Source organism: Arachis hypogaea, chromosome 20, assembly GCF_003086295.3.
Source record: "Arachis hypogaea cultivar Tifrunner chromosome 20, arahy.Tifrunner.gnm2.J5K5, whole genome shotgun sequence".
NCBI classification, from domain to species: Eukaryota; Viridiplantae; Streptophyta; class Magnoliopsida; order Fabales; family Fabaceae; genus Arachis; species Arachis hypogaea.
Window position 1 is genome coordinate 97,839,042 of NC_092055.1, and position 72,089 is coordinate 97,911,130.

At 38.5% G+C, this 72,089-nt stretch overlaps 3 non-coding genes across 3 annotated transcripts; all 3 read right to left on the bottom strand.

Annotated features, from left to right (window-relative positions):
- Positions 1–14,723: 14,723 nt before the first annotated feature.
- Positions 14,724–14,831, bottom strand: LOC112788726 (small nucleolar RNA R71). Its single transcript, XR_003196077.1, has one exon. It is a non-coding gene; the product is annotated as a small nucleolar RNA R71 (small nucleolar RNA).
- Positions 14,832–23,694: 8,863 nt separating this feature from the next.
- On the bottom strand, positions 23,695–23,802 carry LOC112787548 (small nucleolar RNA R71). The gene has a single exon (XR_003194955.1). It is a non-coding gene; the product is annotated as a small nucleolar RNA R71 (small nucleolar RNA).
- Positions 23,803–69,089: 45,287 nt separating this feature from the next.
- On the bottom strand, positions 69,090–69,197 carry LOC112787418 (small nucleolar RNA R71). Its single transcript, XR_003194833.1, has one exon. It is a non-coding gene; the product is annotated as a small nucleolar RNA R71 (small nucleolar RNA).
- Positions 69,198–72,089: the final 2,892 nt, after the last annotated feature.

A 72,089-nucleotide genomic window follows, 5' to 3' on the forward strand; every position in this document is an offset into this window, starting at 1 on the left:
ATATAGTTTGAAAGAAAGAAAAAATGAGAAAAACAAAAGAAAATTAAAAGAAAATAAAAAGAAAAAAATAATATGGAGAAGAAAAGAAAAAAATAGAAAAAAAAAAGAAAAAAACAAATAAAAAGGGGACAAAATACCCCAAAGCAAAGCTCAATAAGGGTCAATGTATAAGTGTTGTGAAATGAAAAAGGAAATGCATGAGTATGTGAAAAAGTGAGAAAATGGGTAGTTAGGTTAGCTTTGAAACTGTATAGGATGTCATAAGTTAGGTGGGAAGTTTAAGCTTATCAAAGATTCAAATTTTAAGCTCACTTGACCAAATATGCATCCTTATCTTGACCCTAACCCCATTACAACCTAAGAAAAGACCTCATGATACTTGTATGCATGCATTGAATAAATGTTGATTGTTAGAAGAAAAACAAATCTTAGAAAGCATGAAATAGAGGAGAATTGAGAGAATCAACCCTAAACATTTGAGTGAAAAGAGCGGATACACATCCCGGTGAGGGTTCGATTGCTCATTTACATGTATTCATCATTATCACCTATATTCATGCAAGTTTGTAAACTCTTTTGATAATTCAATACAATTGTGGGTTGGGTTTGATTCCCATAGTTTGAGCCTTTGTACTTCCATGTATTCTCCTGGAATTTGATTTGTTTTGACGAAGCATTAGCATCCACATAGTTAGTTGCATCCATTTAAATAGTTGCATTTAGATGATTTAGTTGCATTGAATAAATGTCATACCTCTTGCTTCATTATTGGTTAAGCATGAGGACATGCTTGGTTTAAGTGTGGGGAGGTTGATAAACCCCCTTTTGTAGGGTTTATCTTGTGTTGCATTTAGAGCATTTTGATAACCTTTCCTCACATTTATTCAAGGAAATAGCATGATTTTGTGATTGTCTCCGTACTTGTGCTTAGATGTGAAAATATGTTTTTTAGACCTTTAAATTGATAATTTTGATTTGCCTTTGACTTCCGCTAGATGCCTTGATGTGTTTGCTAGTGATTTCAGGTTAAAAAGGGCTAGGAAGGGATCAAAGGAGTGAAAGGAAAGCATACAAAGTGGAGAAATCATGAAAAGCTAAAAATCTGGAAAAGCCCATGGGCGCGCACGTGTACTATGCACTTACGCGCAGATCACGAAATTCTCCAGGGGCGCACACGTGCACTATGCACTTACGTGCCTGGCGATTTTGGAGGGTTTCCAGCCCCATTTGGAGCTGAGTTTTTGGCAGGAAAAGGTAAAAAAAGACCAAGGAATGAAGGGGAAGGGAAAAATCATCATAGATACATACACACTCATTAGGATAGTTTAGTTTTAGTTTTAGAGAGAGAAGCTCTCACTTCTCTCTAGAATTAGGATTAGGATTAGGTTTAGTTCTTAGATCTAGGTTTTAATTCATGCTCTCTTCTATTTCTTCTTCTTAATTCCTTGTTGTTACATTCATCATTCTCTATTATTTGTTATAAATTTTTCTACCTTGCTTGTAGATCTACTTTTGTTCCTTCTATTTCCTTTTAATGCAATTTGAGGCAATTCATGTAGATCTTGTTTTCTTTGATTGTTGTTGTTGATTTCTTACATTCAATTGTTGTTAGATTCTATTCTTGTTATCAATTTACTATGCTTTTCTTTTGTGCCTCCCAAGTGTTTGATGAAATGTTTGGTTGAATTTTAGTATAGATTTTACTCCTTTTGGCCTAGTAGAGTAATTAGTGACGCTTGAGTTATCTAATTCCTTTGTTGATTGATAATTAGCAGTTGCTAATTGGTTTGGATACCACTAAAGCTAGTCTTTCCCTTAGGAGTTGGCTAGGACTTGTGGAATCAAGTTAATTCATCCACTTGACTTTCCTCCATGGTTAGAGGTTAACTAAGTGGTAGCAATGGATAATTTGTGGTCACAATTGAAGAGGATAACTAGGATAGGACTTCTAGTTCTCATATCTTGCCAAGAGCTTTGTTAGTTGTTAGTTTATTTTCTTTGCAATTTATATTTCTTGTCTAAAATCTCAAAAACCCCAAACATACTTCATAGCCAATAACAAGAACACTTTGTTGCGATTCCTAGGGAGAACGACCCGAGGTTCAATTCTTCGGTTTATAAATTTAGAGGGTTTGTACTAGTGACAAACAAATTTTTGTATGAAAGGATTAGTGTTGGTTTAGAAACTATATTGCAACGAGACTTCATTTGTGAAATTTTAAATCGTCAAAAGTCTAATCATCACCCCCGCGAGGCTAAGGACATGAAAGCAATAATTTCGGCAAAGGGCGCTATCGTCCCGAGTGGGATATATCTTCAGCCTCCTACGGACACCACAAGCCTAGACAAAGCCCCTTCCTCCGCCATTCCTACCACTTCATCCGCACCACCAAAGTCAACCCATCAACTGCTTGTGGAGCTCCATGAGAAGATAGATCGATATGAGCGGCAAAACAAACGCCGATTTGCTTACATGAAGAAGCTTTGGGGTTGTGTCAACCCACCTATGGAAGAGCCGGATATTTCTACATCCACTTCGGACCGCAGTGGAGCAAGCACTCAAGGCACAGATGGTGGAAGTGGCAACCCGAATCCCCCTTTGTGTATCACCATTGGCACGGAGGACTGTGCAAACTTCTAAGTGTGGGGAGGTCGGTTACCGACTTCCGTAGGTACCCTTTTCTTTTCAACACCCATGATTTTAATTTTTCTTTCGTTAGTTAGAATAGATTGCATGATTAATTTTGTATTTGAACACTTTTTGCATGTTAGGACTACTTGATTAGGGTGATGACTTATCTTCCAAGAAATTGTCTTTAGGGCACCCTACCAATTTGAAAAATTTTTGTGGCAATCTTGCTTGAAGAATTTATACTAGAACATGGTTTTTGAGCTAAGAACATAAGCATGTGAGATTTGAGCCTAATTGTGCGGTTACATCTTATAACCACTATTTTCCATCTTGTGTGATTATTCTCTTTCTATGATTGTGATCTTTGATTTATTTGATTCTTTATGTCCATTATTCCATGTAGGCATGCATTTATATGATTGAGGCCATCATTTTATTTAGCTCACTTACCCAAATAGCCTACCTTTCATCAACCTTTGTTAGCCAACTTTGAGCCTATTTTAACCCATTTGTTCTTAATTTAAGCACATTAGAAGCCTTTAAGCAAAAAACAATAAATGTCCTTTATTTGGATCTTTGATTAGTTTAGGCTAGTGAGTGTATCATTCAAGTGTGGGAAAACTTGGGACATTGATTGAGTTAAAAGGGTGTTTAGAATTTTCATTGAAGATCTTGGAAATTGAGTACGCATTCATGCATTAAATGTGAAGCCATATGCATTGATGCTCTTGTATATATTTGTAGTTCGAAAAGAAAAAAATATACAAAAAAAGAGAAAAAAGAAGAAAAAGAAAGGAATAAAAAGGGGACAAAATGCCCCAAAGTAAGGTTCAATAATAATCAATGCATATGGGAGGTGATAAAGAAAAGAAAATGCATGAGTGTGTGAAAAAGTGAAGAATGGGTAGTTAGGCTTGTATTATATTTTTATAGGTTGTTATATAGGTTAGGTAGGAAGCTTATGTTAGTCAAAGATTCAAATTCTGAGCTCACTTAGCTATATATAACCTTACCTTGACCTTAACCCCATTACAACCTATGAAAAGACCTCATGATAGGTGTATGCATGCATTGAATAATTGTTGATTGTTAGATGAAAAACAAATCGTGGAAAGTGATGCATGGAAACTTGTCCTTTAACAAATCTCCCTCGGCAAGTATACCGAATTGTCGTCAAGTAAAAACTCACAATAGAGTGAGGTCGAATCCCACAAGGATTGATTAGTCAAGCAACTTTAATTGGAAGAATGTTCTAGTTGAGTTAAGCAGAAATTGGGTTGAGAATTGCAAGAAATTAAATGGCGGAAAAGTAAATTGCAGAAAATAAATGACGGAAGGTAAATTGTAGAATCTTAAATGGGAAAGGGGAGTTTAGCATGAAAGTAAATAGCAGAAATTAAGGGAGAATGGGTAAGATCAGAAATGGGGAGTTCATTGGGCTTAGGAGATGTTTCATTCTCCGGATCAAGTTCATTTTCATCTCTTCCTCAATCAATGCATTCATTGATCTTCTTGGCAATCTTAAGTGATTGAATTCCAATTCCTTGGTAATTCAATCTCTCAAATAAGATCAATAGCCAATTCCTTGGTCTAATTGCTCATGAGAAGAGATGAAGTGTGGTCACTGATTATACCACATGTATTTCCAAATCAAAGTATTGGGAGAATTATATGTCACCATATCCGCCCAAACCCCAATTTGGTCCAACATGAGAAAGCAATTCTAGCATGATCTCTTCATTCTTCTTCCAAGATTCAGAAGAGATCCAAGTATGAATAGCTTCTTTTCCAAGATAACTACTCAATTGGATGAAGATTGAAAGCTTTCTAGTAAAATCAAGAGAAAATAGAGAAGAAGGATAATGAAAACTATTATTGATCCTTCAAATTACAACAGAGCTCCCTAACCCAATGAAAGGGGTTTAGTTGTTCATAGCTCTGGGAATGAAAAGCATAGATGGAGAGTACATTCTGAGAATTAAACTAAAAGTTGCAGAGAAAGTAAAATAAAGAGAGTAATTCTAATAATGCCAAAAGCTCCTTTCTAGTTCAAAGCTCTCCCTATTTATACTATTCTTCTGATCTTTTAGTTGGCTCTTCAAGTCTTGGATATGGGCCTTTGGATCTTGAGTTGAAGCAGTTATCTTCTTCAGTGGGCTTAGCTTTACTTGCAGAGAGAAAGTGTGAAGTAGGCAGGGATTCTAGCTTAGGACGTCAGTGGCGTTAACGTTAAGTGAAAGTGTTGGTTCGAGAACGTTAGTGACAATCACCTTTTTCACTAACGTTCCTAACCCAAGGATGCTCCACGTTAACTTCAACGTTAGTGGCATCAACGTGACCACTAACGTTGCCTCTTGGTCCTTTGCACACGTTATTGGGACTTACTTTTTCCAATAACGTTGAGAATCCTCCTTTCTCCCTACGTTAGAGTTCACGTTAGTATGGCTAACGTGACCTTTAACGTAGGCTTGCTACATCTTCGAGAACGTTAGTGACACTTACCTTTGTCACTAACGTTCCAAAATGCCCCTACTTCCCACGTTAGAGTTCACGTTAATTAGGTTAACGTGGCTTCTAACGTGGTATTGCTAGCGATCTCCAACGTTAGTGACAAAGGTGAGTGTCACTAACATTGGCTCATCATCCCTTTTACTCACGTTAGCTTCCACGTTAATGTAGTTAACATGGGAGTTAACGTGGCTCATCCCAACGTTAGTGACAAAGGTGAGTGTCACTAACGTTGGCGATTCTTTGATCCCTCCACGTTAGAGTCCACGTTAACTGAGTTAACGTGGCAACTAACGTGGTTCAAAGTGGCTTAGCTCAACGTTAGTGACAAAGGTGAGTGTTACTAATGTTGGTCATTCTTTTGTTTCCCCACGTTAGAGTCCACGTTAACTGAGTTAACGTGGCTCTTAACGTGGCCAATATGAGCTTGGTCCAACGTTAGTGACAAAGGTGAGTGTCACTAACGTTGGCTTCATTTTCTTCTTCCACGTTAACTACCACGTTAATGTAGTTAACGTGGCAATTAACGTGGGCTATGATGGCTTCGAGGATGTTATTGGCGATTACTTTTCTCATTAACGTTGCAAGCTAGCTCCCCTTCCACGTTAGAGGTCACGTTAGTTAGACTAACGTGGCTGCTAACGTGGTTCTTCCTTGCTTCTTTTGTCCTGAAATTAAGCAATAAAGTGCATCAAAGTTCTAGTCCAAGTTATGAGACATGCATCATCCAATTTGTCATTCAATTCATGCATAATTCTCATGAATTCATATAAAAATCACAATGTTAGCTTGAATCAAGATGTAAGTGAAATTCTACCCAAAACTTGCTTATTTCCTAAGAAAGTGCATGAAACTACCCTAAAACCATAAAAAAAAGGTCAGTGAAACTGGCCAAAATGCCCTGGCATCAGAAAGCATTATTAGAGGAGAATTGAGTGGTCAACCCTAAACACTAAAGAGGATAGAGTGCAAACACTTCCGGTGAGGGTTTGATGCTCAATTCCTTGTTCTTGGCTTTCACGAGCTTTCTTCATGCAAGTTATATACACTCCACTTTGATGTTTGAATTGGTAGAGTCATGAATTATTTTGTCATTTTGGCCCTGTGTGCTCATATATATTCTTGGAAGTTGATTTACCTTTGACCAAGTAGATAGATACATTTGCATTTAATAAATCCCCATTCTCCTATGATTCTTTAGTCTTTTAATCCCTTTTAGCATGAGGACATGCTTGGTTTAAGTGTGGAGAGATTTGATGAACCCCAATTTTAGGGTTTATTTTGTATAGAATTTGGGAGGTTTTATCAATATTCTATCACACTTATCCATATAAAATGCATAGTTTCGTGTCTCCTTCCTAATTTTGCTTGATGATTAAAAACATGCTTTTTAGGCCTTAAATATGCTATATTTTTATCTCCCTCTATTACCATTCGATGTCGTGATCTATTTGTTAAGTGATTTCAGAGTTTATAGGGGCAAGAATGGTCTAGAAGAGAGGAAGGAAGCATGCATAAGAGGAAGGAGCATGAAAAATGGAGCTTTGGCGCATTAGCATCAACGCGCACGCATGGCCGACGCGCATGCGTGGGAGCTTGGATTTGGGATTGGCGAGAAAAAGTTGATGCATCCATGTGGCTGGGTAGAAATCTCATCGACGCGTATGCATGCTTGACGCGTATGCGTGGCTCGCAAAAACCCAGACGACGCGTACGCGTGACCCACGCGTACACGTGACGCTCGGCACGTGACTTCATTAGTGAAATCGTGGCTGGTGAATTCTGAAGAGCTACAGGCCCAATTTGAGCTGAATTCTAGAAGGAAAAGACCTAAGGGACCAAGGAGGAAAGGGGGATTCACACATTAGAGAATTTTCTAGCTAGCTTTTGAGTTTATGGTTCTAGAGAGAGAAACTCTAACTTCTCTCTAGGTTTTGGCTTTCTCAATTTCCATTTCACTTGGATCCTTTGGTTAGATCTAAATTTAATTCAATTTTACATTGCTCTAATTTGTAGATCTCACTCTCCTAATCTCATTTAGTGTTCTTACTCTAGTTATTTTGGATCTAGGATTTGGATATTGTTTACATTGATTTCTATTAATGCATTGAGGAATTTCATGTTCATTGTTGTTAATTGTTTTATTGTTGTTGACTGCTTGTAGTAGATAGCTCTAATTTTGAATTCTCTTCTCAATTTCACAATGCCTTTCATTCTTGTTCACCAAGTGTTTGAGAAAATGTCAACTATAGCTATGGAGTAGATTTTCACTCTTGGGTTGGGGGTTGGGCAATTAGAGACACTTGAATTATCAAAGCCTTTTGTTGATTGATAATTGGAAATTGCTAATTGATTTGAATGACATTAACTCTAGTCTTTCCTTAGGATTTTACTAGGACTTGTGGACTCAAATTGATTATCTCCACTTGACTTTCTTTCTTAGTTAGAGGTTAACTAAGTGGAGCAATAACCAATTCTTATCACAATTGATGGAGGAAATGATGATAGGAATTCCAATTCTCACCCATAGCCAAGGATTTTACATTGATTGATAGTCATTCACTTGCTAGCTTAAGTTCTTATTTTCCTTAGTTCAATTGTTAATTGCTCATTGCTTTAATTCATGTTCATTTACTTTTCTTGTACTCAACTTCAAACTACCAAGAGAACTCCTAACCAATGATGTGCATCTTAGAGAAACTCCTAGGGAGAACAACCTGAGATTTTACTCCAGATTATTGATTTTGAATTGAGGCGACATATTTTCTAAGTTTGATGTGTTATAGCTTGTTGGTTTAGACTATACTCACAACATAATTCTATTGAAAAATTCTATATCGACAAAATATCGTGCATCACTCTTGTCTCAAACTTCCAACATCTGGCACATAAATCCTTCCTTTATGCCTCCATAACCCTTCATTGTCCTTGGTAAACTCTCCATGCCTCTCCTTACCAATCGGTTGGAACAATCTCTGAAGTTCTTGTTCATTTTGCTGATCCCTCTGAATTTTTGACTTAAACGTACTGGAAATTTGCAACTGATTCAAACAAGCTATTCCGGAAAATTCACCAATATCCAACTTAAGGTCTGCAAACTTGTCCACTAACTCCTCCTCTTTAATCCTCATCCAAGCTATCGTTAGAGACTTTCGGCTCAAGGCATCCGCTACAACATTCACCTTTTCGAGGTGATAACTCAACTCGAAGTCATAATCTTTCAGTAGCTTCATCCACCTCCTTTGACGCATATTGAGCTCTTTCTGATCAAAGATGTACTTAAGACTATTGTGATCAGAAAAGACTCTAAACTTCACTCCGTACAAGTAGTGCCTCCAAATTTTCAATGCAAACATAATTGCCGCCAATTCCAGGTCATGAGTTGGGTAATTCACCTCATGTGGTCTCAGTTGACGCGACACGTAAGCCACTATGTTCTGGTGTTGCATTAACACGCAACCCAAACCCTTCAACGAGGCATCACAGTCGCATTCCCACATCTTTCTTCTTTACCAACAAAACTGGCGCTCCCACGGGGATACACCGTTGAATGAACCTCTTGTTCAGATGATCTTCTAACTAACTCTTTAATTCTGCCAGCTCTATCAGAGCCATTCGGTACGACGCAATCGACACTGGTCCAGCTCCTAGCACCAAGTCAATAGAAAACTCAATCTCCCTTGAGGAGGGAAATCGAGAACACTTCAGGAAAGTTTCTAACCACCGGAATTTGATCTAACATCTACTCATCACTAAACGTATTCGCAGCCAACAATGTATAACCCTAACAATCTTCTCCACTACAGTTCACCAACAAAGAGTTCAGGTAATAACCCTTAACTACCATTGCTCCACCTTCCCCTTCCGGCAAAAACCCAATTGATCGCTCAAAGCAATCTAATGTTACCCAATTCTTTGACAACTAATCAAACCCCAAAATCATCTCTAACCCAACCATTGGCAAACAGATCAAATCATGAACAAACTCGCTATCATCAAGCTTGAAAGATACTTGCCTACAACCTAACTTTGTCACAACCATCTGATATGGGGTATGCATTGATAAATCACTATTTTACAGTTTATTTTGTATTGAATTGAGTGGATTTTATCAACTATTCTTTCACTTATTCATGTAAATTACATGTTTTTAAGTTTCCTTCCTAATTTTTTGCTATGATTGAAAAGATGCTTCTTTGACTTTAAATCACTCATTTTTAATCCTCTGTTATTATCATTCGATGCCGTGATATGTGCGTTAAGTGATTACAGGATTTATAAGGCAGGAATGACTTAGAGGATGGAAAAGAAGCATGCAAAAGTGGAAGGAACACAAGAAATTGAAGTTTTGAGAAGCTGGTGTCCACGCGTATGCCTGCCTGACGCAAGAAATTGTGACTGACGCGCACGCGTGACGAGTGTCACGTGCTAAAATTAATAGAAAATGTTGGGGGCAATTTCTGGGCTGCGTTTGACTCAGTTTCAAGTCCGAAAATACTGATTAGAGGCTGGGGAGTGAAGCAGATTGGGGGATCCATACACTTTCATTCATTCCACACTTTAGGTTTTAGATGTAGAATTCTAGAGAGAGAGGCTCTCTCCTCTCTCTAGGTTTAGGGTTTCTTCTTCCAATTTCTCTTTAGATTTAAGTTTCAGTCTTATTTTAATTTAGTTTCCTCTTACTTTTATTTGTTTTAGCACTTTAGTTATCTACTTCTCTTATTGATTCCTTTAATTTGCTAATTTAGTTTATGAGTTCATGTGTTACTCTCAATTTTCATTAATGCAATTTATGTTTCATGTTTCTTATTGTTCAATTGCTTTGTTATTGTTATTTCTTTGCTTTGGTTTGTCTTAGAATTTCCTATGTCTTTTCAATTTTCTATGTTTTTATTTTATGCCTTCCAAGTGTTTGATAAAATGCTTGGGTGGATTTTAGTTTAGATTTTTATGTTCTTGACTTGGATTTAATAATTAGAGACTCTTTAGTTGTTAAAGTCTCTTGTTGATTGGTAATTGAAGATTGCCGGTTAGCTTGAACTTCACTAAATCTAGTCTCTCCCTATGAGTTGACTAGGACTTGTGAACTCAAGTTGATTGTATGCACTTGACTTTCCTTCATTAGTTAGAGGTTAACTAAGTGAAGGTAATTTACATTTACCATCATAATTGACGATGATAATGAGGATAGGACTTCTAATTCTCTTTCCTTACTAAGAGCTTTCTTAGTTATTAGTTTATTTTCTTGCCATTTTACTTTCTTGTTTCTTATTACAAAACCCAAAAATATACTTTTCCATAGCCAATAATAAACTACACTTCCCTGCAATTCCTTGAGAGATGACCCAAGGTTTAAATACTTCGGTTAATTTTGTTGGGTTTGCTTAAGTGACAAACAATTTAAACGTTGACCGAGGATAATTTGTAGGTTTGAAACTATACTTGCAACGCAACATTTATGTGAAATTCTTTACCGACAATTTTCTTCCGTAATGCACATGCAAATCGAAAGCTAATTCTGACATTCTCAACCCTAGTTCCTCAACCTTATCAAATTATATGAAAGAATGCGAAGTCCCAGTATCATGCAATGCAACGAATGTTTTGTCACTGATGAGCGGATAATTTATACGCTTTTTGGCATTATTTTTAAGTAGTTTTTAGTATGATTTGATTAGTTTTTAGTATATTTTTATTAGTTTTTAAATAAAAATCATATTTTTGGACTTTAATATGATTTTGTATGTTTTTCTGTGATTTCAGGTAATTTCTGGCTGAAATTGAGGGACTTGAGCAAAAATCTGATTCAGAGGCTGAAGAAGGACTACAGATGCTGTTGGATTCTGACCTCCTTGCACTCGAAATAGATTTTCCAGAGCTACAGAAACCTAATTGGCGCACTCTTAATTGCGTTGAAAAGTAGACATCCAGGGCTTTCCAGCAATATATAATAGTCTATACTTTGCCTGAGTTTTGATGATGCAAATTGGCATTCAAACGCTAACTTCCTGCCCTATTCAGAAGTTAAACGCCAAAAACAGGTTGCAAATCGGAGTTAAACGCCAGAAACAGGCTACAACCTGGCGTTTAACTCCAAAAAGAGTCTCTACACATGAAAGCTCAATACTCAGCCCAAGCACACATCAAGTGGGCCCGGAAGTGGATTTTCTGCATCATTTACTTATTTTCCGTAACCCTAGCTACTAGTTTAGTATAAAAACTACTTTTAGTGATTTATTTAAGAGAATCTTTTGATCATTTTTGAGACTATCTTTGTATCACTTTTGATCATTGATCACATTTAGGGAGGTTGGCCATTCGGCCATGCCTGGACCACTTTCACTTATGTAATTTTTAAAGGTGGAGTTTCTACACCTCATAGATTAAGGTGTGGAGCTCTGCTGCTCCTCATGAATTAATGCAAAAGTACTATTATTTTTCTATTCAATTCAAGCTTATTCCTATTCTAAGATATTCGCTTGCACTTCAACATGATGAATATGATGATCCGTGACACTCATCACTATTCTCAACCTATGAACGCGTGCCTGATAACCACTTCCGTTCTACCTTAGATCGAGCGTGTATCTCTTAGTCTCCATTCCGAAAGATCAGAGTCTTTGTGGTATAAGCTATAATTATTGGCGGCCATTCATGAGATCCGGAAAGTCTAAACCTTGTCTGTGGTATTTCGAGTAGGATCTGGGAAGGGATGACTGTGACGAGCTTCAAACTCGCGAGTGTTGGGCGTAGTGACAGACGCAAAAGGATCAATGGATCCTATTCCAACATGATCGAGAATCGACAGATGATTAGCCATACGGTGACAGCACATTTGGACCATTTTCACTGAGAGGACGGGAAGTAGCCGTTGACAACGGTGATGCCCAACATACAGCTTGCCATGGAAAGGAGTATGAATGATTGAATGAAGGCAGTAGGAAAGCAGAGATTCAGAAGGAGCAAAGCATCCCCATACACTTATCTGAAATTCTCACCAATGAATTACATAAGCATCTCTATCTTATTTTATATTTTATTTATATTTTAATTATCAAAATTCCATAACCATTTGAATCTGCCTGACTGAGATTTACAAGATGACCATAGCTTGCTTCAGCCGAAAATCTCTGTGGGATCGACCCTTACTCACGTAAGGTTTATTACTTGGACGACCCAGTGCCCTTGCTGGTTAGTTGTGCGGAGTTGTGAAAAAGAATTGAGATTATGAAAGTGCGTACCAAGTTTTTGGCGCTGTTGCTGGGGAACGAACAATCACGATTTTGTGCACGAAGTTTTTGGCGCCGTTGTCGGGGATTGTTCGAGTTTGGACAACTGACGGTTCATCTTGTTGCTCAGATTAGGTAATTTTATTTTAATTTTAAGATTTTTGTTTTTATTCCTTTTATATTCGAAAAATTTTCAAAAATTAATAAATAAATTATTCTATGTTCTTCAGAATTTTTAAGAATGAATTCTAGAGTTTCATGAGATATGTTGAATCCTGGCTGGCTGTTAAGCCATGTCTAATCTTTTGGACCGAGGTTTCAACTATCCTTAGAAGAGCTTCTTTGTCTTTCTCAGCAAATCAGCTATTGTATGTAATGATCTGATAAAGCTTGGCTGGCCATTGGCCATGTCTAGTGTTTTGTACCGAAGCTTTCACTGAAAGCTTGGCTGGCTAGTAAGCCATGTCTAATTCCTGGACCAGAGTTTTAGGCTGACATTACATGATTCTTGGAATTCTCATTAAAAATTTTGAAATCCTTATTTTTCTTTTTCCAAATAATTTTCGAAAAATACAAAAAAATTTAATAAAATCATAAAACCAAAAATAATTTATGTTTCTTGTTTGAATCTTGTGTCAAATTGTAAGTTTGGTGTCAATTGCATGTTTTATTTTTTCACTAAAATTTTCGAAAACTCATGCATGATGTTCTTCATGATCTTCAAGTTGTTCTTGATGATCTTCTTTGTTTGATCTTTGTATTTTCTTGTTTTGTGCCTTTTCTTGTTTTTCATATGCATTTTCAATTTGTTAGTGTCTAAACATTGAAAATTTCTAAGTTTGGTGTCTTGCATGTGTGTCTTTTCTTAAAAAATTTTCAAAAATAAGTTCTTGGTGTTCATCTTGACATTCAAAGTGTTCTTGGTGTTCATCTTGACATTCAAAGTGTTCTTGCATGCATCATGTGTGTTGATCTTGAATTTTTATGTTTTGCATCATTTTTATGTTTTTCTCTCTCTTTACTAAAAATCCAAAAATAAAAAATATATCTTTCCTTGTTTTACTCATAAATTTCAATTTCAAAATTCTACCTTTTAAAATCTTTTTCAAAAATCAAATCTTTTTCATTTATTTTTACATATTTTTCTAATTTTTTTTAAATTGATTTCAAAATCTTTTTCTTATTTTTATTTCATAATTTTCGAAAATAATGCTAGCATTTAACATTTTGATTCAAAAATTTTCAAGTTGTTACTTGCCTATTAAGAAATGTTCTTGAAATTTTAAAATCATATCTTTTAGTTTCTTGTTAGTCAAGTAATCAACTTTAATTTCAGAATCAAATCTTTTTAAATTTCTTTTTCAAATCTTTTTCAAAATAAATTTCAATCATATATTTTTCAAAACTTAATTTCAAAATCTTTTCTAACTTCTTATCTTTTCAAAATTGATTTTCAAATATTTTTCAATTAACCACTTAACTTTTTGTTTGATTTTTAAATTTCTTATCTTTTTCAAAATCATCTAACTAATTTTTTCTCTCCAATTTTCGAAAATCACTAACAATATTTTCAAAAATCTCTTTTTATTTAATTACTTCATTCAGTTTTCAAATTTTATTTTATCTCTTCTTTTAAATTTCGAATTCTAGCTAATATTTAAAATAAAAACAAAAATATTTTTCCTTTTATTTTAATTTAAATTCGAATTTTTCTCTTCTCCTTCTTCTATTCTTCTCTTCTTCTACTCACATAAAGAAATCTCTATACTGTGACATAGAGGATTCCTCTTCTTTTCTGTTCTCTTCTTTTTCATATGTGCAGGAACAGGGACAAAGACATTCTTATTGAAGCTGATCTTGAACCTGAAAGGACTCTTAAGAGGAAAATAGGGGAAGCTAAGGCACAACCCTCTGGAGAGGACCTGACAGAAATTTTTGAAAAAGAAAGATACATGGCCGAACCCAATATCAATGCCAACAATGTAAGGAAGATGCTTGGTGACTTCATTACACCCTCTTCTGACTTCTGTGGAAGAAGCATCTCAATTCCTGCCATTGGAGCAAACAACTTTGAGCTTAAGCCTCAATTAGTTTCTCTAATGCAACAGAATTACAAGTTTCATGGACTTCCATTGGAAGATCCTCATCAGTTCTTAGCTAAATTCTTGTAAATATGTGACACTGTCAAGACCAATGGAGTTGATCTCGAGGTCTACAGGCTTATGCTTTTCCCTTTTGCTGTAAGAGACAGAGCTAGAACATGGTTGGATTCACAACCTAAGGAAAGCCTGAACTCTTGGAAAAAGCTAGTCAGTGCTTTCCTGGCCAAATTCTTTCCACCTCAAAAGATAAGCAAGCTTAGAGTAGAAATCCAAACCTTCATACAGAAGGAAGGTGAGTCCCTCTATGAAGCTTGGGAAAGATATAAGTAATTGATCAAAAGGTGTCCTACTGACATGCTTCCAGAATGGAGCATCATATGTATATTCTATGATGGTCTGTCTGAGTTGTCAAAAATGTCATTGGACCATTCTGCAGGAGGATCTCTTCATCTGAAAACCCCTGCAGAAGCTCAGGAACTCATTGAAATGGTTGCAAATAACCAGTTCATGTACACCTCTGAGAGGAATCCTGTGAACAATGGGACACCTCAGAAGAAGGGAGTTCTTGAAATTGATACTCTGAATGCTATATTGGCTCAGAACAAAATATTGACTCAGAAAGTCAATATGATTTTTCAGAGTCTGAATGGATTGCAATCTGCATCCAACAGTACTAAAGAAGCATCTTATGAAGAAGAAGCTTATGATGCTGAGAACCCTGCAATGGCAGAGGTGAATTACATGGGAGAACCCTATGGAAACACCTATAATCCTTCATGGAGAAATTATCCAAATTTCTCATGGAAGGACCAACAGAAGCCTAATCAAGGCTTTAATAATAATAATGGTGGAAGAAATAGGTTTAGCAATAGCAAGCATTTTCCATCATCTTCTCAGCAACAGATGGAGAATTCTGAATAGAGCCATTCTGGCCTGGCAACCATAGTCTCTGATCTATCCAAGACCACACTAAGTTTCATGAATGAAACAAGGTCCTCCATCAGAAATTTGGAGGCACAGGTGGTTCAGCTGAGTAAGAAGATTACTGAAACTCCTCTCAGTACTCTCCCAAGCAATACAGAAGAAAACCCCAAGAGAGAGTGAAAGGCCATAACAATGACCAACATGGCCGAACATGGAGAGAGTGAGGAGGAGACGAGTCCTAGTGAGAAAAGCCTCATGGAACATCCTCTGGACAGAAAGGAGTTTCCCTTTGAGGAACCAAAGGAATCTAAGGCTCATACAGAGACTATAGAGATTCTGTTGAACTTCTTTCTGCCATTCATGAGCTCTGATGAATATTCTTCCTCTGAAGAGGATGAAGATACCATTGAAGAGCATGTTACTAAATATCTAGGAGCAATCATGAAGCTGAATGCCAAGTTATTTGGTACTAAGACTTGGGAGGATGAACCCCTCTTGTTTACCAATGAACTGAGTGCATTAATGAGGCAGACATTACCTCAGAAGAAACCGGATCCCGGAAAATTCTTCATACCTTGTACCATATTCACCATGACCTTTGAAAAAGCTCTGTGTGACCTGGGGTCAGGGATAAACCTCATGCCACTCTCTGTAATGGAGAAACTGAGAATCTTTAAGGTGCAAGCTGCAAGAATCTCATTAGAGATGGCAAACAAATCAATGAAAAAGGCTTATGGATTAGTAGAGGACGTGCTAGTGAAGGTTGAAGACCTTTACATCCCTGCTGATTTCATAATCCTAGACACTGGGAAGGATGAGGATGAATCCATCATCCTTGGCAGACCCTTCCTAGCCACAGTAAAAGCTGTGATTGATATTGACAGAGGAGAGTTGGTCCTTCAGTTGAATGAGGACTACCTTGTATTTAAGACTCAAGGTTCTTCTTCTGTAACCATGGAGAGGAAGCATGAAAACCTTCTCTCAATACAGAGTCAAACAAAACCCCCACATTCAAACTCTAAGTTTGGTGTTGAGAGGCCACAAATAAACTCTAAGTTTGGTGTTGAGAGGCCCCAACCTTGCTCTGATTATCTGTGAGGCTCCATGAGAGCTCACTGTCAAGCTATTGACATTAAAGAAGCATATATTGGGAGGCAACCCAATGTTATTTAATTATATCTATTTATTTTCCATTGCTATTTTATGTTTTCTTTAGGTTGACGATCATGTGAATTCACAAAAACAACTAAAAAATCAAAAATAGAATAAAAAACAGCATGAAAAATAGCTCACCCTGGAGGAAGAGCTTACTGGCGTTTAAACGCCAGTAAGAGTAGCAGAATGGGCGTTAAACGCCTAGTCTGGAACCATTCTGGGCGTTTAATGCCAGAAACAGGTACCAGACTGGCGTTTAACGCCAGAACAGAGCATCTACTTGGCGTTTAATGCCAAAAATGGGAGAAAAGCTGGCGTTAAACGCCAGAAACAAGCAGCAACCTGGCGTTTAACGCCAGAAGTACACTCTAAGGGCATTTTGCACGGCTAAATGGAGCAGGGATGCTAATTCCTTGACCCCTCAGGATCTGTGAACCCCACAGGATCCCCACGTACCCCACCTCTTCTTCTCTCCTCTTCACACCCTTTCATAACACTCTTCCACAAATACCCTTCACCAATCACATCCATAACTCTTCCCCAAATACCCCTCACCACTCACATCCATCCACTCTTCCCCAGAAACCTCACCTACCTCCAAATTCAAAATCCTTTCCCTCCCAAACCCAACCCTAATACATGAAACCTAACCCTTCCCCCACCCCTATATAAACCCCTCAACTCTACCTCATTTTCACACATTACAAACACTTCTTTCTTCCTTGGCCGAATACACACTTCCCCTCCATCTCCTCTATTTTCTTCTTCTTCTACTATTTTCCTTCTTCTTTTGCTCGAGGACGAGTAAACCTTTTAAGTTTGGTGTGGTAAAAGCATTTCTTTTTGTTTTTCCATAACCATTAATGGCACCTAAGGCCAGAGAAACCTCAAGAAAGAGGAAAGGGAAGGCTATTGCTTTCACCTCTGAGTCATGGAATATGGAGAGATTCATCTCAAAGGTCCATCAAGACCACTTCTATGAAGTTGTGGCCAAGAAGAAGGTGATCCCTGAGGTCCCTTTCAAGCTCAAAAGGAGTGAGTATCCAGAGATCCGACATGAAATTAGAAGAAAAGGATGGGAAGTTCTCTCCAATCCTATTCAACAAGTCGGGATCTTAATGGTTCAAGAGTTCTATGCAAACACATGGATCACTAAGAACCATGATCAAAGTATGAACCCGAATCCAAAGAATTGGCTTACAATGGTTCGGGGAAAATACTTAGATTTCAGTCCGGAAAATGTAAGGTTGGCGTTCAACTTGCCAATGATGCAAGAAAACGCATGCGCCTACACTAGAAGGGTCAACTTTGATCAAAGGTTGGACGAAGTCCTCATAGACATATGTGAGGAAGGAGCTCAATGGAAAATTGACTCAAGAGGCAAGCCGGTTCAACTAAGAAGGCATGACCTCAAGCCAGTGGCTAGGGGATGGTTGGAGTTCATCCAAGGCTCAATCATTTCCACTAGCAACCGATCTGAAGTTACTATAGACCAGGCCATCATGATCCATAGTATCATGATTGGGGAAGAAGTGGAAGTTCATGAGATTATACCTCAAGAACTCTACAAGGTGGCTGACAAGTCCTCCACTTTGGCAAGGTTAGCCTTGCCTCACCTCATTTGCCACCTCTACAATTCGGCTGGGATTGTCATAAAGGGAGACATCCTCATTAAAGAGGACAAGCCCATCACTAAAAAAAGGAGGGAGCAAACAAAAGAGCCCACTCATGGACCTCAACAAGAGCATGAGGAAATTCCTCATCATGAAATCCCTGAGATGCCTCAAGGGATGCACTTTCCTCCACAAAACTATTGGGAGAAAATTAACACATCCCTAGGAGAATTAAGTTCCAACATGGGACAACTAAGGGTGGAGCACCAAGAGCACTCCATCATTCTCCATGAGATTAGAGAAGATCAAAGATCCATGAGGGAGGAGCAACAAAGGCAAGGAAGGGACATAGAGGAGCTCAAGAACACCATTAGTTATTCAAGAGGAAGAAGACGCCACCCTTACTAAGGTGGACCCATTCCTTAATCTGCTTGTCTATTTAATTTTTCTGTTTTTCAGTTTTTGAGCATTATATTTTATTTATGTTTGTGCCTTTATTACAAGATCATTAGTGTTTAAGTGTTTATGTCTTAAAGCTATGAATGTCCTATGAATCCATCACCTCTCTTAAATGAAAAATGTTCTAAAAACAAAAGAACAAGAAGTACATGATTTCGAATTCATCCTTGAAATTAGTTTAATTATTTTGATGTGGTGACAATACTTTTTGTTTTCTGAATGAATGCTTGAACAGTGCATATTTTTGAATTTGTTGTTTATGAATGTTAAAATTGTTGGCTCTTGAAAGAATGATGAAAAAGGAGAAATGTTATTTGATAATCTGAAAAATCATAAAATTGATTCTTGAAGCAAGAAAAAGCAGTGAAAAACAAGGCTTGCGAAAAAAAATGGCGAAAAAAAAGAGAGAAAGAAAAAAGAAAAAGCAAGCAGAAAAAGCCAAGAGCTCTTTAAACCAAAAGGCAAGAGCAAAAAGCCAGTAACCCTTTAAACCAAAAGGCAAGGGCAAAAAGGATCCAAGGCTTTGAGAATTAATGGATAGGAGGGCCTAAAGGAATAAAATCCTAGCCTAAGCGGCTAAACCAAGCTGTCTCTAACCATGTGCTTGTGGCGTGAAAGTGTCAAGTGAAAAGCTTGAGACTGAGCGGTTAAAGTTGTGATCCAAAGCAAAAAGAGTGTGCTTAAGAACCCTGGACACCTCTAATTGGGGACTCTAGCAAAGCTAAGTCACAATCTGAAAAGGTTCACCCAGTTATGTGTCTGTGGCATTTATGTATCTAGTGGTAATACTGGAAAACAAAGTGCTTAGGGCCACGGCCAAGACTCATAAAGTAGCTGTGTTCAAGAATCAACATACTAAACTAGGAAAATCAATAACACTATCTAAATTCTGAGTTCCTATAGATGCCAATTATTCTGAACTTCAAAGGATAAAGTGAGATGCCGAAACTGTTCAGAGGCAAAAAGCTACTAGTCCCGCTCATCTAATTGGAGCTAAGTTTCGTTGATATTTTGGAATTTATAGTATATTCTCTTCTTTTTATCCTATTTGATTTTCAGTTGCTTGGGGACAAGCAACAATTTAAGTTTGGTGTTGTGATGAGTGGATAATTTATACGCTTTTTGGCATTGTTTTTAAGTAGTTTTTAGTATGATTTGATTATTTTTTAGTATATTTTTATTAGTTTTTAAATAAAAATCACATTTCTGGACTTTACTATGAGTTTGTGTGTTTTTCTATGATTTCAGGTAATTTCTGGCTGAAATTGAGGGACTTGAGCAAAAATCTGATTCAGACACTGAAGAAGGACTGCAGATGTTGTTGGATTCTGACCTCCCTGCACTCGAAATGGATTTTTTGGAGCTACAAAAACTTAATTGGTGCACTCTCAATTGCGTTGGAACGTAGAAATCCATGGCTTTCCAGCAATATATAATAGTCCATACTTTACCCGAGTTTTGATGACTCAAACTGTCGTTCAAACGCCAACTTCCTGCCCTATTCTGAAGTTAAACGCCAGAAACATGTTGCAAATCAGAGTTAAACACCAGAAACAGACTACAACCTGGCGTTTAACTCCAAAAAGAGTCTGTACACATGAAAGCTCAATGCTCAGCCCAAGCACACACAAAGTGGGCCCGGAAGTGGATTTCTGCATCATTTACTTATTTTCTGTAACCCTAGCTACTAGTTTAGTATAAAAACTACTTTTAGTGATTTATTTAAGAGAATCTTTTGATCATTTTTGAGACTATCTTTGTATCACTTTTGATCATTGATCACATTTAGGGAGGCTGGCCATTCGGCCATGCCTGGACCACTTTCACTTATGTAATTTTAAACGGTGGAGTTTCTACACCTCATTGATTAAGGTGTGGAACTCTGCTGCTCCTCATGAATTAATGCAAAGTACTATTGTTTTTCTATTCAATTCAAGCTTATTCCTATTCTAAGATATTCGCTTGCACTTCAACATGATGAATACAATGATCCGTGACACTCATCACTATTCTCAACCTATGAACGCGTGCCTGATAACCACTTTCATTCTACCTTAGATCGAGCGTGTATCTCTTAGCCTCCATTCCGAAAGATCGGAGTCTTCGTGGTATAAGCTATAATTATTGGCGGCCATTCATGAGATCCGAAAAGTCTAAACCTTGTCTGTGGTATTTCGAGTAGGATCTGGGAAGGGATGACTGTGACGAGCTTCAAACTCGCGAGTGTTGGGCGTAGTAACAGACGCAAAAGGATCAATGGATCCTATTCCAACATGATCGAGAATCGACAGATGATTAGCCATACGGTGACAGCGCATTTAGACCATTTTCACTGAGAGGACGGGAAGTAGCCATTGACAACGGTGATGCCCAACATACAGCTTGCCATGGAAAGGAGTATGAATGATTGAATGAAGGTAGTAGGAAAGCAGAGATTCAGAAGGAGCAAAGCATCCCCATACGCTTATCTGAAATTCTCACCAATGAATTACATAAGTATCTCTATCTTATTTTATATTTTATTTATATTTTAATTATCAAAATTCCATAACCATTTGAATTTTCCTGACTGAGATTTACAAGATGACCATAGCTTGCTTCAGCCGAAAATCTCTGTGGGATCGACCCTTACTCACGTAAGGTTTATTACTTGGACGACCCAGTGCCCTTGCTGGTTAGTTGTGCGGAGTTGTGAAAAAGAATTGAGATTATGAAAGTGCATACCAAGTTTTTGGCCCCGTTGCTGGGGAACGAACAATCACGATTTTGTGCACGAAGTTTTTGGCGCCGTTGTCGGGGATTGTTCGAGTTTGGACAACTGACGGTTCATCTTGTTGCTCAGATTAGGTAATTTTATTTTAATTTTAAGCTTTTTGTTTTTATTCCTTTTATTTTCAAAAAATTTTCAAAAATTAATAAATAAATTATTCTATGTTCTTCAGAATTTTTAAGAATGAATTCTAGAGTTTCATGAGATATGTTGAATCCTGGCTGGCTGTTAAGCCATGTCTAATCTTTTGGACCGAGGTTTCAACTATCCTTAGAAGAGCTTCTTTGTCTTTCTCAGTAAATCAGCTATTGTATGTAATGATCTGCTAAAGCTTGGCTGGCCATTGGCCATGTCTAGTGTTTTGGACCGGAGCTTTCACTGAACGTTTGGCTGGCTAGTAAGCCATGTCTAATTCCTGGACCAGAGTTTTAGGCTGACATTGCATGATTCATGGAATTCTCATTAAAAATTTTGAAATCCTTATTTTTCTTTTTCCAAATAATTTTTGAAAAATACAAAAAAATTTAATAAAATCATAAAACCAAAAATAATTTATGTTTCTTGTTTGAATCTTGTGTCAAATTGTAAGTTTGGTGTCAATTGCATATTTTATTTTTTCACTAAAATTTTCGAAAACTCATGCATGATGTTCTTCATTATCTTCAAGTTGTTCTTGATGATCTTCTTTGTTTGATCTTTGTATTTTCTTGTTTTGTGTCTTTTCTTGTTTTTCATATGCATTTTCAATTTGTTAGTGTCTAAACATTGAAAATTTCTAAGTTTGGTGTCTTGCATGTGTGTCTTTTCTTAAAAAATTTTCAAAAATAAGTTCTTGGTGTTCATCTTGCCATTCAAAGTGTTCTTGGTGTTCATCTTGACATTCAAAGTGTTCTTGCATGCATCATGTGTGTTGATCTTGAATTTTTATGTTTTGCATCATTTTTATGTTTTTCTCTCTCTTTACTAAAAATCCAAAAATAAAAAATATATCTTTCCTTGTTTTACTCATAAATTTCAATTTCAAAATTCTACCTTTTAAAATCTTTTTCAAAAATCAAATCTTTTTCATTTATTTTTACATATTTTTCAAATTTTTTTTAAATTGATTTCAAAATCTTTTTCTTATTTTTATTTCATAATTTTCGAAAATAATGCTAGCATTTAATATTTTGATTCAAAAATTTTCAAGTTGTTACTTGCCTATTAAGAAAGGTTCAATCTTTTGAAATTTTAAAATCATATCTTTTAGTTTCTTGTTAGTCAAGTAATCAACTTTAATTTCAGAATCAAATCTTTTTAAATTTCTTTTTCAAATCTTTTTCAAAATAAATTTCAATCATATATTTTTCAAAACTTAATTTCAAAATCTTTTCTAACTTCTTATCTTTTCAAAATTGATTTTCAAATCTTTTTCAATTAACCACTTAACTTTTTGTTTGATTTTTAAATTTCTTATCTTTTTCAAAATCATCTAACTACTTTTTTCTCTCCAATTTTCGAAAATCACTAACAATATTTTCAAAAATCTCTTTTTATTTAATTACTTCATTCAGTTTTCAAATTTTATTTTATCTCTTCTTTTAAATTTCGAATTCTAGCTAATATTTAAAATAAAAACAAAAATATTTTTCCTTTTATTTTAATTTAAATTCGAATTTTTCTCTTCTCATTCTTCTATTCTTCTCTTCTTCTACTCACATAAAGAAATCTCTATACTATGACATAGAGGATTCCTCTTCTTTTCTGTTCTCTTCTTTTTCATATGAGCAGGAACAGGGACAAAGACATTCTTATTGAAGTTGATCTTGAACCTGAAAGGACTCTTAAGAGGAAAATAAGGGAAGCTAAGGCACAACCCTCTGGAGAGGACCTGACAGAAATTTTTGAAAAAGAAAGAGACATGGCGGAACCCAATATCAATGCCAACAATGTAAGGAAGATGCTTGGTGACTTCATTGCACCCTCTTCTGACTTCTGTGGAAAAAGCATCTCAATTCCTGCCATTGGAGCAAACAACTTTGAGCTTAAGACTCAATTAGTTTCTCTAATGCAACAGAATTGCAAGTTTCATGGACTTCCATTGGAAGATCCTCATCAGTTCTTAGCTAAATTCTTGCAAATCTGTGACACTGTCAAGACCAATGGAGTTGATCTCGAGGTCTACAGGCTTATGCTTTTCCCTTTTGCTGTAAGAGACAGAGCTAGAACATGGTTGGATTCACAACCTAAGGAAAGCCTGAACTCTTGGAAAAAGCTGGTCAGTGCTTTCCTGGCCAAATTCTTTCTACCTCAAAAGATAAGCAAGCTTAGAGTAGAAATCCAAACCTTCATACAGAAGGAAGGTGAGTCCCTCTATGAAGCTTGGAAAAGATATAAGTAATTGATCAAAAGGTGTCCTACTGACATGCTTCCAGAATGGAGCATCATATGTATATTCTATGATGGTCTGTCTGAGTTGTCAAAAATGTCATTGGACTATTCTGCAGGAGGATCTCTTCATCTGAAAACCCCTGCAGAAGCTCAGGAACTCATTGAAATTATTGCAAATAACCAGTTCATGTACACCTCTGAGAGGAATCCTGTGATTTTTCAAAGTCTGAATGGATTGCAATCTGCATCCAACAGTACTAAAGAAGCATCTTATGAAGAAGAAGCTTATGATCCTGAGAACCCTGCAATGGCAGAGGTGAATTACATTGGAGAACCCTATGGAAACACCTATAATCCTTCATGGAGAAATTATCCAAATTTCTCATGGAAGGACCAACAGAAGCCTAATCAAGGCTTTAATAATAATAATGGTGGAAGAAATAGGTTTAGCAATAGCAAGCATTTTCCATCATCTTCTCAGCAACAGATGGAGAATTCTGAATAGAGCCATTCTGGCCTGGCAACCATAGTCTCTGATCTATCCAAGACCACACTAAGTTTCATGAATGAAACAAGGTCCTCCATCAGAAATTTGGAGGCACAGGTGGGTCAGCTGAGTAAGAAGATTACTGAAACTCCTCTCAGTACTCTCCCAAGCAATACAGAAGAAAACCCCAAGAGAGAGTGCAAGGCCATAACAATGACCAACATGGCCGAACATGGAGAGAGTGAGGAGGAGACGAGTCCTAGTGAGAAAAGCCTCATGGAACATCCTCTGGACAAAAAGGAGTTTCCCTTTGAAGAACCAAAGGAATCTAAGGCTCATACAGAGACCATAGAGATTCCATTGAACTTCTTTCTGCCATTCATGAGCTCTGATGAATATTCTTCCTCTGAAGAGGATGAAGATACCATTGAAGAGCATGTTACTAAATATCTAGGAGCAATCATGAAGCTGAATGCCAAGTTATTTGGTACTAAGACTTGGGAGGATGAACCCCTCTTGTTTACCAATGAACTGAGTGCATTAATGAGGCAGACATTACCTCAGAAGAAACCGGATCCCGAAAAATTCTTCATACCTTGTACCATAGGCACCATGACCTTTGAAAAAGCTCTGTGTGACCTGGGGTCAGGGATAAACCTCATGCCACTCTCTGTAATGGAGAAACTGAGAATCTTTGAGGTGCAAGCTGCAAGAATCTCATTAGAGATGGCAGACAAATCAATGAAAAAGGCTTATGAATTAGTAGAGGACGTGCTAGTGAAGGTTGAAGACCTTTACATCCCTGCTGATTTCATAATCCTAGACACTGGGAAGGATGAGGATGAATCCATCATCCTTGGCAGACCCTTCCTAGCCACAGTAAAAGCTGTGATTGATATTGACAGAGGAGAGTTGGTCCTTCAGTTGAATGAGGACTACCTTGTATTTAAGACTCAAGGTTCTTCTTCTGTAACCATGGAGAGGAAGCATGAAAAGCTTCTCTCAATACAGAGTCAAACAAAACCCCCACATTCAAACTCTAAGTTTGGTATTGAGAGGCCACAAACAAACTCTAAGTTTGGTGTTGAGAGGCCCCAACCTTGCTCTGATTATCTGTGAGGCTCCATGAGAGCTCACTGTCAAGCTATTGACATTAAAGAAGCATATATTGGGAGGCAACCCAATGTTATTTAATTATATCTATTTATTTTCCATTGCTATTTTATGTTTTCTTTAGGTTGACGATCATGTGAAGTCACAAAAACAACTAAAAAATCAAAAATAGAATAAAAAACAGCATGAAAAATAGCTCACCCTGGAGGAAGAGCTTACTGGCGTTTAAACGCCAGTAAGAGTAGCAGAATGGGCGTTAAACGCCTAGTTTGGCACCATTCTGGGCGTTTAATGCCAGAAACAGGTACCAGACGTTTAACGCCAGAACAGAGCATCTACTTGGCGTTTAATGCCAAAAATGGGAGAAAAGCTGGCGTTAAATGCCAGAAACAAGCAGCAACCTGGCGTTTAACGCCAGAAGTACACTCTAAGGGCATTTTGCACGCCTAAATGGAGCAGGGATGCTAATTCCTTGACCCCTCAGGATCTGTGAACCCCACAGGATCCCCACGTACCCCACCTCTTCTTCTCTCCTCTTCACACCCTTTCAAAACACTCTTCCACAAATACCCTTCACCAATCACATCCATAACTCTTCCCCAACTACCCCTCACCACTCACATCCATCCACTCTTCCCTAAAAACCTCACCTACCTCCAAATTCAAAATCCTTTCCCTCCCAAACCCAACCCTAATACATGAAACCTAACCCTTCCCCCACCCCTATATAAACCCCTCAACTCTACCTCATTTTCACACATTACAAACACTTCTTTCTTCCTTGGCCGAATACACACTTCCCCTCCATCTCCTCTATTTTCTTCTTCTTCTACTATTTTCCTTCTTCTTTTGCTCGAGGACGAGCAAACCTTTTAAGTTTGGTGTGGTAAAAGCATTGCTTTTTGTTTTTCCATAACCATTAATTGCACCTAAGGCCAGAGAAACCTCAAGAAAGAGGAAAGGGAAGGCTATTGCTTTCACCTCTGAGTCATGGAATATGGAGAGATTCATCTCAAAGGTCCATCAAGACCACTTCTATGAAGTTGTGGCCAAGAAGAAGGTGATCCCTGAGGTCCCTTTCAAGCTCAAAAGGAGTGAGTATCCGGAGATCCAACATGAAATTAGAAGAAAAGGATGGGAAGTTCTCTCCAATCCTATTCAACAAGTCGGGATCTTAATGGTTCAAGAGTTCTATGCAAACACATGGATCACTAAGAACCATGATCAAAGTATGAACCCGAATCCAAAGAATTGGCTTACAATGGTTCGGGGAAAATACTTAGATTTCAGTCCGAAAAATGTAAGGTTGGCGTTCAACTTGCCAATGATGCAAGAAAACGCATGCGCCTACACTAGAAGGGTCAACTTTGATCAAAGGTTGGACCAAGTCCTCATAGACATATGTGAGGAAGGAGCTCAATGGAAAATTGACTCAAGAGGCAAGCCGGTTCAACTAAGAAGGCATGACCTCAAGCCAGTGGCTAGGGGATGGTTGGAGTTCATCCAAGGCTCAATCATTTCCACTAGCAACCGATCTGAAGTTACTATAGACCAGGCCATCATGATCCATAGTATCATGATTGGGGAAGAAGTAGAAGTTCATGAGATTATACCTCAAGAACTCTACAAGGTGGCTGACAAGTCCTCCACTTTGGCAAGGTTAGCCTTGCCTCACCTCATTTGCCACCTCTACAATTCGGCTGGGATTGTCATAAAGGGAGACATCCTCATTAAAGAGGACAAGCCCATCACTAAAAAAAGGAGGGAGCAAACAAAAGAGCCCACTCATGGACCTCAACAAGAGCATGAGGAAATTCCTCATCATGAAATCCCTGAGATGCCTCAAGGGATGCACTTTCCTCCACAAAACTATTGGGAGAAAATTAACACCTCCCTAGGAGAATTAAGTTCCAACATGGGATAACTAAGGGTGGAGCACCAAGAGCACTCCATCATTCTCCATGAGATTAGAGAAGATCAAAGAGCCATGAGGGAGGAGCAACAAAGGCAAGGAAGGGACATAGAGGAGCTCAAGAACACCATTAGTTATTCAAGAGGAAGAAGACGCCACCCTTACTAAGGTGGACCCATTCCTTAATCTCCTTGTCTATTTAATTTTTCTGTTTTTTAGTTTTTGAGCATTATATTTTATTTATGTTTGTGCCTTTATTACAAGATCATTAGTGTTTAAGTGTCTATGTCTTAAAGCTATGAATGTCCTATGAATCCATCACCTCTCTTAAATGAAAAATGTTCTAAAAACAAAAGAACAAGAAGTACATGATTTCGAATTCATCCTTGAAATTAGTTTAATTATTTTGATGTGGTGACAATACTTTTTGTTTTCTGAATGAATGCTTGAACAGTGCATATTTTTGAATTTGTTGTTTATGAATGTTAAAATTGTTGGCTCTTGAAAGAATGATGAAAAAGGAGAAATGTTATTTGATAATCTGAAAAATCATAAAATTGATTCTTGAAGCAAGAAAAAGCAGTGAAAAACAAGGCTTGCGAAAAAAATGGCGAAAAAAAAGAGAGAAAGAAAAAAGAAAAAGCAAGCAGAAAAAGCCAAGAGCTCTTTAAACCAAAAGGCAAGAGCAAAAAGCCAGTAACCCTTTAAACCAAAAGGCAAGGGCAAAAAGGATCCAAGGCTTTGAGAATTAATGGATAGGAGGGCCTAAAGGAATAAAATCCTGGCCTAAGCGGCTAAACCAAGCTGTCTCTAACCATGTGCTTGTGGCGTGAAAGTGTCAAGTGAAAAGCTTGAGACTGAGCGGTTAAAGTTGTGATCCAAAGCAAAAAGAATGTGCTTAAGAACCCTGGACACCTCTAATTGGGGACTTTAGCAAAGCTAAGTCACAATCTGAAAAGGTTCACCCAGTTATGTGTCTGTGGCATTTATGTATCTAGTGGTAATACTGGAAAACAAAGTGCTTAGGGCCACGGCCAAGACTCATAAAGTAGCTGTGTTCAAGAATCAACATACTAAACTAGGAAAATCAATAACACTATCTAAATTCTGAGTTCCTATAGATGCCAATTATTCTGAACTTCAAAGGATAAAGTGAGATGCCGAAACTGTTCAGAGGCAAAAAACTACTAGTCCCGCTCATCTAATTGGAGCTAAGTTTCGTTGATATTTTGGAATTTATAGTATATTCTCTTCTTTTTATCCTATTTGATTTTCAGTTGCTTGGGGACAAGCAACAATTTAAGTTTGGTGTTGTGATGAGCGGATAATTTATACGCTTTTTGGCATTGTTTTTAAGTAGTTTTTAGTATGATTTGATTATTTTTTTAGTATATTTTTATTAGTTTTTAAATAAAAATCACATTTCTGGACTTTACTATGAGTTTGTGTGTTTTTCTATGATTTCAGGTAATTTTTGGCTGAAATTGAGGGACTTGAGCAAAAATCTGATTCAGACACTGAAGAAGGACTGCAGATACTGTTGGATTCTGACCTCCCTGCACTCGAAATGGATTTTTTGGAGCTACAAAAACTTAATTGGTGCACTCTTAATTGCGTTGGAACGTAGAAATCCATGGCTTTCCAGCAATATATAATAGTCCATACTTTACCCGAGTTTTGATGACTCAAACTGTCGTTCAAATGCCAACTTCCTGCCCTATTCTGAAGTTAAATGCCAGAAACAGGTTGCAAATCAGAGTTAAACACCAGAAACAGGCTACAACCTGGCGTTTAACTCCAAAAAGAGTCTCTACACATGAAAGCTCAATGCTCAGCCCAAGCACACACAAAGTGGGCCCGGAAGTGGATTTCTGCATCATTTACTTATTTTCTGTAACCCTAGCTACTAGTTTAGTATAAAAACTACTTTTAGTGATTTATTTAAGAGAATCTTTTGATCATTTTTGAGACTATCCTTGTATCACTTTTGATCATTGATCACATTTAGGGAGGCTGGCCATTCGGCCATGCCTGGACCACTTTCACTTATGTAATTTTAAACAGTGGAGTTTCTACACCTCATTGATTAAGGTGTGGAGCTCTGCTGCTCCTCATGAATTAATGCAAAGTACTATTGTTTTTCTATTCAATTCAAGCTTATTCCTATTCTAAGATATTCGCTTGCACTTCAACATGATGAATATGATGATCCGTGACACTCATCACTATTCTCAACCTATGAACGCGTGCCTGACAACCACTTCCGTTCTACCTTAGATCGAGCGTGTATCTCTTAGCCTCCATTCCAAAAGATCAGAGTCTTCATGGTATAAGCTAGAATTATTGGCGGCCATTCCTGAGATCCAAAAAGTCTAAACCTTGTCTGTGGTATTCCGACAGATGATTAGCCGTGCGGTGACAGCGCATTTGGACTATTTTCACTGAGAGGACGGGAAGTAGCCATTGACAACGGTGATGCCCAACATACAGCTTGCCATGGAAAGGAGTATGAATGATTGAATGAAGGCAGTAGAAAAGCAGATATTCAGAAGGAGCAAAGCATCCCCATACGCTTATCTGAAATTCTCACCAATGAATTACGTAAGTATCTCTATCTTATTTTATATTTTAATTATCAAAATTCCATAACCATTTGAATCTGCCTGACTGAGATTTACAAGATGACCATAGCTTGCTTCAGCCGACAATCTCCGTGGGATCGACCTTTACTCACGTAAGGTTTATTACTTGGACGACCCAGTGCACTTGCTGGTTAGTTGTGCAGAGTTGTGAAAAAGAATTGAGATTATGAACGTGCGTATCAAGTTTTTGGCGCCGTTGCTGGGGAATGAACAATCACGATTTCGTGCACCACTCACCAAATAAATAGTTATCTCTCATCAAAGGATCAGCTTTAGTAGCATCACTGGCGTTCACAGCAAACACCCGACCTTGTTATTGATTCTAACCCACATTTGGATTCCTCCCACGAGGGAAATCCTTTGCCATGTGTCCAGTCAATCCACATGTAAAGCATCCACCTATACCCAGCTTGCACGAATCATAAGGATGAAAATGCATGCAACGGCTACAAATTAAATCCGGCGAAGTCTTACTCTGTTTACCTCTTCCTTTGGCATGTTGGTACTGATAATAATTATTCATCCTAAAGCCCCCTTGACCTTGAGGGCGTTGAGGCATACGTCCATCCCTCTTGAAACTTTGACTCCTCAGCTGAAAGTACTTCTCTTGGCCTCTGTTGTTGTTTTCTCCTTGGGTATCTCTTGCCAGTGCCACTTTCTTAGCACACTTTTCAACCACTCGGGCCTAGTTCACCAACGCAAAAAACACCTAAATCTCCAAAGGAGCCACAGCCGTCATGATGTTGTCCCTTAATCCTCCTTGGTACTTTATACACTTCCAGCTCTAATAAGATTCCAGGATACCTTGACATACCCTAGAGAACCTACAGAGCTTCTCGAACTGACTAGTGTAATCGGTCATGGACAATGCGCCTTGCTCCAGCTGCATAAGCTCAAACTCCCTAGCCTCTCTCAGGGATTCTGGAAAATACTTCCTATAGAAAGCCGCCTAAAATACGTCCTAAGGAATCTCCGCATTCAGAAGTCATAGCAATTGACACTCTCCCTGCCACCAGAGTTGAGCTTCCCCCATCAGTTGATAAGTGGTGCACGAATTATAAATCACACTTTTCACAACCCGTACCACTAACCAGCAAGTGCATTGGGTCGTCCAAGTAATACCTTACGTGAGTAAGGGTCGATCCCACGGAGATTGTTGGCTTGAAGCAAGCTATGGTTATTTTGTAATTCTTAGTCAGGAAATTAATAATAAAAATTGTTGGATTTATGAAGAGTAATTAACATAAAATAAGCAATACTTTTTATGCAGTAATGGAGAACAGATTGAGGTTTTGGAGATGCTCTGTCTTCTGAATTTTAGCTTTCCTACTGTCTTCTTCTTTACGCACGTAGGTTTCTTCCATGGCAAGCTGTATGTTGGTGGATCACCGTTGTCAATGGCTACCATCCGTCCTCTCAGTGAAAAAGGTCCATGTAAATGGCTAATCATATATCGGTTCTCACTTGTGTTGGAATAGGATCCATTGATCCTTTTGCGTCTGTCATTACGCCCAATACTTGTGAGTTTGAAGCTCGTCACAGTCATCCCTTCCCAGGTCCTACTCAGAATACCACAGACAAGGTTTAGACGTTTCGGATCTCAGGAATGCTGCTAATTGATTCTAGCTTTTACCACGAAGACTCTGGATTTATGGAATTGAACGCTCTGTTGTCAGGAGAGGCAATCAAACTTCTGAACCAGGAACCCAAGAGATATACACTCAAGCTATTATAGATAGAACATAAGTGCTTGTCTGGCACGCGTTCAAAGGTTGAGAATGATGATGAGTGTCACGGATCATCACATTCTTCAGGGTTAAGTACGAGTGAATATCTTAGAACAGAAACAAGCGTGTTGAATAGAAAATAAAAGTAATTGCATTAATTCATTGAGACACAGCAGAGCTCCTCACCCCCAATAATGGAGTTTAGAGACTCATGCTATAGAGATACAAGATAAAACGTGAAAAAATATCATGAGATACAAAATAAATCTCTAAAAGTAGTTTTTATACTAAGCTAGTGACCTAGGTTTACAGGAATTGAGTAAACTAAGATAGATAGTGCAGAAATCCACTTCCGGGGCCCACTTGGTGTGTGCTTGGGCTGAGCATTGAAACTTTCATGTGTAGAGACTTTATTTGGAGTCAAACGCCAGGTTGTAGCCTCTTTCTGGCGTTTAACTCTGGTTTACAACCTGTTTCTGGCGTTTAACGCCAGAATAGGGTAAAGACTTGGCGTTAAACGCCAATTTGCATCATCAAAACTTGGGCAAAGTATGAACTATTATATATTGCTGGAAAGCCCTGAATGTCTACTTTCCAACGCAATTGAGAGCGCGCCAATTGGGCTTCTATAACTCCAGAAAATCCATTTTGAGTGCAGAGAGGTCAGAATCCAACAGCATATGTAGTCCTTTTTTAGCCTCTGAATCAGATTTTTGCTTAGGTCCCTCAATTTCAGCCAGAAAATACCTGAAATCACAGAAAAATACACAAACTCATAGTAAAGTCCAGAAATATAATTTTTGCATAAAAACTAATAAAAATATACTAAAAAGTAGCTAGATCCTACTAAAACTATATGAAAATACCCCCAAAAAGCGTATAAAATATCCGCTCATCACAACACCAAACCTAAACTATTGCTTGTCCTCAAGAAACTAGATAAATAAAACAGGATAGAAAGAAAATTAAGAGGCAATAACATCTCAGAGTTTCATTTGAAGCTCAAATTCTCATTAGATGAGCGGGGCTAGCAGCTTTTTGCTTCCAAACAGTTTTGGCACCTCCATTTATCCTTTGAAGTTCAGAATGATTGGCATCTATTGGAACTCATAATTCAGATAGTGTTATTGATTCTCCTAGTTTAGTATGTTGATTCTTGAACACAGCTATTTTATGAGTCTTAGCCGTGGCCCTAAGCACTTTGTTTTCCAGTATTACCACCGGATACATAAATGCCACAGACACATAACTGGGTGAACCTTTTCAGATTGTGACTTAGCTTTGCTAAAATCCCCAGTTAGAGGTGTCCAGAGTTCTTAAGCACACTCTTTTTGCTTTGGATCATGACTTTAACCGCTCAATCTCAAGCTTTTCACTTGACACCTTCACGCCACAAGCACATGGTTAGGGACAGCTTGGTTTGGCTGCTTAGGCCAAGGTTTTATTCCTTTAGGCCCTCCTATCCATTAATGCTCAAAGTCTTAGATCCTTTTTACCCTTGCCTTTTGGTTTAAAGGGTTACTGACTTTTTCTGCTTGCTTTTTCTTTTTCTTTTATTTTTGCCATTTTTTTTCGCAAGCTTTGTTCTTCACTACTTTTTCTTGCTTCAAGAATCAATTTCATGATTTTTCAGATTATCAATAATATTTCTCTTTTTCATCATTCTTCAAGAGCCAACAATTTTAACAGTCATAAACAACAAATTCAAAAGACATATGCATTGTTCAAGCATTCATTCAGAAAACAAAAAGTATTGCCACCATATATAAATAATTTGAATTTTTCTTATTAAGAACTTGAAAATAAAATTGCTTGCTTATTCTAAAAATTTGCTATTTTATTCATGTTTAATGATGATAAGAAAGATAAATTATAACTTATTTGGAGCATAAAAATAAAAATAACGATACTAATTAATACTACTCATATAACTTCTAAGGTAGATTTCTAATAGTAAAAGTTATCACAGAGTTAAGACTAAGATTAGGACTCAACAACCTTTATCTTGGGAGATGGATGCTCCCTCAATCTGTGGGATGCTTGGCCCTTCAAGAGACAGCTTATGGCACTTCAGCTCCGGTAGCTCACGCCTTTGCTCCTCTTGTTCCTTCAGTAATTTGCAGAGCATGCTATTTTAAACTTGCTGTTCTTCTTTCAGTTGATCCATAGCTTCTTGCAACTTGGTAACAGATGCTTCTAGGCGGGTCCAGTAGTCAATCTGAGGGATTTCTGGGAGGAACTCTTGTGCCCTCCTTTTGATGGAGTTATCCTGCACTTTTTGTCCTTCCATTAACTTTTTGGTGATTGGTTGCTCGGTTGAGATATACTCATCCACTCCCATCTTCACCCCAAAATCTTTACATAGCAGAGAGATTAGGTTTGGGTAAGCCAATTTGGTGTCAGTGGAGTTCTTGTTTGCAATTGTGTAGAGCTCACAAGAAATCAGATGATGAATCTCCACTTCGTTTCCCAGCATAATGTAGTGGATCATCACTGCTCTTTTGACAGTGACTTCAGAGCGGTTGCTGGTGGGCAGTATAGAACGCCTAATGAAGTACAGCCAGCCCCTAGCAATTGGTTTGAGATCTCCTCTCTTGAGTTGATTTGAGACACCCTTTGTATTGGTTATCCACTTGGTTCCAGGGATGCATATGTCCTCTAGAACTTGGTCTAAGCGCTTATCAAATCTCACCATTCTCCTATTAAAGGATTCTGGATCATCTTGTAGTTGAGGCAGCTTGAAGACCTCTCTTATTTTGTCCTGGTGGAAGTACATAATCTTCCCTCTGACCAAGGTTCGAAAGGTATAGAAGGCGGCTCCAGTTAATCTCTGCTTATCTATTTGCCACAGATTTGCGTAGAATTCCTGAACCATGTTTCTACCCACCTTTGTCTCAGGATTAGCCAGAATTTCCCAACCGCTTTTTCGAATCTGCTCTTGGATCTCCGGATATTCGTCTTCTTTTAGATCGAATTTAACTTCTGGGATCACTGATCTTAGACCCATTATTTTGTAGTAATGGTCTGCATGTTCTTTGGTTAAGAACCTCTCCTGATTCCAAAGTGGTTTTGGAATATTCTCTTTCTTGCCTCTTGAAGTGGTTTGTTTTCCTTTAGGAGCCATGATCTTCGTGAGTCTTAGCTCAGGGATCACGAAAAGCACACCAAACTTAGAGGTTTGCTTGTCCTCAAGTAAAAGAAAGGAGAGGAGATTAATAGAAGGAGGGACAATTCGAATGGTGGAGGAGAGAGGGAGGCCGAGTGTGAATTTATACGGGAGGGGGTGGGTTTGAAAATTTTGAAAAAGATATGATAGAGGATATGATTTGTAAAAGATAAATATGATATGAAGAATATGAAATTTTAAAATTAAAAAGATATGATGGATTTGAAAAACATAAATCTGAATTTGAAAAGATAATAGGATAAGTAAAAAAAAGATATGAGAAGAAATTAAAAAGATAGATGAGTTTTGAAAAAGATTTGAAAAGAAATTGAAGAAGATTTGAAAACGATTTTTAGGATTAGAAAAAAATTTAAAATTTTTTGTTTTTTGTTTTTTTTTTTTTTTGAAATTGAAATTGAAAGATGATACTTTGTAATATGTTTATGCAAGAAATTCTGGATGAAATCATGAAAATTTGAAAAAAAATTGAGTTGGAAAACAAAACTTCCTCTCCTCCACAATCCTGGCGTTAAATGCCCAACTGCTGCTTGTTTTGGGCGTTTAACGCCCATCTGTAGCTTCTTTTGGTCGTTTAACGCCCAGCTGTAGCTTCTGGCTGGCGTTAAATGCCAGAAATCTTCTATCAATGGGCGTTTTTCTGAACGCCCAGGATGCTGCAAGTTTGGCGTTAAACGCCCAAAGAGGTATCTTTACTGGCATTAAACGCCTAGTTGAAGCTTCTTTTGGGCGTTTAATGCCCAAATATACCTCTTACTGGCGTTTTCTTGCCAGTGAGCTCCTTTTCCCTGTTTTGTGCTCTGAATCCTTCTGTAGCTCTGTGAACTTATGCAATTGATACTTTACCTTGAAGACTATTTATATTAAACTCGTAAAAATTATTATTTAAATAACAAATAAGCTTTGCTAATGGCTGGGTTGCCTCCCAGCAAGCGCTTCTTTATTGTCTTTAGCTGGACCTTGCTGAGCTTTTAATCTAGCCTCAGCTTTGAGCATTCTTGCTCAACATTGCCTTCAAGATAATACTTGATTCTCTGTCCATTAACAATGAACTTCTTATTAGAATCAATGTCTTAAAGCTCCACAGAGCCATATGGTGATACAGTTGTAATTACATATGCTCCTTTCCACCGGGATTTCAGTTTCCCGGGGAATAATCTGAGCCTAGAGTTGAACAGTAGAACCTTTTGTCCTGGTTCAAAGACTCTGGGTGACAATTTCTTATCATGCCACCTTTTTGCTTTCTCTTTGTAAATCTTAGCATTTTCGAAAGCATTGAGTCTGAATTCCTCTAGCTCATTCAGCTGGAGCAATCTTTTCTCTTCAGCTAACTTGGCATCAAGATTTAGGAATCTGGTTGCCCAGTAGGCCTTGTGTTCCAGTTCCACGGGCAAATGACAGGCCTTACCATACACAAGCTGGTATGGAGAGGTCCCTATGAGAGTCTTGAATGCTGTTCTGTATGCCCACAGAGCCTCATCCAAGCTTCTTACCCAATCCCTTCTACGGGTAATTACAGTCCATTCCAGGATTCTTTTTAGTTCTCTATTAGAGACTTCAGCCTGCCCATTTGTCTGTGGATGATATGGAGTTGCTACTTTGTGGCTAATTCCATATCTAACCATAGCAGAGTAAAGCTGTTTATTGCAGAAGTGAGTGCCCCTATCACTGATAAGTGCTCTAGGGACACCAAACCTGCTGAAGATATGTTTTTGAAGGAACTTCAAAACTGTCTTAGTATCATTAGTGGGTGTTGTAATGGCCTGTACCCATTTGGATACATAGTCAACTGCCACCAGAATATAGGTGTTTGAGTATGATGGTGGGAAAGGCCCCATGAAGTCAATACCCCATACATCAAACAACTCAATCTCTAAGATCCCTTGCTGAGGCATGGCGTAACCATGAGGCAGATTACCAGCTCTCTAGCAACTGTCATAGTTACGTACGAACTCTCGGGAGTCTCTATAGAGAGTAGGCCAGTAGAAGCCATATTGGAGAACCTTGGTGGCTTTTCGCTCACCTCAGAAATGTCCTCCATATTGTGATCCATGGCAATGCCATAGGATCTTCTGTGCTTCTTCTCTAGGCACACATCTACGGATTATTCCGTTCGCACATCTCTTAAAGAGATATGGTTCATCCCATAAGTAGTACTTTGCATCAGTAATTAATTTTTTTGTTTGCTACCTGCTGTACTCTTTGGGTATTATTCATACCCTGGGTCGAGCTATCCGACCCGGGATGTTTAGTGACAAAGCGACCGACCTCTTCAGGTCAGACTATCCGACCTCTTCTCAAAGAGCTTGGCCAAATTGCCAGGAAAGCCCAATAAAGGGACCGAATAGAGGAACACGACCCAAATCCAAAGGCAGCCAAGCCTATAGAGATAAGGGCGGTTCCCTTGAACATAAGATGACCTCACCCAAAGATAAGATAAGATAAAGATAACTAACTTATCTTATCTAAAAAGGTCACTCCACAACATTATAAATACACTGGAGCACCCAGGTATAACTCATACTCTGATTCTACTAAAAAACGTATTTAATACCCTTGCTAACTTAAGCATCAGAGTCCCTTGCAGGTACTCCCCACTCTCCGGTGACAAAGGATCGGCAACATAGCCAGTCCAATAAGTCGGATATGACAGCTTCGGCCGCTACTCACCAGCCAGACACGTCAGCACTGACCAGCACAGAAGATCTCGTCCGAGATCGACCTACAGTTTCAGGTAACCCTCGGAACATTGGCACCGTTGTCGAGGAACCTGGTAGTCATCCCATCACCATGGCAGACGACCATGACAACGACCTTGATTTAGATCTAGAAGATCGAACGCCACACAAAAACACGGACACTACACCAAAAGATACCCCGGAATCTAACGGGGACAAAAACTCACCAAACTCGGGAGCTCTAGAGACGCTTCATGATCATTTAAAAAAACTTGAAAAAGAAGCACAACATCAGCGAGAAGCTGAGAAAGATCTACAAAGGGAGATAAGGCGGTGCCGGAATCTAGAAGATAAATTTCTAAAACTCGAAGCCGATCTAAAAACCAAAGCTACTCGATCCACCCAAGAGGACAGCTCTCGTAAGGATCAAGATCCATTCACTAGGGAGATCATGAAGACCAAAATCCCTAAGGACTTTAAACTCCCGGATATACCTTTATACGACAGCACAGCAGATCCCAGCCATCACCTAAGCAATTTCAGAAGTCGAATGTACCTCACCGACGCCTCAAACGCAGTCCGCTGCAAAGCCTTCCCAACTACCTTGACCAAAACGGTAATTAGGTGGTTTGACAATCTACCCCCTAGGTCCATCTCAAACTTTGACGACTTGGCCAAAAAATTTCTAGCCAGATTCTCTATCCAGAAAGATAAAACCAGACACGTCCCAAGTTTATTAGGAATCAAACAAGGAGATCGGGAAGGTCTACGCAACTACATGAAAAGATTTAACAAGGCATGCCTGGACATACAAAGTTTACTAACGGAGGCCGCCATTATGGCCTTCATCAATGGCTTGCGAGAAGGACCTTTTAGCCAATCTATATCGAAAAAACACCCTGAATCTCTGAACGAAGTGCGAGAACGAGCAGAAAAGTACATCAACATGGAGGAAAACTTCCGACTAGGAGAGACATCAAAATCCAAATTCACCTACCCCTCCCGGGATAAAGACAAGGAATCCAAAAAGAGGGAAGATCGACATGGGGAGAAAATAAAAAAATATCACAATTACACCCCTCTTCGGGTGTCCCTTGTGGATGTCTACAGGGAAGTTTGCCACACTGAAAAAATACCCCCAGCTCGACCACTCAAAGGCAAAAAAAGAGGAGGAAATCAGAGTGAATATTGCGAATACCATCGAATCCGTGGGCATTCTACCAATGAATGTTTTGACTTAAAGAATGTCATAGAAAAACTAGTAAGAGAAGGGACGAAGATATTGAACGAATCCAGCGATCACCTCGTACACCAGAAAGACACGTCCACATGATACACGGAGGATTTACGGGAGGAGGAATCTCCAAATCATCTCGCAAAAGATATCTTAAAGAAGTATATCATGTTGAGGGAAAAGAGGAAGCACCCGACATCCCCGCAATTACTTTCACCAAAGAAGACGCATCCAGTATCATCTCAAGACATGACGATCCCATGGTCATCACTATTATATTGGCAAACACAAATCTCCACTGCACACTGATAGACCAAGGGAGCTCCGCCGACATCTTGTTCAAAACTGCCTTCGACAAGCTCGGCCTGGAAGAAAAAGAACTTAGAGCTTATCCCAACAATCTGTTCAGACTGGTAGACACCCCAGTTCAACCACTTGGATACATCTCACTACACACAACCTTCGGAAAAGGAAACCAGTCAAGAACACTCAAGATAGACTACATCGTGGTCGACGTGAGTTCAGCCTACAATGCCTTAATAGGTCGGACAACATTGAATCAGCTCGGCGCAATAGTCTCGACTCCACATCTATGCATGAAATTCCCAACTGCAGAAGGGATAGCTACAATAAAAGCAGACCAGAAGACAGCGCGCTGCTGTTACAACGAAAGTCTAAACCTCAGATGCAGAGGAGAAGAATTCCATACAATCGAACTTGGTGGAGTTCAGAGGCGGGAAGAACTCCGCGCACAACCCGAAGGTGAAGTAGAGAAAGTCCAGATCGGAGACATCCCGGACAAAATAACCAACATTGGTACGATCCTAAAAGGAGACATAAAAGAATCACTCTTTGCATGGAAGCCAACAGACATGCCAGGCATAGACCCCAAATTAATGTGCCACAAGTTGGCAGTCTACCCAGGATCTCGGCCGGTACAACAGAGACGAAGAAAGCTCAGACCAGAATGATCCCAAGCTGTGGAAGAGCAGGTACAAGCTCTACTGGAGGCAGAATTCATAAGAGAAGTCAAGTACCCACTATGGCTAGCTAACGTCGTCTTGGTGAAAAAATCAAATGGAAAGTGACGAATATGCACCGACTACACTGATCTCAATAAAGCCTGCCCAAAAGATCCTTATCCACTCCCAAGTATCGATGCTCTGGTAGATGCCTCCTCCAGATATAAATACCTCTCATTTATGGACGCATATTCGAGATACAATCAAATCCCAATGTATCCACCCGACCAAGAAAAAACTTCATTCTTAACACCAAAAGCAAACTATTGCTACATCGTCATGCCTTTTGGTCTCAAAAATGCGGGAGCTACTTACCAGAGATTAATGAATAAGGTCTTCACGGATCATGTTGGAAAAATCATGGAAGTCTATGAGGACAACATGTTAATAAAGACACAAAGTGAAGAGACGTTGCTGTCTGACCCCGCCCAAATATTCGACACCGTAAGAAGGCATGGCATGCGACTTAATCCTGCAAAATGCACCTTCGCAGTAGAAGCGGGAAAATTCCTGGGTTTTATGCTCACACAAAGAGGAATCGAGGCAAATCCGGATAAATGCCAGGCTAAACTCAATATGAAGAGCCCAACTTGCAACAAAGAGGTGCAACAGCTTAATGGAAGACTGGCAGCCTTGTCCAGATTTCTAGCGAGATCAACAATAAGATCTCTCCCCTTCTATGCTACTCTAAGGAAAGGAAAGAAGTTTGAATGGACAACGGAGTACGAACAGGCCTTCCAAGATTTCAAAAGATTCCTAGGACAACCATCTATCTTATCTCGGCCACGAGAAGGAGAACCATTCATATTATACCTCGCGGTAGGAAGTCGGGCAGTAGCCTCAGCACTAGTTCGAGAAGACGACAGTGGGCAACAATCCGTATACTTCATCAGTAAAGCACTGCAAGGATCCGAGCTGAACTACCAAAAAATAGAAAAATTTGCCTATGCTCTCATACTAACATCTCGATGACTTCATCCATACTTCCAAGCTCACACTATCAGGGTTCGGACCAACCAGCCCATAAAAGGGATACTGCAGAAAACAGACCTAGCAGGCAGAATCTTGCAATGGGCAGTCGAGTTGTCCAAATTCGACCTTCAATACGAAGCTCGAAAAGCCATCAAATCACAATACCTAGCCGACTTCATTGCAGAATTTACAGACACCCCAAAAATCCCACAGAATGGAATCTCTACGTAGACGGCTCCTCAAATAAGACTGGAAGCAGCGCGGGTGTGATAATTGAAAGTAAACAAAGAACCCAAATCGAACTTTCTCTCAAATTTGGGTTCCCTGCCTCAAACAACCAAGCTGAATATGAGGCACTACTAGCCGGTTTGAAGCTGGCTAAAGAGGTTGGAGCTCAAAAACTCATCATCTTCAGCGACTCACAGGTGGTCACTTCACAAATAGCAGGGAGCTACCAAGCCAAGGATCCCACCATGAAAAAGTACTTGGATAAAACCAGGGAACAGCTCTGACAACTCGGGGAGTATGAGGTCTGTCACATACCCCGCGAGCAAAATGCCCGAGCTGATGCACTCTCAAAATTAGCCAGTACCAAACCAGGAGGCAACAATAAAAGCCTCATCCAGGAAATACTACAGAACCCGTCAATCTCGGAAGAAGAAAAAATCCTGGCCATAACAGGTTTGGATCAAGGATGGATGACTCCTATAATTAACTACCTCAAAATAGAAACACTTCCTATAGATGAGAAGGAGGCAAAAAGGTTAAAACGGGAGGCACAATACTACACTATCATAAATAATGCTCTATACAAAAGATGAATTTCAATACCATTGTTAAAATGCGTACCGACCTCCAACACAAAGGAAGTTCTAGAAGAAGTATACAGTGGCATCTGTGGCAATCATCTCGGAGCACAAGCACTCACAAAAAAAGTACTCCGGACAGGATTTTATTGGCCAACTCTACAAAAAGAAGCCATAGAGCTCATAAGGACATGCCCACCATGTCAGAAACATGCCAACTTTCACATCGCCCCGCCCGAGGAACTCATCAGCGTGACCTCACCTTGGCCATTCACAAAATGGGGACTCGACCTTCTCGGACCCTTTCCTCAGGGATCGAGACAAGTTAAATTCCTCATAGTAGGGGTAGACTATTTCACAAAATGGATCAAGGCAGAACCTCTAGCTAATGCCACTGCTCAAAGAAGTCAAAAATTCCTATATAGGAATATTGTCACAAGGTTGGGGATTCCATAGTCCATCATCATAGATAATGGCACCCAATTTACAGATGCAGGCTTCAGAAAACTAGTAGCCGACTTGAACATAAAACACCAGTTCACTTCTGTAGAACATCCCCAAGCCAATGGACAAGCCGAAGCTGCCAACAAAGTCATATTGGTAGGGCTAAAATGAAGATTACAGGACGCAAAGGGAGCTTGGGCAGAAGAGCTTGCACAAGTCCTATGGGCATATCGAACAACGCCACATTCCACCACAAAGGAATCACCCTTTCGATTAGCATACGGAATGGAGGCAATGATTCCAGTAGAGATTGAAGAAGGGTCGCTGATGAGTATTTTGGTGAAAAATAAATTTCTCCCAAAACACACAAATCTAACCGGCAAGTGCACCGGGTCGCATCAAGTAATAAAAACTCACGGGAGTGAGGTCGATCCCACAGGGATTGATGGATCAAGCAACTTTAGTGGGTGATTAGTTTAGTCAAGCTAACATTGAGTGATTTGAGTGACAATTGAAGCCAACAAAATTTAAATGTCAAGGAAAATTAAAGTACAGAAAGTAAGTTGCATTGAAACTTAAAGAGCAAGAAATGTAAATTGCAAGAATCTTAAATTGCAAGAAATGTAAATTGCATGAAATTAAAAGGGAGTGGGTGCAGGGAAATTAAAAAGAGCAATAGATCAAGCAACTGGATATTTGCAGAAAATGTAAATGTGCAGGAAATGTAAATTGGAAGCAATGCAACAGGAAGTAAAAATTGCAGAGAAGGGAAGCGAGAAAACTCAAATCAATTGTGAACTCTAAAAAGACAAGTGAAGATCTCAGGGGATCCAAGAGACTAGAAAACAAGTCTAGATCTCAAGCCCTTCCTTGATTCAATAAAAGGAAAGTTGCAGAGAATTAAAAGAAAGATTGCAGAAGAAGTAAAGAGACGTTGCAAATAGAGAATGAAAACAGAATTCCTTCCAATCTCAATTCAAGATTCAAAACAAAAAAAACTAAAGAGAGAGAGTTCTCTATTCCTAATGCTCCCTAGTGGAGCTCGCCTCCTCACTAATATGAAAATGATGCCTTATATAGGCTTTACAAAATGAAAATGAAATTCAAAACAAATTAAAATGAAATTCCTATTCTAACTATCTCTTGTGCCTTTGAGTGATGATCATGGGCCTTTGCTCTTGGTGGAATTGGGTTGAAAGAGGCCTTGGTTGATTGCTCTTGGAGTTTGAAGAAGAACCGAAGTGAACCAATTGAACCGGTTTTGAAGTTAGCCAAAGTTGGTCCCAACGTTAGGGCCAAAGTTAGGGGTCTAACTTTGGCCCCAACTTTTCATAGCAGCAAGCCAAATCCTTCTGGTATGGACGTTGGTGCCAACGTTAGGGGTCTAACTTTGACCCTAACGTTGGCACCCCTTATGCACATTTATGGCGCCAACTTTGTCCTCTTGTCATGTTGCCAATTTTATGCCCAATATAGACTATCATATATGGTTGGAAAGCTCTGAATGTCAGCTTTCTAACCCATTTGGAATCACTTCAATTGGACATCTACAACTCAAGTTATGATCATTTGAAGAGGGCATGGTCGCTGGCTTTGGTGTGCAGCGTTTGAGGTAACGTTAGCCCTCAAACGTTGGCGAAAACGCCAGTTCTGGAGGCTCAAACGTATTGTCCACCCCATACTATTATACATTGTTGGAAAGCCCTGGATGTCTACTTTCCAATGCCGTTGGGAGCACATCAATTGGAGCTCTACAGCTCGAGTTATACTCCATCAAAGGTGCAGAGGTCAAGTGGCCTCACTGCATGTTGCCACCATGTTCATTTATGCACATTGCGGGGCAGTTTTCTTCCTCAATTTTAGTGTCCACCATGCAGTGCCATATATGCTTGGAAAGCTCTTGATTCCTACTTTCCAATGCTTCTTGAATCACCTCATTTGGAGCTCTGTAGCTCAAGTTATTCTTGTTGGAAGTATACCCCTTGTATGCCTTGTGGTGTGTGGCGCCAACGTTAGCCTCCAAGTTAGGGGGCTAACGTTGGCGCAAACGTTGGCTCCTTCCCCCTTTGTAATTCATGTGCCAACGTTAGGGTCAAAGTTAGACCCCTAACGTTGGCACCAACGTTGGATGGCCAGGGAGGAAGTTTCTCTTGCCAACGTTAGCCTCCAAGTTAGGGGGCTAACGTTGGCTCAAACGTGGGGAGCCCAGGGAGAATTCTTCATGCCTAACGTTAGCCTTCAAGTTAGGGGTCTAACTTTGAGGCTAACTTTAGGTCCAACCTTTTGCTTCATGGTTCAATTTCACTTATTCCATTGTCCTCTCTTCACTCCTAGCCATTCCTCTTTGCTTCAACCTTTCTCCAAGCTTTCTTCACCTATCATTAATCAACCAAACTAATCAAAGCTATGCTCAAAATCATGAGATCTTCATTCTTTCATAATATGCAACAAATATAGCACAAAACCTCATGAAATGGCATGAATTCATATATGGTTGGTTAAATCAAGGGAAACATGAAAATCTACCCAATTGGCTTGCTTATGGCTCAAGAAAGTGCATAATTCAATTGAAAACAAAAGAAAAAGGCTAGTTAAAATAGGCTAAGATGACTTGTCATCAGTCGCCTAGAGTGATCCACTATAATGAAGAAGCCAACTCCCAACTTCAAAGGGAAGAACTCGACCTACTTCCGGAAGTCCAAGAAAGAGCTCGGATCAGGAAAGAAACATTAAAACGACGAATGGCTTTGAGATACAATCAAAAGTTAGTGCAGCGAGGTTTTACTAAGAACGACCTCATCCTAATCCAAAATGATATCGGAGCAACTCAACCTGGAGAAGGAATGTTGGCAGCAAACTAGAGAGGACCTTACCGAGTCATAGAAGTACTTGGAAAGGGCTACTACAGACTGTCCGAACTCGATGGGCGAGAGCTTCCTAGGTCATGGCACGCTTGCAACCTAAGAAGGTACTATAGCTAGGGACAATAAAGGATCTTAGGATAAGGCACACTCTTTTTTCCTGAAAAGCTTTTTTAACGAGGTGCCAAGCCAAGATCTACAAATTGCCCGACTTAGAGGGATAAAACCCCCACATATGTATATCTGCATTTTTTTTTTGAATAAAAGTTTTTTAGATCTTCTACAAATTCTCAAGACGCATTAATCTGAAATATTAAGAATTCATCATCTGATTATAAAGCTACAGATCGGCAGAAAGTGAAAATCAAATTCACTGCACGATCGCGGTAAAGACCAACAAAGATGAAAACCAAATTCATTAAAAGGTCGATCGAATGAGGATTAAACCCAATTTCTACAAAATTGGCAAAGATGAAAACAGAATAATGCAAGAAGTTATCGAAAGTGATCCATAGAAAGGACCTGGCGAGGTCTTAACAAAATGGATTGCTAAAAAATAACTTAAAAACTGACCGACGTAAAGAAGTCGGACCAGTCGCAATAACCAAAGTTATAAGTAAATCCCTAGAAAGAGGTCTGGCCAGCACTATAAAAGAGGATTACTATAACTTAGAAGGGCTCGACATGAATAAGTCGGCCCAAAACATAAAGTTATAAAAGTAATCCCTGAAAGAGACCTGAACAAGGTCCAAGAAAGAGGATTACAAAAATAACTTAGAAGGGCCCGACATGAAGAAGTCGGCCCAAAACATAAAGTTATAAAAGTAATCCCTAAAAGAGACCTGAACAAGGTCCAAGAAAGAGGATTACAAAAATAACTTAGAAGGGCCCGACATGAAGAAGTCGGCCCAAAACATAAAGTTATAAAAGTAATCCCTGAAAGAGACCTGGACAAGGTCCAAGAAAGAGGATTACAAAAATGACTTAGAAGGGCCCGACATGAAAAAGTCGGCCCAAAACATAAAGTTATAAAAGTAATCCCTAAAAGAGACCTGAACAAGGTCCAAGAAAGAGGATTACAAAAATAACTTAGAAGGGACCGATATGAAGAAGTCGGCCCAAAACATAAAGTTATAAAAGTAACCCCTGAAAGAGACCTGAACAAGGTCCAAGAAAGAGGATTACAAAAATAACTTAGAAGGAACCAACACAAGGAAGTCGGTTCCAAAAGCAACAAGTTATAAAAAGTAACCCCTGAAAGAGACTTGACAAGGGTCCGAGAAAGAGGGTTACTAGAAATAACATAGGTAAGACTGACATAAAGAAGTCGGCCTCCCCCAAACAAGTTACAAGAGTAATTCCTAAAATAAGACCTAACAAGGTCCAAAAGAAAGGATTACTAGAAGTAACTGAAATGAGGAAGTCGGCTTCCCAAAAACCTTAACGTTATAAAGGTAATTACTAACGGAGACCTCACAAAAGTCCCAACAAATAGGGTTATTAGAAATAACTTCAAGCCAACACAAGGAAGCCGACATACAAGTTGGATCCAAGCAACTACAACCTCAGAGGAATCAAGCCAAAAGTATAAAGGCAATCTAAAGAGGTCAATAAAGCTCCAACACTCCGAAAAGCCTAAAGAGATACCAAGGAAGATGCAAACAGACATGATATAAAAAGTATAAAGTTATAATAATAACAAGCTCAAGAGGCTACCAAAATCATCCCCAAGAATTTGGAAACTATTTTGTTTTTCAAAATAAAGTTGCTAAACAAGCAACTAAAAGAGTGTCAACAGTCAGCAAACAACATAAAGAGTTTAAAATCCCACAAGTCGGGCTATCTACACAAACATTTAGAAAACTATTTATCCGAAGGCTTCTTGGCAACATCAACACGGGGTGAAGGAGGGCGAGTCCGAAGAGGCACTGCATCTACTGTCCTGTCATCCCTATTCAAGATTTGACAATCAGGATCTGATTCAGGATGAACAACCTCAGAGGAAGGAGCTGAAGAAGTCGGCATAATAGAAGCTTTGGCCGCACGCACAGAGGGAGGCTCAACATCGTCATCGTCAGGGTCGTCAGGAACAATTTTGCCATCCTTTACAACATTATCCAGACTGAATAGAGCAAGGTCGACCTCGGGGGCAAGAACCCGAACCTGCTCCTTCAGGTTCTCATAAGCAGCATTTACGCTCCCCAAAAGGTGACCCTGGAGCTCAGCATAATCAACCCGGGCAGACTCCAACTCCTCCCTAAGACGCATCACTTCCCTATAGGTCGTGACAGAGCTGTCCTTGTGCCTCAATGCCGTGTCTTTAGCCAACCTCATAGAAGCCGCCAAGGCAACAGAACTAGCCTTTTCGACCTCCAACTCCTTCTCCAGCTTGGTCACTTTCACTTGGAGTTCCTCTTTCAAACCCTTCATCCGGTCAAACTCCTGCTTAGCCTCCTCCATGAAGAATTTGGTGGCATGAAGAGGAAGATCTTGGGCAGTTCGGTACAGGAGAGCCCCCATATGCGCCATCTTAATACTATTCCGAGTTATAAAATCTAAATGGCGAAAGAGAGATACATCATCCATAGGGAGGGCACCATAAGGACCGATCTGCTGGTCGACAAAACCAACAGCATCGAAATCAGGCGCATCCAGATTGAAGGGCTCGACAGTTCGGGGTCTTTTGGAAGGAGGAACGACCAGAGGGTAAGAAACAGCGGCAGAAGATTGCGGAGGATCAAGTACACGGACTCGAGGAGTAGGGATCATTCTCCTCGGTCTGGGCGAGCTCGGCACAGATGGCTTCGACGGAACCTAAGAGGATCCTTCCCCATCTGCCTTGGTCGAGATGTTCTGGGCCGCAGTAGCCTTCCTCGCTTTCTTGAAAGCCTTCATCGATTCATTATTCTTAGCCATCTCTGAAAAATGAAGAACAAACATCTTTACAAACTAGAAAAAGAAGAAGGTAGCAAAGAAAAAACAAGAAACAAAACATATCAAGTAAATACCCAATGCAGTTCGAACAAAGGATGGGTCCCCGAAAGAATTTTTAGTGTCCAAATGAGGAGGTTCCCCCCAAATATCCTCCAAAACAGTTACAAAGGCCTGCTCGACCTCGTCCAACATCTCCCAGGTGTATCAGGATACCACTACGTTCTTCTGCCACTCTAAAGGAAAGCAGAGTTCGTTATTCTTATCCAGAAAGAAAGGCCGAGCTCCTTCAACAGCCCGGACCTTAAAGAAGTAATTCTTAAAATCCCGAAAGGATTCATCGTACATAGAAAAAACCTTGTGCCCCTGGACAGACCTAAAAGAAATCCAAGAAGCCTTCTTCTTGGTAGTCCGAGGCTTGGTCAACACAAAAAGATACAAAAAGAGAGTTTGAGAAGGAGTAACAGCAAATTCTCGACAAACCAACTGAAAAATCTTGATAAAATCCCAAGAATTTGGGTGAAGCTGAGAAGGGGCAACGTTACAGGACCACAACAGGTCAGTTTCAAAAGAAGTAAAGGGAAGGGTTATGTTCATTTGGCTAAAAAAGAAATCATATGCATAGAAAAAGGGATGCTCCCCCTGAGTCAGGATAGGGAAGCAAACCCTATCGTCAGAATCAGGTGCTACCAACTCGTAACTGTTCTCCTAATCTCCACTGCTACAAATTCGGTGATGTTTTCTAAGCTCTACGCAAAATTCAGAATTGGCTAAAGAAACACACAGCAACACAAGGGAGTCCAACCAATCAGACATCCCCTCAGGAACCTTAGAAGATGCCTCGACAATATTTTTGCGAGAAGACATGGCCAACTAGTCCTACAAACAAGAAAAGAAGATTGGATTACTAAAAACATCTCGGACAAAGTCAAAATAACTCGGCCAACACAATCCAGCGCAGTACAAGCGATAAAAGGAAACCCCAGGACCTACACCAAAAAAGATCCAGGGGCATCCTTTGGAGGCAGAACAAGGACTCAGGAAAACCTACAAGCCTACACCTCGAATACAGGAAGATAATGACCCTTTTTTTCAACGAAAACGACAACTCTAAATAGAAAGCCACAAATCAAATAAAACCATCAAAATAAACTACCTCACAGGCTCACCATCCCAGTTCGATTAACAAACGAAGCTACCAAGCAACAAAATGTATCAAGAAGAAATCATCGAAGACATAACCCTTTTTCAGAGAAATAAAATCTCCCCAAACAAACAAAGAAAATCAAAACAAGCATTGTTATCTTCTATAAAGTTCAGAAGCAAGGAAAGCTATCAACAGGGTAGAAATCAAGGGGCAATCTTTTTATAAGCCAACAAGTGCAGTTCACAAAACTCAAGCATTAAAGAATAACTAGAAGCAAGCAGCAAAACATGCAAAGCCCTAAAAAACCTCAGCAGAAATACCAAGAGTATGCATAAAAGACTACAAAAGGTTCAAGCTTTCTAACATACATTCAGTCAGAATCAAAAGCTTTACCAGAAAAAATGATGAGAACAATGAAAAGAAGAACCAACCTGAACAAAGGAAGAAGCTTCGAAGAAGATTGAAGACGGAAAGACAGAATCGCCTTTCGAGCAAAGAAAAACACCAAGAAATCACCAAATGATGTCGCAAGGAAGAAATGCAAAAACCGCAAACTTCAGGAAACAGAAAGTGAGAAAGAAAAGGGAAGTTACGGAGAAGAGAAACCATTTTTTCTGAGTGTGAAATTTAAAATAGAGAGGCTAAGAGAAACAGGGCAATTAAAGACCAATTAATGAGGGTATTAAAACCCTCGCATATTCCCAAGGCTAAGAGCGCTAATGCAAAAGCGCGCGCTTTTAAGAAAAAGCAAAAGAAAACGTTTCATATTCAAAAAGGAAGAACGCTACAAAGATAAAGTCGACAAGATGCTCGAGTTCGGCTTCACCAAAGAAGGATCGAAGTCCTAAAACTAAGATTCGACCTCAAAAAGAAGGACCGAGCTCGAGCAGGGGCACTATTCATACCCTGGGTCGAGCTATCCGACTCGGGATGTTTAGTGACAAAGTGACCGACCTCTTCAGGTCAGACTATCTGACCTCTTCTCAAAGAGCTCCGCTAAATTGCCAGGAAAGCCCAATAAAGGGCCCAAATAGAGGAACACGACCCACATCTAAAGGCAGCCCAAGCCTATAGAGATAAGGGTGATTCCCTTTAAGATAAGATGACCTCACCTAAAGATAAGATAAGATAAAGATAACTAACTTATCTTATCTAAAAAGGTCACTCCACACCATTATAAATACACTAGAGCACCCAAGTATAACTCATACTCTGATTCTACTAAAAAACCTATTTAATACCCTTGCTAACTTAAGCATCGGAGTCCCTTACAGGTACCCCCACCCTCCGGTGACAAAGGATCAGCAACATAGCCAGTCCAATAAGTCGGATACGACAGCTCCGGCTGCCACTCACCAGCCGGACACGTCAGCACCGACCAGCACAGAAGATCTCGTCCAAGATCAACCTACAGTTTTAGGTAACCCTCGGAACAGGTATGAATCTTACAGCTTTATAGTTTGCAATGTCTGCAAACCATGGTGTCTCCTAAATGGCAAATAATTGCTCATTCGGAAAGGTTTCAAAGATCTCAATAGAGGAGGAGGACGCCCCTTCTACTAGTTCTATCCGGGACAGATGATCAGCCACTTGGTTTTCTGTCCCTTTTCTGTCTCTTATTTCTATATCAAACTCTTGCAGAAGCAACACCCATCTTGTGAGCCTGGGTTTTGAATCCTGCTTTGTAAGTAGTTTAAGAGCGGCATGGTCAGTGTACACAATCACTTTTGATCCTACTAAGTATGATCTAAACTTGTCAATGGCATAAACCACTGCAAGCAGCTCTTTTTCTGTGGTTGTGTAATTTTTCTGTGCATCATTTAAAACACGGCTAGCATAATAAATGACATGTAGAAGCTTGTTATGCCTCTGTCCCAGTACTGCACCAATGGCATGGTCACTGGCATCACACATTAGTTCAAATGGTAATGTCTAGTCTGGTGCAGAAATAACTGGTGCTGTGACTAGCTTAGCTTTCAGAGTTTCAAACGCCTGCAGACACTCTGTGTCAAACACAAATGGCGTGTCAGTAGCTAGAAGATTGCTCAGAGGTTTTGCAATTTTTGAAAAATCCTTTATAAACCTCTTATAGAATCCTGCATGCCCCAGAAAGCTTCTGATTGCCTTAACATTGGTAGGTGGTGGTAATTTTTCAATTACTTCCACTTTAGCTTGATCCACTTCTATTCCCTTGTTTGAAATTTTATGCCCAAGGACAATTCCTTCATTCACCATAAAGTGACATTTTTCCCAGTTTAAAACTAGGTTGGTCTCTTGGCATCTTTGTAGAACAATTGCTAAATGGTCAAGGCAGGAGCTGAATGAGTCTCCAAATATTGAAAAGTCATCCATGAAGACTTCTAGAAATTTCTCTACCATATCAGAGAAGATAGAGAGCATGCACCTCTGAAAGGTTGCAGGTGCATTGCACAGACCAAAAGGCATCCTTCTGTAGGCAAACACTCCAGAAGGACATGTGAATGCTATTTTCTCTTGGTCCTGAGGATCTACTGCAATTTGGTTGTAACCTGAATAGCCATCCAAAAAGCAGTAATAGTCATGACCTGCTAGTCTCTCTAGCATCTGGTCTATGAATGGTAAAGGAAAGTGATCCTTCCTGGTGGCTGTATTGAGCCTTCTGTAATCAATACACATACGCCACCCTGTAACTGTTCTTGTAGGAACCAATTCATTCTTTTCATTATGAACCATTGTCATGCCTCCTTTCTTGGGGACAACTTGAACAGGGCTCACCCAAGGGCTATCAGAAATAGGATAAATAATCCCAGCCTCCAATAACTTGGTGACCTCTTTCTGCACCACCTCCTTCATGGCTGGATTTAGCCGCCTCTGTGGTTAAACCACTGGCTTAGCATCGTCCTCGAATAGGATCTTGTGCATACATCTTGCTTGGCTGATGCCCTTAAGATCACTTATGGACCACCCAAGAGCTGTTTTGTGTGTCCTTAGCATTTGAAGTAGTGCTTTCTCCTCCTGTGGATTAGAAGCAGAGCTTATGATCACAGGAAAAGTGTCACCTTCTCCCAGAAATGCATATTCCAGGGATGGTGGTAGTGGTTTAAGCTCGGGTTTAGGAGGTTTCTCCTCTTCCTGAAGGATTTTTAGAGGCTCTTTTATTTCCTCTGATTCCTCCAGATCAGACTTAACATCTTTAAAGATGTCTTCTAGCTCTGATTCGAGACTCTCAGCCATGTTGATCTCCTCTACCAAGGAGTCAATAATATCAACACTCATACAGTCTTTTGATGTGTATGGATACTTCATTGCCTCAACAACGTTTAGCCTGAACTCATCCTCATTGACTCTCAAGGTCACTTCCCCTTTTTGGACATCAATGAGGGTTCGTCCAGTTGCTAGAAAAGGTCTTCCTAGAATGAGAGTTGCACTCTTGTGCTCCTCCATTTCCAGTACTACAAAGTCAGTGGGAAAGGCAAATGACCCCACCTTGACAATCATGTCCTCAATTATGCCTGATGGATATTTAATGGAGCCATCAGCAAGTTGAAGACATATTCGGGTTAGTTTGACCTCCTCAGTCAAGCCAAGCTTTCTGATAGTGGATGCAGGGATCAGATTGATACTTGCCCCAAGGTCACATAGAGCTGTCTTGGTACAAGTACCCTCTAATGTGCATGGTATCATAAAGCTTCCGGGATCCTTAAGCTTTTCTGGTAAGCTTGTTAGAATGACTGCACTGCATTCTTCAGTGAGAAAAACTTTTTCTGTTTCTCTCCAATCCTTCTTATGACTTAAGATCTCTTTCATGAACTTAGCATAAGAGGGTAATTGCTCAAGTGCCTCTACAAATGGAATCTTTATTTCAAGATTCCTGAGATAGTCTACAAAGCGGGCAAATTGTTTATCCTGTTCTGCTTGGTGGAGTTTTTGAGGATAAGGCATTTTGGCTTTATATTCCTCAACCTTAGTTGCTGCAGGTTTATTTCCTACAGAGGCAGGTTGAGAAGCCTTCTTGAGGGTTATTATCAGCACTTGTAGGTGTCTGATCCCTCATTGGCATTTGAACGCCAGAACTGGACATGGATTGGGCGTTTAACGCCAGTTTTTCACACTTTTCTGGCGTTTGAACGCTAGACTTATTCCTCTCTGGGCTCTTACTGTCCTCAGAGGGATTTTGGGTAGCAGGTTGCTCATCCTCTGTCAGCTGTTCTTTTCTTGGCTTTCTGCTGCTTTGAGTTGATGTATTTAATATTTTTCCACTTCTTAATTGAACAGCTTGACACTCCTCTGTTATCTGTTTTGATAACTACTGTTTTGTCTGATTCAATTGTGATTCCATATCCTTGTTAGCTTTTTTGGTTTCTTGTAGCATCTCCTTAAATTCTGCTAACTGCATTATTATAGAAGATAGTTGCTGATTGAGTTCAGCAAATTGTTCCTGAGGACTAAAGTCAGTTGATACTGCCTTCGCTTCTTCTTTCATGGAGGGCTCATTACTTATGTACAGATGCTGATTTCTAGCAACTATATCAATAAGCTCTTGAGCCTCTTCAATAGTCTTTCTCATGTGTATAGATCCATCAGCTGAGTGGTCTAGAGATATCTGAGCTTCTTCTGTAAGTCCATAGTAGAAGATGTCCAATTGTACCCACTCTGAAAACATTTTAGAGGGGCATTTCCTTAGCATCCGTCTGTACCTCTCCCAGGCGTTATAAAGAGATTCATTGTCCTCTTGTTTAAAGCCTTGGATGTCCAGCCTTAGCTGTGTCATCCATTTTGGAGGAAAATATTGATTCAGGAATTTGTCTGATAACTGTTTCCATGTTCTTATGCTTGCTGTAGGTTGGTTATTTAACCACCTCTTAGCTTGATCTTTTACAGCAAATGAAAACAGTAATAATCTGTAGACATTCTGATTTACTTCCTTGTCACGTACTGTGTCAGCAATTCGCAAGAACTGTGCCAAAAACTCAGTAGGTTCTTCCTGTGGAAGACCGGAATACTGGCAATTTTCCTGCACCATGACAATGAGCTGAGGATTTAGCTCAAAACTGCTTACTTTGATGGGAGGTATACAGATGCTACTCCCAATGCAGCAATAATAGGGTTAGCATATGACCCCAGAATCTTTCTGGACTGTTCATTTCCATTTAGGTCCATGATGGATAAAATGGAATTGATATGAATTGCAAACAAAATATGTTTTTTTTTTTGTTTTTTTTATTTAAGTAGAACAAACGAATTATTGAGATAAATAAGAATAAATAAAAATAATAAGATAAAATAAAATAATTATAAATTTCAAAAACTAAGAGAAAAATAAATTTAAAAACTAAAATAATTACTTAATTAAGAAGATTTGAAAAATTTTGGATATGATTTTTGAAAAAGATTTTTAATTTTGAAATTCCAAAACTAAGATAAGATAGAATAAAAAGTTTTAAAATAAAAATCTGAATTTTTAAAGGAAAATTCGAAAATTAATTAAAATAAGGAGAAAAGATATTTTTGAATTTAATGAAGAAAGAGAAAAACAGTAAAAATGACACTAAACTTAAATTTTCAGATCAAAACAAAAGAAACAAACAGGAAAACTTTGAATATCACGATGAACGTTAAGAACAACTTTTGAAAAATTTTTTAAGAAAACAGAAACACAAAGGACACCAAACTTAAAAAATTCTATATTCTGAGCACTAATAATTCGAAAAAAAATTGAAAGAAAAATAAAATCATGCAATTGACACCAAACTTAAAATGTGAAACTAAACTCAAACAGAAAAACTCAATTATTAGTTTAAAAAATTTTTTTTCGAAAAACTTAAAAAGAGAAAATAAGGATTTTTTTTAAAAAAATTTCAACCAGAAACAATAATAGAAGTCGCAATTTTAGTGACTCTAAACTAAAAAGATAAATTTTTCCTAATCTAAGCAACAAAATAAACCGTCAGTTGTCCAAACTCGAACAATCCCCGGCAACGGCGCCAAAAACTTGGTGCACGAATTGTAAATCACACTTTTCACAACTCGTACCACTAACCAGCAAGTGCACTGGGTCGTCCAAGTAATACCTTACGTGAGTAAGGGTCGATCCCACGGAGATTGTCAGCTTGAAGCAAGCTATGGTTATTTTGTAATTCTTAGTCAAGAAATTAATAACAAAAATTGTTGGATTGATGAAGAGTAATTAAAATAAAATAAACATTACTTGTTATGCAGTAATTGAGAACCGATTAAGGTTTTGGAGATGCTCTATCTTCTGAATTTCTGCTTTCCTATTGTCTTCTTCTTTACGCATGCAGGTTTCTTCCATGGCAAGCTGTATGTTGGTGGATCACCGTTGTCAATGGCTACCATCCGTCCTCTCAGTGAAAAAGGTCCATGTACATGGCTAATCATCTGTCGGTTCTCACTTGTGCTGGAATAGGATCCATTGATCCTTTTGCGTCTGTCATTATGCCCAATACTTGTGAGTTTGAAGCTCATCACAGTCATCCCTTCCCAGGTCCTACTCAGAATACCATAGACAAGATTTAGACGTTCCGGATCTTAGGAATGCTGCCAATTAATTCTAGCTTTTACCACGAAGACTCTGGATTTATAGAATTGAACACTCTGTTGTCAGGAGAGGCAATCAAACTCCTGAATCAGGAACCCAAGAGATATACACTCAAGCTATTACAGATAGAACGTAAGTGGTTTTCAGGCACGCGTTCATAGGTTGAGAATGATGATGAGTGTCACGGATCATCACATTCTTCAGGGTTAAGTACGAGTGAATATCTTAGAACAGAAACAAGCGTGTTGAATAGAAAATAGAAGTAATTGCATTAATTCATTGAGACACAGCAGAGATCCTCACCCCCAATCATGGAGTTTAGAGACTCATGCTGTAGAGATACAAGATAAAATGTGAAAAAATATCATGAGATACAAAATAAATCTCTAAAAGTATTTTTTATACTAAGCTAGTGACTTAGGTTTACAGGAATTGAGTAAACTAAGATAGATAGTGCAGAAATCCACTTCCGGGGCCCACTTGGTGTGTGCTTGGGCTGAGCATTGAAGCTTCCATGTGTAGAGACTTTATTTGGAGTCAAACACCAGGTTGTAGCCTGTTTCTGGCGTTTAACTCTGGTTTGCAACCTGTTTCTGGCGTTTAACGGTAGAATAGGGTAAAGACTTGGCGTTAAACGCCAATTTGAGTCATTAAAACTTGGGCAAAGTATGCACTATTATATATTGCTGGAAAGCCCTGAATGTCTACTTTCCAACGCAATTGAGAGCGCGCCAATTGAGCTTCTGTAGCTCTAGAAAATCTATTTCGATTGCAGAGAGGTCAGAATCCAACATCATCTGCAGTCCTTTTTCAGCCTCTGAATCAGATTTTTGCTCAGGTCCCTCAATTTCAGCCAAAAAATACCTGAAATCACAGAAAAACACATAAACTCATAGTAAAGTCCAAAAATATAATTTTTGCATAAAAACTAATAAAAATATACTAAACAGTAGCTAGATCCTACTAAAAACTATATGAAAATACCCCCAAAAAGCGTATAAAATATCCGCTCATCAATAAGCTACAAACTCTATAAATTGATTGGCCGGAATGTGCTAAGTCTGCAGGGCACGCTCTATAGCTCGAAACCAGTTGTTCGCTTCGGTAGGGTTAGTTGACCCTCTAAAAGTTGGTGGATGAACTTTCAAAAGCGAAGCCAAAGTCATCGAAGCACCTCCCAGGTTGTTGCCGTCTCCTTCTCTATTCCCATTTTCGTTTCCATTGCTGTTCCCAACTGGTTGACCCATCCTTTCAATGGCTTGCATAGTCGCAACAGCGTTGGCTTGCACAGTATTTTCCAAATTGGTCGTTGCCGCCATTAGCTCGGCATGGTGGTCAGCCGGTTGGTCATTCTCAGCTTCTCCTCTTGTACGCATACGACCTTGTCCGTGAGTAGCCATTAGGGTTTCTGTCTATACCAAATAGTCGATATCAAGGTGATTAGTCTCAATATTAAAAGCCTAGTGCTTCAATTATCCCAAAAAGGCACTCACAAAAAAGCATCACTATAAGAAAAAGCAATATTTGTAGCAAAAAAATTGTTACAAAAAATTAAAATTTTGAAACAAAAGGAATTTGTAACAAAAAATGGCCCGTTGCAGTATATCCCGTTACAAAAAGATTTTGTAACAAAAAATGAAACTGTTACAATACAACATAACATTTTGTAACAAATGTTTTTGATACAAAAATTGAAATTTGTTACAAAAGTGATCACAAATTTAAGAAATAAACTCTTTTTTGTAACAATTTAGATTTGTGTTATAATATTTTGTTACAAAATACTACTTACTTTTGTAACATTTTTTTTCTTAGTTACAAAAATAGATTCATTTTGCAATATTTATTTAAACAATTGATATATCAATTAATTTTCTAAATGCACTAATTCAACATTTATATAATATATAATCATATAAATAATTAAAATATCTTACATATAATTAAGATTATTTTACAATAAAATAAGTTCTATAAATTCAACTAAATAGAACTTTTTTCTAACATAAAATTTGTATCATGTAGAATTTATAATTCTTGAATCTTCTAGCATGTTTCAGTCAATATAAAGTCTAGCATGTTGCCATCAATTTTGTACTCCTGTAAACATAAACAACGAAAACCAAAATTAGAAATAACACATAACATTATCTTCATCCAAGTGAAAATTAAGATAGAAGTTAAAATTAACTAATTCTTTGAGAATCTATTCTCAAAGTTTAAAACCAACTAATCAAGGATACAAATTATCAAGAATTGACAATTCAATACGTAAAACTTGGGCTAATTAATCATCGTTCAATCACAAATATACTTGATCTATTTTTGATGCTTTTACACTCACAAAGTTCCATACAAAGAAGGTGAGATTCATGTCAAAACACAAGAACAAGAACATGCAGAACAACCAAAAGAAACCAAATTTAAATTACTTCCTTTGAACCAAAAGAGAAACTCTGACAACAAGATAATAGTTCACTTCCTACGCGCACAGATGCACTAGGCTATATCAGATCAAGCTTAGGTCCTTGTAGTTTTATATAAGCTAAAACAAGGAATCTCTAATAAAGTATCTCAACAAGCATAGAAGAAAATACAATTAGGTGAACTGCCAGTTATAGTTACACATATGAAGTCAAAACCAACAGTAATAAAGAAGAGACATTAATGAACTAAAGCATATGCTTTAAGATCAACATGCTACTAGTACTTTACATAGGCAGTTCAGAGAGCATCAATTGGGAAAGTATTTAACTCGATATAAATCCAAATATTACTTAAGAGTTCAAATGATGGGCAACGGAAACCAATCCAGTTCATGCGATGATTTAGTTTCAGAGTCAAAAGTTGCTATCTCGTCTCAACAAAGCCACTTAAATCCCATTTGAGCCTACGAGGGAGAATAGAAAAAGCAGCATGAGAAAAAAATTACATCATAAAAGAGTCTCCACCTATATACATACTACGTGAAAAATATGCATACAACACTACAACATAGCAGAACTTTATGTGCTCCAGTTCATGTCTCAAGCTGAGGGCAAGATCATTTTCTATGAAAATTAACTACAATAATTATAATTGTGAAGGTTATTCATAGTACATTACACTAGTAAATAACATTATAAGTTGGCTTTTAAACACAACACCGAATAAACACAACAAGAACAATTCCATAATTAAATAAAAAAATACAACATCTAAAAAACAAGAACAGTTCCATAATTATTATACAACAAAATAATCTAAATTACTTATAATAGAGAAACCTAAGAAAATCATTAATCATAACAAAAACAGTTCAATAATCTTCAATAATGTTCACTACTCATCATCAGTAATAAACTCATTCTTCAGGATGGCATGAATTAGAGCTTGCAGCCAAAAAGTTCAGTAGAAATCAAAGTTAGGCCTTTGAATCACAAAAGAAATTTTGTCCCCGAAAATGGAAAACAATGAGAAACTTGATATCAAAATCGGAAAGGAAGAGTTATCGGGGTTTACACACTCAAAGGCTGCTTCCCCCTGCTGGCGGAGAGAATAGGAAGACGAGGAGAAGGGGCAGTGACGCCAAGGAGCTATCAGCGACGCCGATGCCAAGGAGCTATCAGAGGCGGTGTCAGAGCTTCGGCGATGGTGGCTGGGCGGCAGTGGAGCCTCAGCGACAATGGTCTCATCCTTCACGGTGCGGTTTCTCTGTCACGGTGTCTCCTCTCTCAACGACACTCTCTCCCCTGGCGCGGCGCGACGGCGACGATGGTGGCTGGGCCCGACGACGGCTCCTCCGATAGTGGGCTCGTGGCTGGACATGCTCTCTCTCCTTGGCCCTTGCTCGACGGTGCCCTCTCTCCTCTGGTTGTGACACCACGGCTCGGTGGCAGTGATGTCCGCTGGTGCCGTCCTCCCCTCCTTCCCCGTCTCCTTCTCTTCTTCCTCTTTCCCCTGTTTCCATTTCCCCTTTCTCTTACTTTCTTTCTTTTCTTTCCCGCTGGGTAAGGGTTTTGGGAAAGGGAGGGCTGGCGGCTACTAGGTTTAGGGGTGGGGTGTGTGAGTTGTATTAGGGTTAGGGATTGGGTAATTTAAGTATCCTCAATAAAAATAAAGGTAATATAGTAACTGAAAATTAATTTTAATTTAATAATAATTATATAAAGATATTATTTAACTATAAATTTTTAAATTATTTTTAAATAAATATTTTAATTTTAAGAACTAGAGTAATTAAATTAATTATTCTTGAAATACTATTTTATTATTATTTTATAATTATTTTTAAATAAATACTAATTAAGATAAAATTGGAGATAATCAAGTTAATTTTTTTATTCATAAAATTTAAAATATTAAATTTAAAAATCTTAAATATTTAAATTAAATCATATAAAATTTTTATATTTTTTCGATTACTAAAATTTTAAATTATAAATAAGAAAATATTCCATTTAATATATAAATCTCTAAAAATTTATTTTGAATAAATATAATAAATCATAAATGACTTATTATTTAATTTTTAAAATAATTTTAAACTCAAAGTATCATTAATTTGACTTAAATATTTTTAATAAAATAAATTTTGGAATATAAGATTTTAAATAAATATAATAAATCATAAATAACTCATTATGTTAATTTTTAAAAATTTGAAGTCTTACATTTAATATGTTGAAAAAAAAAATTTATTAGTTACAAAATATCTTTGAATTTTGTGACAAATAAATAAGTTATTTCAAAAATATTGTATTTTGTGACAAATTAATTTTTTGTTACTAAATATTTAGAGCTTTTGAAACAAATGGATATTTTGTTACAAAATGTTTTGAATTTTTGCAACAATATAATCTTTTGTTACAAAACATTATAACATTTTGCAACAAAACAATAATTTGATACGAAAGCCAACATAATTTGTAAAAAAAGAAATCACGTTACAAAATATTGAAATGTTTTGTAACAATAACTAATTATTGTGACGAAAAAACTATAATTTGTAACAATTTTAAATTTGATAAAAATTTTTTGTTACAAATGTTCCATTTTCTTTTAGTGCATGCGATGAAATATCAAGCAGATAACCTAAATAACATGAAAGAAAAACACACAGAGTATGCAATAAAGCACAATCGGTCAATCCCTCAGGCTCATGAGGACAAACTACTCTAATACCACTAAATATAACATCCTAATTACCCTAAGCCTTACCTCATGCCGTAAAGCAAAGGTTAATCAAAGGTTACGACAATTTTAAGGCTTATATATATATATAAGTAGAAAGGATTAGTAATACGAGGAGCCCGATGAAGAAATATGCTCAAAAATAGAGTTTCAAAGGCGCAAAATGTTCACACAAAGTTAAAGCATTAAGGTACAAGGTATATATACAAGATAAAAAGGCATAGGAAGATATAAGAGTATAATAATCATAAGATACTAGCCTCATCCTGTGGAGTTTAGGCCGACTAGTTATATACAGACATACAGAGTTTTGAAAGTTACAACAGTATACAACATATCACTCTCGAAGTAAGCCTCTGAGGAAAATATAAATATAAAAGTGAGAGTATTGAACAAAAGTAATCAAAAGATTCTAAAAGATAATCAAGATCCTCTGCTGTGTCACCATCTCGCAACTCACCGAGGTGGGTTTCGACCTGCATCTGAAAAATAACAACAGAATATGGTATGAGAACCGGAGGTTCTCAATATGGTAATAGTGTCCAGTAATGTAAGATATAAGATTCCGGGACACCAGAGGCAATCATAGAACTTCATATCAATCATAATATTCAAGCTTGAAACATAATTAAGTTCAAGACCACCACTTAAAACCATAGTGAACGGGGCATTCTATCTTAAAGGAATTCTAATCTAACAGCAGTTACACCGCTGTTCCACAGCCTTCACCATCCTAACCTCTATTTGATCCCATTGCCACCGACTACCGATCCTCCTTAATCCCATTAGAAAATACAAGTAATAAAAATGCAAGTAAAATACAAGTATAATCACGTATATCAAGTAATTCAAGAAACAACTAATCATGTTATACAATTAGGCAAACAATGCAAGTCAGAAAAAGCAAGCAAACATATAGAATATGCACATGATGAATGTTTGTCCTATTTGGCTATGATATCACATCGTCGGTTCAACTGCCAACCCGAGACATCCCCATAGAGATGTCGCTTTTTGGTCACGAATAAAATGGGAATCCCCTGTGATATCGTGCCTGGCACACGGTCCAGGATATAGTGCCTGCACACTCTTGTAATTTCGAAAGGATGCGAGCGGGATATTCTGCCACAGACCTCACATCTCAACGTAAGCGGGATTAACCACCATCCTTATGCCACTACCGCAACCTCGACAAGCGGGATTAACCACTGTCCTTGCCAGGCGCATAGTGTCTCAACAATCTCAGTGTAAAACAACATATCAGTGGTTTTCAAAAATCATTTTCAATACTTAGTAAAGTCATCAATTTAACATCGAGTCCTAGACTCGTCTCAACTATTAGCAGTCTGTAATTCCAAAATCCATCACACAATCTTTATTATAGTACTCTACCATTTCACCCAACTAATCCATCCTCAGTACTCCAGAAACCTAGGTCTCCATCTTCTAGATTCATATAGAAATTCACTAATTTTAGTTACTAACTCACCCTTAGGAGTATTAGGACGTAAGTACTAGATAGTATTCCTAAATAGTACTTAAGGAATGTTTGGAAAGCTAGAGAACCTTGAAAACGAGGAAAAACCATTTTTCAGCAAAATAGGGCATCCGCATACGCATGCATGGTGCCATGTATGCGCGGTCGTTGAAATTTCCCATGTCGAGTATGCACGCAAGGAGGCAAGGCGGAAACGATCGCCCGTGTACCAGGTCATGGGGTTGCGTACACGTATGTGAATTTTGGCCCATCTTGTGTACGCATGCATATCCCATGTACGCATGGAGGCCAGACAGAATCGCACGCTCGCGTATGGGGGTACCCGCGTTCGCATACACTCCCAAATTTTGTAAATTTTGTAAAGTTGCAGAATTCAGTTTTAAACACCAAACTTTATACGTTCATAACTTCCTCTACAAAAATCCATTTTTATCAAACCTTATATCAATTTAAAGTCTTTGAATCATCTTTAATTTAAAATAAATTCCAGCCAATTTTAGAAATAGAGGGTTAAGTTATGATCTGCCAAAGTTCACCAAAAACTGATTTTTACCAAAAGTAAGCTAGGTTCTGAAACTTTCAAAATTCATAATCAAGACCAATTATTGATAAACCTCAATTTTGTGGTTTATATTGTGTAGAATTTGGGGGTTTTTATTAACATTTCTCACACTTATTCACAAGAAATGCATGGTTTTGTGTTCCCTTCCCAATATTACTCCATGATGAAAAACATGCTTCTTTTGCCTTAAAATTGCCATATTTTAATCCTCTTTTATTGCCATTCGATGCCGTGATGTATTTGTTGAGTGATTTTAGGAATTATAGGGTAGGAATGGCCTAGAAAAGAGAAAGAAAGCATGCACAAGAGGAAGGAACATGAAGATTTGGATTTTGGGAAACTCAGCATTGGCGCGCACGCGCACGCGTGGATGAGGATAGCTGGAAGTGGCGCACAAGGATGGATGCATCCGTGTGGATCAGAAGATTTCCATCGACTCGCACGCGCACTTGGCGCACACGCATGGATTTCAAAAGCAATCGGCGCGCGTGCACGCATGGCGCGCACGCGCGGAAAGCTGCACGTGACCTCATTAAAAGAAATCTTGCCTGGCGATTTCTGAGGCTCATCAAGCCCAAATTCAAGATGTTTCTGCATGGAAAATACCCAAGGATGCTAGGGGAAAAGGGGGGATCATTCATTTTACACTAGACACAACTTTTAGCTAGTTTTTGGTTCTTTGTTCCTCTAGAGATAGAAACCCTTGTTCCTCTCTAGATCTAGCTTTAATTTGATCTTCTCTTGTTGAATTCTGAATTGGATCTTGTTAATTACTAGGTTTAATTGCTTAATTTGAATTCCTTAGTATAATTTTGCTTAGATCTTGTGTTAGTTTTATGAATTCTTGTCAATTATCATTTCATACCCATTTCATGAATGTTGTGAATCTTGATTTGTTGATGTTACATTGATGATTTCTATGATTAGTTGTGTTGTTTTAGTGATTGTATGTGGATAATTGTTAGTGGGTATTTGTTAATTTCAATTTAATTGCAATTTGAACATGTCTTTTAACAATGCTTATCATGTGTTTGATGAATTGTTTACTTTGATTATGGAGTAGTTCTCTTTACTCTTGGCCTAGGCTAAGGGGATTGGATAAACTTGAGTCATTGGGTCTAATGGATTTGATGATTTGGGAACCCTTAGTGGTCAATTTGATAGCTATTGACACTAACCTACTACTAAGTCAATTAGTAGTGAGGTTAGAACTTACGGGTTGATGTTGACCAAACCATTTGACGTACTTCAAGTATAGAAGTAGACTTAATGAGTTTGGTTCCTCATAATTGTCAAGATATGGTTAGTAGACAAGGATGGTAACCCCAATTCCCATGCCTAGCCAAGAGTTGCTTTCATCATTCCTATTTGAAAACCCAAAATTCTTGATTGCTTTGTCTTAGTTGTAGTTAGTTGTTTAGTTTGGTGTAGAATTACATGGGATGTTATCTCATTAGTTTAGAATTGCTCATATCTTGCTTAGTTATTTGAATTAGTTTCTTGCAATTTAAGATTACTTGCTTGTTAAGATTCATAGTTTAAATTCTTGCTCATGACTCACAACCCCGGATTTCTAACCAATGTTGAAGCACATGTTTGCCCATTCCTTGTGAGACGACCCGAGGTTTGAATACTTCGGTTATTTCTATTGGGGTTGAACTTGTGACAACCAAATCCCTTTCTAAATTTGATACTCAAGGATTGTTGTTGGTAGAGCTATACTTGCAACGCGACTTTATTGAGAAATTATTTACCGATATAAATCCTCTAGCACATCAAATTTTTGGCGCCATTGCCGGGGAATGGTTGCAACATATGCCTTGATATTGGTTATGTGAATATGTGAATATTGTAGATAGTTTAATTGCTTTCAATACTTAGCTATAGTTTAGATTTCTTTTATATTTGTGCTATGACTCTCAAGTTTGATGACTCGGTCTCAACCGAATTCTAGCTTAGCTGATTTTGATCCCGAGATTGAAAGAACTTTGTTACATACTCGACAAGCTAGACGGCGGTTGGATTATACGGCTAGTACTTCGGCCTCTCTTGAGGAAGATACCGAATCACTAGGCGGTACCGAGAGTGACTTGGAGTCTGCTACTTCCTATTCTTCTGTTGGCACTAATAATACATCTTTCCATCTGATGAGCGGATAATTTATACGCTTTTTGACATTGTTTTTAGTATGTTTTTAGTAGGATCTAGTTACTTTTAGGGATGTTTTCCTTAGATTTTATGTTAAATTCACATTTCTGGACTTTACTATGAGTTTGTGTGTTTTTCTATGATTTCAGGTATTTTCTGGCTGAAATTGAGGGACTTGAGCAGAAATCAGATTCAGAGGTTGAAGAAGGACTGTTGATGCTGTTGGATTCTGACCTCCCTGCACTCAAAGTGGATTTTCTGGAGCTACAGAACTTGAAATGGCGCGCTTCCAATTGCGTTGGAAAGTAGACATCCAGGGCTTTCCAGCAATATATAATAGTCCATACTTTGGCCAAGAATTGACGACGTAAACTGGCGTTCAACGCCAGCCTTCTGCCCAAATCTGGCGTCCAGCGCCAGAAAAGGATCCAAAACCAGAGTTGAACGCCCAAACTGGCACAGAAACTGGCGTTCAACTCCACAAATGGCCTCTGCACGTGCAACACTCAGGCTCAGCCCAAACACACACCAAGTGGGCCCCGGAAGTGGATTTATGCATCAAATACTTACTCATGTAAACCCTAGTAGCTAGTTTATTATAAATAGGACCTTTTACTATTGTATTAGGCATCTTTGGTCTCAGTTTTAATCCATTGTTCATCTTAGGAGACTATTGATCTCGTTTAGGGGGCTGGCCATCTCGGCCATGCCTGGACCTTCACTTATGTATTTTCAACGGTAGAGTTTCTACACTCCATAGATTAAGGTGTGGAGCTCTGCTGTTCCTCAAAGATTAATGAAAGTACTACTGTTTTCTATTCAATTCATCTTATTTTGCTTCTAAGATATCCATTCGCACCCAAGAACGTGATGAAGGTGATGATTATGTGTGACGCTCATCACCATCTCCCCTACGAACGTGTGCCTGACAAACACTTCTGTTCTACATGAAATAAACTAGATGAGTATCTCTTAGATCTCCTAACCAGAATCTTCGTGGCGTAAGCTAGAATGATGGCGGCATTCAAGAGAATCCGGAAGGTCTAAACCTTGTCTGTGGTATTCCGAGTAGGATTCAATGATTGAATGACTGTGACGAGCTCCTAACTCGCGATTGCAGGGCGTTAGTGACAGACGCAAAAGGATAGTAAATCCTATTCCAGCATGATCGAGAACCGACAGATGAATAGCCGTGCCGTGACAGGGTGCGTGAGCATATTATTCACTGAGAGGATAAGATGAAGCCATTGACAAGGGTGATGCCTCCAGACGATTAGCCGTGCCGTGACAGGGCATTGGATCATTTTCCCGTGAGATGACCGAAAGTAGCCATTGACAGTGGTGATGTATCACATAAAGCCAGCCATGGAAAGGAGTAAGACTGATTGGATGAAGATAGCAGGAAAGCAGAGGTTCAGAGGAACGAAAAGCATCTCCACTCACTTATCTGAAATCCCTACCAATGATTTACATAAGTATTTCTATCCCTATCTTATTATATTAAATTCGAAAACACCATTATCACTTTATATCTGCCTGACTGAGATTTACAAGGTGACCATAGCTTGCTTCATACCAACAATCTCCGTGGGATTCGACCCTTACTCACGTAAGGTATTACTTGGACGACCCAGTGCACTTGCTGGTCAGTTGTATCGAAGTTGTGACAATTATGAATTAAGATCAAAGCACCAAGCTTTGGAGCCATTACCAGGGATTGTTCGAGCCTGGACATCACAATTTCGTGCACCAAGTTTTTGGCGCCGTTGCCGGGGATTGTTTGAGTTTGGACAACTGACGGTTCATCTTGTTGCTCAGATTAGGTAATTTTCTTTTTGTTTTCTTTTCAAAAAATTTTTCAAAAATATTTTCAAAATTTTCTCATCTGTTTTCGAAAAAATAAAAATGTTTTCAAAAATTTATTCAAAATTTTTAAGAATGAATTCTAGTGTTTCATGAAGCATGTAAAGCCTGGCTGGCTGTAAAGCCATATCTAAATTCATTTGGACTGAGGCTTGCAATTTGTTAGCAAGAGCAATTTAGTTGTTGCCCATCTACTCGCTGCTGATCCATGATCACCTGCTGAAGCTTGGCTGGCCATTGGCCATGTCTAGTGTTTTGGACTGGAGCTTTCTTTGAAAGCTTGGCTAGCTAGTGAGCCATGTCTAATTCCTGGACTGAAGCTTTAGACTAACATGGCAAGATTCCTGGAATTCATATTAAAAAAATTTTGGAATCCTTATTTTCCTTTTTCAAAATTTTTTTTCGAAAAATATAAAATAAAAATCCAAAAAAATTAGAAAATCATAAAAAAATCAAAAATATTTTCTGTTTCTTGTTTGAGTCTTGAGTCATGTTATAAGTTTGGTGTCAATTGCATATGCATCTTGCATTTTTCGAAAATTTCATGCATTCATAGTGTTCTTCATGATCATCAAGTTGTTCTTGGTAAGTCTTCTTGTTTGATCTTGATGATTTTTTGTTTTGTGTCTTTTCATGTTTATCATATGCATTCTTGAATTCTTAGTGTCTAAGCATTAAAGAATTCTAAGTTTGGTGTCTTGCATGTTTTCTTTGCATTAAAAATTTTTCAAAATTGTGTCTATGATGTTCATCTTGACATTCAAAGTGTTCTTGGTGTTCATCTTGACATTCATAGCATTCTTGCATGCATCACATGTTTTGATCTAAAAATTTCATGCATTGCATCTTTTTAGTGTTTTTCTCTCTTGCATCATAAAAATTCAAAAATCAAAAAAATATCTTTCCCTTTTTCTCTCATCAAATTCGAAAATTTGGATTGACTTTTTCAAAAATTTAAAAAAAAAAAAAAATCAAGTTGTTGCCAATGAGTCAAATCAAATTTTCAATTTGAAAATCTTATCTTTTTCAAAACTTTTTCAAAAATCAAATCCTTTTCAAAATTCTTAGTTATTTTCGAAAATTCCAAAAAATATTTTTCAAAAATCTTTTTCTTATTTTTCCATCAAATTTTCGAAAATAACATAGTCAATTAATGTTTTGATTCAAAAAATTTGAAGTTTGTTACTTGCTTGTGAAGAAAGATTCAAACTTTGAGTTCTAGAATCATATCTTGTGATTTCTTATGAATCAAGTCATTAATTGAGATTTTAAAAAATCAAATCTTTTTCAAAACTAATTTCAATCATATCTTTTCAAAAATATCTTCTTATCTTATCTTTTTCAAAAATATCTTTTCAAAATATCTTCTCTAACTTCCTAACTTCTTATCTTTTCAAAATTTGTTTCAACTAACTAACTAACTTTTTGTTTGTTTCTTAACTTTTTCAAAACTACCTAACTAACTCTCTCTCTCTAATTTTCAAAAATATCTCCCCTCTTTTTCAAAAATTTCTTTTTAATCAACTAATTATTTTTATTTTTTATTTTTAATTTCAAAAATTTTCGAAAAAAAAAAATACTAACAATTTGCAAAAACCAATTTTCAAAAATCACTAACTCCTTTTCAAAAATAATTTTCGAAAATTCCCTCCTTCTCTCTCATCTTATTCTATTTACTCATTCATATCCTAACATCTCATCTCACATCTCTTCCATTCTCATAGTTGTGTTTCTTCATTTATATTACATTCTTTGTCTCTCCCTTTTCTTCCACTCACAAAGGGATCCCTATACTGTGGTATAAAGGATCTCTATTATTATCATTATTTTTCTGGCCATTCTTCCTTGTCATATGAGCAATAGCAAGGATAAGAACATTCTTGTGGAAGCAGATCCAGAACCTGAAAGGACTCTGAAGAAAAAATTAAGAGAAGTTAAAATACAACAACCCAGAGATAACCTTTCAGAAATTTTCGAACAGGCAGAGGAGATGGCAGCCGAAAATAATAATAATGTAAGGAAGATGCTTGGTGACTTTACTGCACCTAATTCCAATTTACATGGAAGAAGCATCTCCATTCCTGCCATTGGAGCAAACAACTTTGAGCTTAAACCTCAATTAGTTTCTCTAATGCAGCAGAACTGCAAGTTTCATGGACTTCCATCTGAAGATCCTTTTCAGTTCTTAACTGAATTCTTGCAGATATGTGATACTGTTAAGACTAATGGAGTAGATCCTGAAGTCTACAGGCTCATGCTTTTCCCTTTTGCTGTAAGAGACAGAGCTAGATTATGGTTGGATTCTCAACCTAAAGACAGCCTGAACTCTTGGGATAAGCTGGTCACGGCTTTCTTAGCCAAGTACTTTCCTCCTCAAAAGCTGAGCAAGCTTAGAGCTGATGTTCAAACCTTCAGACAGAAAGAAGGTGAATCCCTCTATGAAGCTTGGGAAAGATACAAACAGTTGACCAAAAAGTGTCCTTCTGACATGCTTTCAGAATGGACCATCCTGGATATATTCTATGATGGTCTGTCTGAGCTATCAAAGATGTCACTGGACACTTCTGCAGGTGGATCCATTCACCTAAAGAAAACGCCTGCAGAAGCTCAAGAATTCATTGACATGGTTGCTAATAACCAGTTCATGTACACTTCTGAAAGGAATCCTGTGAGTAATGGGACGCCTATGAAGAAGGGAGTTCTTGAGGTTGATACTCTGAATGCCATATTGGCTCAGAACAAAATATTGACTCAGCAAGTCAATATGATTTCTCAGAGTCTGCATGGAATGCAAGCTGCATCCAACAGTACTCAAGAGGCACCTTTTGAAGAAGAAGCCTATGATCCTGAGAACCCTGCAATAGCAGAGGTAAATTACTTAGGTGAACCTTATGGAAACACCTATAACTCAACATGGAGAAATCATCCAAATTTCTCATGGAAGGATCAAAAGCCTCAACAAGGCTTTAATAATGGTGGAAGAAACAGGTTTAGCAATAGCAAACCTTTTCCATCATCAACTCAGCAACAAACAGAGAACTCTGAACAAAATGCTTCTAATTTAGCAAATCTAGTCTCTGATCTATCTAAGGCCACTGTAAGTTTCATGAATGAAACAAGGTCTTCCATTAGAAATCTGGAAGCACAAGTGGGCCAGCTGAGTAAAAGGATCACTGAAATCCCTCCTAGTACTCTCCCAAGCAATACAGAAGAGAATCCAAAAGGAGAGTGCAAGGCCATTGACATAAGCGCCATGGCCGAACCTGTGAGGAGAGGAGAGGACGTGAATCCCAAGGAGGAAGACCTCCTGGGACGTCCAGTGATCAATAAGGAGCTTCCCTCTGGGGAACCAAAGGAATCTGAGACTCATCTAGAGACCATAGAGATTCCATTGAACCTCCTTATGCCCTTCATGAGCTCTGATGAGTATTCCTCTTCTGAAGAGAATGAGGATATTACTGAAGAGCAAACTGCCAAGTTTCTTGGTGCAATCATGAAGCTGAATGCCAAATTATTTGGCATTGATGCTTGGGAAGTTGAACCTCCCTTGTTCATCAATGAACTAAGTGATCTGGATCAACTGACATTGCCTCAGAAGAGACAGGATCCTGGAAAGTTCATAATCCCTTGTACCATAGGCACCATGATCTTTAAGGCTCTGTGTGACCTTGGTTCAGGGATAAACCTCATGCCCCTCTCTGTAATAGAGAAACTGGGAATCTATGGGGTGCAAGCTGCTAAAATCTCACTAGAGATGGCAGACAGCTCAAGAAAACAGGCTTATGGACAAGTAGAAGATGTATTAGTAAAGGTTGAGGGCCTTTACATACCTGCTGATTTCATAGTCCTGGATACTGGAAAGGAAGAGGATGAATCCATCATCCTAGGAAGACCTTTCCTGGCCACAGCAAGAGCTGTGATTGATGTTGACAGAGGTGAAATAGTCCTTCAATGGAATGAGAACTCCCTTGTATTCAAAACTCAAGGATCTCCCTCTGCAACCATGGAGAAGAAGCAGAAAAAGCTTCTCTCCAAGCAGAGTCAACCAGAGCCCCCACAGTCAAACTCTAAGTTTGGTGTTGGGAGGCCACAACCAAACTCTAAGTTTGGTGTTGAGCTCCCATATCCAAACTCTAAGTTTGGTGTTAGAGAGTCTCAACAAAGCTCTGCACATCTGTGAGGCTCCATGAGAGCCCACTGTCAAGCTATTGACATTAAAGAAGTGCTTGTTGGGAGGCAACCCAATGTTTATCTAATTCTTATTTTTATTGTTTTTCATGTTTTCTTAGGTTCATGATCATGTGGAGTCACAAAATAAATAGAAAAATTGAAAACGGAATCAAAAACAGCAGAAGAAAAATCACACCCTGGAAGAGCATCTGTCTGGCGTTCAGCGCCAGAACAGAGCATGGTTCTGGCGCTGAACGCCCAAAATGGGCAGCTTCTGGGCACTGAACGCCAGAACAGGCATGGTTCTGGCGTTCAACGCTAGAAATGGCACAAAGATGGGCGTTGAACGCCCAAAATGGCCACCAACCTGGCGCTGAACTCCCAGAGTTGGATACAAAGGCATTTTTACATGCCTAATGGGTGCAGGGATGTAAATCCTTGAACACCTCAGGATCTGTGGACCCCACAGGATCCACTCAGGATCTGTGGACCCCACAGGATCCCCACCTACCTCCACTCACTTCTTCTCACCACTCTCTTTCACACAACCCCATAAACACTCTTACCCAAAAACCCTTCACCAATCACCTCAATCTCTCTTCCCCACTAAACCTACACCACTCACATCCATCCCCTCTTCCCCATAAACCTACCTCATAAACTCCACCTACCTTCAAAATTCAAAACCAATTTCCCACCCAAACCCACCCATATGGCCGAACCTTAACCCCCCCTCCCTTCCCTATATAAAGCCCTCCATTCTTCATCAAATTCACACAACACACCCCTCTACACTCCCCTTGGCCGAAACCACATCTCCCTCTCCCTCTCCATATTTCTTCTTCTTCTTCTTCTATTCTTTTGTTTATTGCTCGAGGGCGAGCAATATTCTAAGTTTGGTGTGGTAAAAGCATAGCTTTTTTGTTTTTCCATTACCATTGATGGCACCTAAGACCGGAGAATCCTCTAGAAGAGGGAAAAGGAAGATAAAAGCTTCCACATCCGAGTCATGGGAGATGGAAAGGTTCATCTCCAAAGCCCATCAAGACCACTTCTATGATGTTGTGGCCAAGAAGAAGGTGATCCCTGAGGTCCCTTTTAAACTCAAAAGAAATGAGTATCCGGAGATCCGACATGAAATTCAAAGAAGAGGTTGGGAAGTTCTAACAAATCCCATCCAACAAGTCGGCATCCTAATGGTTCAAGAGTTCTATGC